The sequence below is a fragment of the Lampris incognitus genome, chromosome 14, assembly GCF_029633865.1.
Source record: "Lampris incognitus isolate fLamInc1 chromosome 14, fLamInc1.hap2, whole genome shotgun sequence".
NCBI lineage: Eukaryota > Metazoa > Chordata > Actinopteri > Lampriformes > Lampridae > Lampris > Lampris incognitus.
Window position 1 is genome coordinate 50,047,771 of NC_079224.1, and position 72,089 is coordinate 50,119,859.

The 72,089-nt window shown below is 42.7% G+C and overlaps 1 protein-coding gene across 1 annotated transcript; it reads right to left on the bottom strand.

The window, feature by feature from the left end:
- Positions 1–26,176: 26,176 nt before the first annotated feature.
- Positions 26,177–56,804, bottom strand: fastk (Fas-activated serine/threonine kinase). The gene is made up of 11 exons (XM_056292753.1): positions 56,661–56,804; positions 53,594–54,374; positions 35,955–36,264; positions 35,561–35,748; positions 34,984–35,132; positions 34,356–34,572; positions 33,167–33,326; positions 32,701–32,792; positions 28,151–28,853; positions 27,358–27,472; positions 26,177–27,260 (listed from the first exon to the last, which is right to left on the bottom strand). Exons 2-11 carry the CDS (start codon positions 54,330–54,332, stop codon positions 27,174–27,176), a joined length of 2,760 nt encoding a protein of 919 aa, XP_056148728.1. The 5' UTR covers positions 54,333–54,374; positions 56,661–56,804; the 3' UTR covers positions 26,177–27,173.
- Between the last annotated feature and the right edge of the window lie 15,285 nt (positions 56,805–72,089).

The following is a 72,089-nucleotide window of genomic DNA, read 5'->3' on the forward strand; positions in this document are numbered from 1 at the left end:
CAGCTAGCTCCCCCTCACTTTTACAGGCTGCCTTTAAAGGTTTCAGCTATTTCGCCCTCACTTTTACAGGCTGCATTTAAAAGGTTTCAGCTAGTTTCCCCTCACTTTTACAGCCTGCATTTAAAAGGTTTCAGGTAGTTTTCCCTCACTTTTACAGGCTCCATTTAAAAGGTTTCAGCTAGCTCCCCGTCACTTTTACAGGCTTCATTTAAAAGTTTCAGCAATTTTCCCCCTCAGTTTTAAAGGTTTCAGCTAGTTTTCCCTCACTTTTACAGGCTGCATTTAAAAGTTTCCCCCTCAGTTTCAGACGTATCAGCTAGTTTTCCCTCACTTTTACAGACTGCATTTAAAAGGCTTTAGCTAGTTTCCCTCACGTTTACAGGCTGCATTTAAAGGTTTCAGCTAGTTTTCCCTCACTTTTACAAGCTGCATTTAAAGGTTTCAGCTAGCTCCCCCTCACTTTTACAGGCTGCCTTTAAAGGTTTCAGCTAGTTTTCCCCACGTTTACAGGCTGCCTTTAAAGGTTTCAGCTAGTTTTCCCCACTTTTACAGGCTGCATTTAAAGGTTTCAGCTAGCTCCCCCTCACTTTTACAGGCTGCCTTTAAAGGTTTCAGCTAGTTTTCCCCACTTTTACAGGCTGCATTTAAAGGTTTCAGGTAGTTTTCCTTCACTTTTACAGGTTGCATTTAAAAGGTTTCAGCTAGTTTTCCTCACTTTTACAGGCTGCATTTAAGTTTTCAGCAAGTTTCTGCTCAGTGTTACAGGCATCATTTAAAGGTTTCAGCTAGTTTTCCCTCACTTTTACAGGCTTCAGCTAGCTCCCCCTCACTTTTACAGGCTGCCTTTAAAGGTTTCAGCTAGTTTTCCCCACTTTTACAGGCTGCATTTAAAGGTTTCAGCTAATTTGCCCTCACTTTTACAGGCTGCATTTAAAAGGTTTCAGCTAGCTCCCCCTCACTTTTACAGGCTGCATTTAAAAGGTTTCAGGTAGTTTTCCTTCACTTTTACAGGCTCTATTTAAAAGTTTTCAGCTAGTTTTCCTGACTTTTACAGGCTGCATTTAAAAGGTTTCAGCTAGTTTCTCCTCAGTTTTACAGGCTGCATTTAAAAGGTTTCAGCTAGATTTCACTCACGTTTACAGGCTGCATTTAAAGGTTTCAGCTAGTTTTCTCCACTTTTACAGGCTGGATTTAAAGGTTTCAGCTAGCTCCCCCTCACTTTTACAGCCTGCCTTTAAAGGGTTTCAACTAGTTTCCCCCTCACTTTTACAGGCTCCATTTAAAAGTTTTCAGCAAGTTTCTGCTCAGTGTTACAGGCTTCATTTAAAGGTTTCAGGTAGTTTTCCCTCACTTTTACAGGCAAATTTAAAAGCTTTCAGCTAGTTTTCCCCACTTTTACAGGCTGCATTTAAAGGTTTCAGGTAGTTTTCCCTCACTTTTACAGGCTACATTTAAAAGGTTTCAGCTAGCTCCCCCTCACTTCTACAGGCTGCCTTTAAAGGTTTCAGCTAGTTTTCCCCTCAGTTTTAAAGGTTTCACTTAGTTTTCCTCAGTTTTACAGGCTGTATTTAAAAGGTTTCAGCTAGTTTTCCCTCACTTTTACAGGCTGCATTTAAAAGTTTCCCCCTCAGATTCAGAGGTATCAGCTAGTTTCCCCCTCACTTTTACAGGCTCCATTTAAAAGGTTTGAGCTAGCTCCCCCTCACTTTTACAGGCTGCATTTAAAGGTTTCAGCTAGTTTTCCCTCACTTTTACAAGCTGCATGTAAAAGTTTCAGCTAGTTTCTCCTCACTTTTTCAGCCTGCTTTTAAAGGTTTCAGATAGTTTACAGCCTGCATTTAAAAGGTTTCAGCTAGTTTTCCCCTCACTTTTACAGGCTGCCTTTAAAGGTTTCAGCTACTTTTCCCTCACTTTTACAGGCTGCATTTAAAAGGCTTCAGCTAGTTTTCCTCAGTTTTACAGACTGCATTTAAAAGGCTTTAGCTAGTTTTCCTCACTTTTACAGCCTGCATTTAAAGGTTTCAGATAGTTTTCCCTCACGTTTACAGGCTGTATTTAAAAGGTTTCAGCTAGTTTTCCCTCACTGTTACAGCCTGCATTTAAAGGTTTCAGATAGTTTTCCCTCACGTTTACAGGCTGCATTTAAAGGTTTCAGCTAGTTTTCCCTCACTTTTACAGGCTGCATTTAAAAGGTTTCAGCTAGTTTCTCCTCAGTTTTATAGGCTGCATTTAAAAGGCTTCAGCTAGTTTTCCTCAGTTTTACAGGCTGCATTTTAAAGGTTTCAGCTTGTTTTCCCTCACTTTTACAGGCTGCATTTAAAAGTTTCCCCCTCAGTTTTAGAGGTTTCAGCTAGTTTTCTCTCACTTTTACAGGCTGCATTTAAAGGTTTCAGCTAGTTTTCCCTCACTTTTACAGGCTGCATTTAAAGGTTTCAGCTAGTTGTCCCTCACTTTTACAGGCTGCATTTAAAAGGCTTCAGCTAGTTTTCCTCACTTTTACAGACTGCATTTAAAAGACTTTAGCTAGTTTCCCTCACGTTTACAGGCTGCATTTAAAGGTTTCAGCTAGTTTTCCCTCACTTTTACAGGCTGCATTTAAAGGTTTCAGCTAGCTCCCCCTCACTTTTACAGGCTGCCTTTAAAGGTTTCAGCTAGTTTCCCTTACTTTTACAGGCTGCCTTTAAAGGCTTCAGCTAGTTTTCCTCACTTTTACAGGCTGCATTTAAAAGTTTCCCCCTCAGTTTTAGAGGTTTCAGCTAGTTTTCCTCACTTTTACAGCCTGCATTTAAAGGTTTCAGATAGTTTTCCCTCACTTTTACAGGCTGCATTTAAAAGGTTTCAGCTAGTTTCCCCTCAGTTTTACAGGCTCCATTTAAGTTTCTGCTCAGTGTTACAGGCTTCATTTAAAGGTTTCAGGTAGTTTTCCCTCACTTTTACAGGCTACATTTAAAAGGCTTCAGATAGTTTTCCTCAGTTTTACAGGCTGCATTTAAAACTTTCCCCCTCAGTTTTAGAGGTTTCAGCTAGTTTTCCTCACTTTTACAGCCTGCATTTAAAGGTTTCAGATAGTTTTCCCTCACGTTTACAGGCTGCATTTAATGTTTCTGCTCAGTGTTACAGGCTACATTTAAAAGGTTTAAGCTAGCTCCACCTCGCTTTTACAGGCTGCCTTTAAAGGTTTCAGCTAGTTTTCCTTCACTTTTACAGGCTGCATTTAAAAGGTTTCAGCTAGTTTCCCCTCACTTTTACAGGCTGCATTTAAAAGGTTTCAGCTAGTTTCCCTTACTTTTACAGGCTGCATTTAAAAGGTTTCAGCTAGTTTTCCCCTTACTTTTACAGGTTGCATTTAAAAGGTTTCAGCTAGTTTGCCCTCACTTTTACAGGGTGCATTTAAAAGGTTTCAGCTAGTTTTTCTCAGATTTACAGGCTGCATTTAAAAGGCTTCAGCTAGTTTCCCCCACTTTTACAGGCTGCATTTAAAAGGTTTCAGCTAGTTTGCCCTCACTTTTACAGGCTGAATTTAAGTTTTCAGCAAGTTTCTGCTCAGTGTTACAGGCTTCATTTAAAGGTTTCAGGTAGTTTTCCCTCACTTTTACAGGCTACATTTAAAAGGTTTCAGCTAGCTCCCCCTCACTTCTACAGGCTGCCTTTAAAGGTTTCAGCTAGTTTGCCTTCACTTTTACAAGCTCTATTTAAAAGGCTTCAGCTAGTTTCCCCCACTTTTACAGGCTTCATTTAAAAGGTTTCAGCTAGTTTGCCCTCACTTTTACAGGCTGCATTTCAAAGGTTTCAGCTAGTTTCCCCTCACTTTTACAGGCTCCATTTAAAAGGTTTCAGCTAGCTCCCCGTCACTTTTACAGGCTTCATTTAAAGGTTTCAGGTAGTTTCCCCCTCAGTTTTAAAGGTTTCAGCTAGTTTTCCTCAGTTTTACAGGCTGAATTTAAAAGTTTCCCCCTCAGTTTCAGAGGTATCAGCTAGTTTTCCCTCACTTTTACAGACTGCATTTAAAAGGCTTTAGCTAGTTTCCCTCACGTTTACAGGCTGCATTTAAAGGTTTCAGCTAGCTCCCCCTCACTTTTACAGCCTGCCTTTAAGGGTTTCAGCTAGTTTCCCCCGTTTTTACAGGCTGCATTTAAAAGGTTTCAACTAGTTTCCCCCTCACTTTTACAGGCTCCATTTAAAAGGTTTGAGCTAGCTCCCCCTCACTTTTACAGGCTGCATTTAAAAGGTTTCAGCTAGTTTCCCTTACTTTTACAGGCTGCCTTTAAAGGTTTCAGCTAGTTTCCCTTACTTTTACAGGCTGCCTTTAAAGGCTTCAGCTAGTTTTCCTCACTTTTACAGGCTGCATTTAAAAGTTTCCCCCTCAGTTTTAGAGGTTTCAGCTAGTTTTCCTCACTTTTACAGCCTGCATTTAAAGGTTTCAGATAGTTTTCCCTCACTTTTACAGGCTGCATTTAAAAGGTTTCAGCTAGTTTCCCCTCAGTTTTACAGGCTCCATTTAAGTTTCTGCTCAGTGTTACAGGCTTCATTTAAAGGTTTCAGGTAGTTTTCCCTCACTTTTACAGGCTACATTTAAAAGACTTCAGATAGTTTTCCTCAGTTTTACAGGCTGCATTTAAAACTTTCCCCCTCAGTTTTAGAGGTTTCAGCTAGTTTTCCTCACTTTTACAGCCTGCATTTAAAGGTTTCAGATAGTTTTCCCTCACGTTTACAGGCTGCATTTAATGTTTCTGCTCAGTGTTACAGGCTACATTTAAAAGGTTTAAGCTAGCTCCACCTCGCTTTTACAAGCTTCATTTAAAGGTTTCAGGTAGTTTTCCCTCACTTTTACAGGCTACATTTAAAAGGTTTCAGCTAGCTCCACCTCACTTTTACAGGCTGCCTTTAAAGATTTCAGCTAGTTTTCCCCACTTTTACAGGCTGCATTTAAAGGTTTCAGGTAGTTTTCCTTCACTTTTACAGGTTGCATTTAAAAGGTTTCAGCTAGTTTGCCCTCACTTTTACAGGGTGCATTTAAAAGGTTTCAGCTAGTTTTCCTCAGATTTACAGGCTGCATTTAAAAGGCTTCAGCTAGTTTCCCCCACTTTTACAGGCTGCATTTAAAAGGTTTCAGCTAGTTTGCCCTCACTTTTACAGGCTGAATTTAAGTTTTCAGCAAGTTTCTGCTCAGTGTTACAGGCTTCATTTAAAGGTTTCAGGTAGTTTTCCCTCACTTTTACAGGCTACATTTAAAAGGTTTCAGCTAGCTCCCCCTCACTTCTACAGGCTGCCTTTAAAGGTTTCAGCTAGTTTGCCTTCACTTTTACAAGCTCTATTTAAAAGGCTTCAGCTAGTTTCCCCCACTTTTACAGGCTTCATTTAAAAGGTTTCAGCTAGTTTGCCCTCACTTTTACAGGCTCCATTTAAAAGGTTTCAGTTAGCTCCCCGTCACTTTTACAGGCTTCATTTAAAGGTTTCAGGTAGTTTCCCCCTCAGTTTTAAAGGTTTCAGCTAGTTTTCCTCAGTTTTACAGGCTGAATTTAAAAGTTTCCCCCTCAGTTTCAGAGGTATCAGCTAGTTTTCCCTCACTTTTACAGACTGCATTTAAAAGGCTTTAGCTAGTTTCCCTCACGTTTACAGGCTGCATTTAAAGGTTTCAGCTAGCTCCCCCTCACTTTTACAGCCTGCCTTTAAAGGTTTCAGCTAGTTTCCCCCGTTTTTACAGGCTGCATTTAAAAGGTTTCAACTAGTTTCCCCCTCACTTTTACAGGCTCCATTTAAAAGGTTTGAGCTAGCTCCCCCTCACTTTTACAGGCTGCATTTAAAAGGTTTCAGCTAGTTTTCCCTCACTTTTACAGGCTCTATTTAAAAGTTTTCAGCTAGTTTTCCTCACTTTTACAGGCTGCATTTAAAAGTTTCCCCCTCAGTTTTAGAGGTTTCAGCTAGTTTTCCCTCACTTTTACAGACTGCATTTAAAAGGCTTTAGCTAGTTTTCCTCACTTTTACAGCCTGCATTTAAAGGTTTCAGATAGTTTTCCCTCACGTTTACAGGCTGTATTTAAAAGGTTTCAGCTAGTTTTCCCTCACTGTTACAGCCTGCATTTAAAGGTTTCAGATAGTTTTCCCTCACGTTTACAGGCTGTATTTAAAAGGTTTCAGCTAGTTTTCCCTCACTGTTGCAGGCTGCATTTAAAAGGTTTCATCTAGTTTTCTCTCACTTTTACAGGCTGCATTTAAAGGTTTCAGCTAGTTTTCCCTCACTTTTACAGGCTGCATTTAAAAGGTTTCAGCTAGTTTCTCCTCAGTTTTATAGGCTGCATTTAAAAGGTTTCCCCTCACTTTTACAGGCTGCATTTAAAAGGCTTCAGCTAGTTTTCCTCAGTTTTACAGGCTGCATTTTAAAGGTTTCAGCTTGTTTTCCCTCACTTTTACAGGCTGCATTTAAAAGTTTCCCCCTCAGTTTTAGAGGTTTCAGCTAGTTTTCTCTCACTTTTACAGGCTGCATTTAAAGGTTTCAGCTAGTTTTCCCTCACTTTTACAGGCTGCATTTAAAGGTTTCAGCTAGTTGTCCCTCACTTTTACAGGCTGCATTTAAAAGGCTTCAGCTAGTTTTCCTCACTTTTACAGACTGCATTTAAAAGACTTTAGCTAGTTTCCCTCACGTTTACAGGCTGTATTTAAAGGTTTCAGCTAGTTTTCCCTCACTTTTACAGGCTGCATTTAAAAGTTTCCCCCTCAGTTTCAGAGGTATCAGCTAGTTTCCCCCCCACTTTTACAGGCTCCATTTAAAAGGTTTGAGCTAGCTCCCCCTCACTTTTACAGGCTGCATTTAAAGGTTTCAGCTAGTTTTCCCTCACTTTTACAGGCTACATTTAAAATGTTTCAGCTAGTTTTCCTCACTTTTACAGACTGCATTTAAAAGACTTTAGCTAGTTTCCCTCACGTTTACAGGCTGCATTTAAAGGTTTCAGCTAGTTTCCCCTCACTTTTACAGGCTCCATTTAAAAGGTTTGAGCTAGCTCCCCCTCACTTTTACAGGCTGCATTTAAAAGGTTTCAGCTAGTTTTCCCTCACTTTTACAGGCTCTATTTAAAAGTTTTCAGCTAGTTTGCCCTCACTTTTACAGGCTGCATTTCAAAGGTTTCAGCTAGTTTCCCCTCACTTTTACATGCTTCATTTAAAGGTTTCAGGTAGTTTCCCCCTCAGTTTTAAAGGTTTCAGCTAGTTTTCCTCAGTTTTACAGGCTGCATTTAAAAGTTTCCCCCTCAGTTTCAGAGGTATCAGCTAGTTTTCCCTCACTTTTACAGACTGCATTTAAAAGGCTTTAGCTAGTTTCCCTCACGTTTACAGGCTGCATTTAAAGGTTTCAGCTAGCTCCCCTTCACTTTTACAGCCTGCCTTTAAAGGTTTCAGCTAGTTTCCCCCGCTTTTACAGGCTGCATTTAAAAGGTTTCAACTAGTTTCCCCCTCACTTTTACAGGCTCCATTTAAAAGGTTTGAGCTAGCTCCCCCTCACTTTTACAGGCTGCATTTAAAAGTTTTCAGCAAGTTTCTGCTCAGTGTTACAGGCTTCATTTAAAGGTTTCAGCTAGCTCCCCCTCACTTTTACAGGCTGCCTTTAAAGGTTTCAGCTAGTTTTGCCCACTTTTACAGGCTGCATTTAAAGGTTTCAGCTAGCTCCACCTCACTTTTACAGGCTGCATTTAAAAGGTTTCAGCTAGTTTCCCCTCACTTTTACAGCCTGCATTTAAAAGGTTTCAGGTAGTTTTCCCTCACTTTTACAGGCTGCATTTAAAAGGTTTCAGCTAGTTTTCCCCTTACTTTTACAGGCTGAATTTAAATTTTCAGCAAGTTTCTGCTCAGTTTTACAGGCTTCATTTAAAGGTTCCAGGTAGTTTTCCCTCACTTTTACAGGCTACATTTAAAAGGTTTCAGCTAGCTCCCCCTCACTTTTACAGGCTCCATTTAAAAGGTTTCAGGTAGTTTTCCCTCACTTTTACAGGCTGCATTTAAAAGGCTTCAGCTAGTTTTCCTCACTTTTACAGGCTGCATTTAAAAGGTTTCAGCAAGTTTCTGCTCAGTGTTACAGGCTGCATTTAAAAGTTTCCCCCTCGGTTTTAGAGGTTTCAGCTAGTTTTCCCTCACTTTTACAGACTGCATTTAAAAGGCTTTAGCTAGTTTTCCTCACTTTTACAGCCTGCATTTAAAGGTTTCAGCTAGTTTTCCCTCACTTTTACAGGCTGCATTTAAAAGGTTTCAGCTAGTTTTCCCCACTTTTACAGGCTGCATTTAAAGGTTTCAGCTAGCTCCCCCTCACTTTTACAGGCTGCCTTTAAAGGTTTCAGCTAGTTTTCCCCGCGTTTACAGGCTGCCTTTAAAGGTTTCAGCTAGTTTTCCCCACTTTTACAGGCTGCATTTAAAGGTTTCAGCTAGCTCCCCCTCACTTTTACAGGCTGCCTTTAAAGGTTTCAGCTAGTTTTCCCCACGTTTACAGGCTGCCTTTAAAGGTTTCAGCTAGTTTTCCCCACTTTTACAGGCTGCATTTAAAGGTTTCAGCTAGTTTGCCCTTACTTTTACAGGCTGCATTTAAGTTTTCAGCAAGTTTCTGCTCAGTGTTACAGGCATCATTTAAAGGTTTCAGGTAGTTTTCCCTCACTTTTACAGGCTACATTTAAAAGGTTTGAGCTAGGTCCCCCTCACTTTTACAGGCTGCCTTTAAAGGTTTCAGCTATTTCGCCCTCTCTTTTACAGGCTGCATTTAAAAGGTGTCAGCTAGTTTCCCCCTCAGTTTTAAAGGTTTCAGCTAGTTTCCCCTCACTTTTACAGGCTCCATTTAAAAGGTTTGAGCTAGCTCCCCCTCACTTTTACAGGCTGCATTTAAAAGGTTTCAGCTAGTTTCCCTCACTTTTACAGGCTCTATTTAAAAGTTTTCAGCTAGTTTTCCTGACTTTTACAGGCTGCATTTAAAAGTTTCCCCCTCAGTTTTAGAGGTTTCAGCTGGTTTTCCCTCACTTTTACAGACTGCATTTAAAAGGCTTTAGCTAGTTTTCCTCACTTTTACAGCCTGCATTTAAAGGTTTCAGATAGTTTTCCCTCACGTTTACAGGCTGTATTTAAAAGGTTTCAGCTAGTTTTCCCTCACTGTTGCAGGCTGCATTTAAAAGGTTTCATCTAGTTTTCCCTCACTTTTACAGGCTGCATTTAAAGGTTTCAGCTAGTTTTCCCTCACTTTTACAGGCTGCATTTAAAAAGTTTCAGCTAGTTTCTCCTGTTTTACAGGCTGCATTTAAAAGATTTCAGCTAGTGTTCCTCAGTTTTACAGGCTGCATTTAAAAGGTTTCAGGTAGTTTTCCCCACTTTTACAGGCTGCATTTAAAGGTTTCAGCTAGTTTGCCCTCACTTTTACAGGCTACATTTAAAAGGTTTCAGCTAGCTCCCCCTCACTTCTACAGGCTGCCTTTAAAGGTTTCAGCTAGTTTTCCCCACTTTTACAGGCTGCATTTAAAGGTTTCAGCTAGTTTAACCTCACTTTTACAGGCTGCATTTAAAAGGTTTCAGGTAGTTTTCCCTCACTTTTACAGGCTGCATTTAAAAGGCTTCAGCTAGTGTTCCTCAGTTTTACAGGCTGCATTTAAAAGGTTTCAGGTAGTTTTCCCCACTTTTACAGGCTGCATTTAAAGGTTTCAGCTAGTTTGCCCTCACTTTTACAGGCTACATTTAAAAGGTTTCAGCTAGCTCCCCCTCACTTCTACAGGCTGCCTTTAAAGGTTTCAGCTAGTTTTCCCCACTTTTACAGTCTGCATTTAAAGGTTTCAGCTAGTTTCCCCTCACTTTTACAGGCTTCATTTAAAAGCTTCAGCTAGTTTCCCCCTCAGTTTTAAAGGTTTCACTTAGTTTTCCTCAGTTTTACAGGCTGTATTTAAAAGGTTTCAGCTAGTTTTCCCTCACTTTTACAGGCTGCATTTAAAAGTTTCCCCCTCAGTTTCAGAGGTATCAGCTAGTTCTCCCTCACTTTTACAGACTGCATTTAAAGGTTTGAGCTAGCTCCCCCTCACTTTTACAGGCTGCCTTTAAAGGTTTCAGCTAGTTTTCCCCACTTTTACAGGCTGCATTTAAAGGTTTCAGCTAATTTGCCCTCACTTTTACAGGCTGCATTTAAAAGGTTTCAGCTAGCTCCCCCTCACTTTTACAGGCTGCATTTAAAAGGTTTCAGCTAGTTTTCCTTCACTTTTACAGGCTCTATTTAAAAGTTTTCAGCTAGCTTTCCTGACTTTTACAGGCTGCATTTAAAAGGCTTCAGCTAGTTTTCCTCACTTTTACAGGCTGCCTTTAAAGGTTTCAGCTAGTTTTCCCCACTTTTACAGGCTGCATTTAAAAGTTTCCCCCTCAGTTTTAGAGGTTTCAGCTAGTTTTCCCTCACTTTTACAGGCTGCATTTAAAAGGTTTCAGCTAGTTTCTCCTCAGTTTTACAGGCTGCATTTAAAAGGTTTCAGCTAGATTTCACTCACGTTTACAGGCTGCATTTAAAGGTTTCAGCTAGTTTTCCCCACTTTTACAGGCTGGATTTAAAGGTTTCAGCTAGCTCCCCCTCACTTTTACAGCCTTTCTTTAAAGGGTTTCAACTAGTTTCCCCCTCACTTTTACAGGCTCCATTTAAAAGGTTTGAGCTAGCTCCCCCTCACTTTTACAGGCTGCATTTAAAAGTTTTCAGCAAGTTTCTGCTCAGTGTTACAGGCTTCATTTAAAGGTTTCAGGTAGTTTTCCCTCACTTTTACAGGCAAATTTAAAAGCTTTCAGCTAGTTTTCCCCACTTTTACAGGCTGCATTTAAAGGTTTCAGGTAGTTTTCCCTCACTTTTACAGGCTACATTTAAAAGGTTTCAGCTAGCTCCCCCTCACTTCTACAGGCTGCCTTTAAAGGTTTCACTTAGTTTTCCTCAGTTTTACAGGCTGTATTTAAAAGGTTTCAGCTAGTTTTCCCTCACTTTTACAGGCTGCATTTAAAAGTTTCCCCCTCAGTTTCAGAGGTATCAGCTAGTTTCCCCCTCACTTTTACAGGCTCCATTTAAAAGGTTTGAGCTAGCTCCCCCTCACTTTTACAGGCTGCATTTAAAGGTTTCAGCTAGTTTTCTCTCACTTTTACAAGCTGCATGTAAAAGTTTCAGCTAGTTTCTCCTCACTTTTTCAGCCTGCTTTTAAAGGTTTCAGATAGTTTACAGCCTGCATTTAAAAGGTTTCAGCTAGTTTTCCCTCACTGTTGCAGGCTGCATTTAAAAGGTTTCATCTAGTTTTCTCTCACTTTTACAGGCTGCATTTAAAGGTTTCAGCTAGTTTTCCCTCACTTTTACAGGCTGCATTTAAAAGGTTTCAGCTAGTTTCTCCTCAGTTTTATAGGCTGCATTTAAAAGGTTTCCCCTCACTTTTACAGGCTGCATTTAAAAGGCTTCAGCTAGTTTTCCTCAGTTTTACAGGCTGCATTTTAAAGGTTTCAGCTTGTTTTCCCTCACTTTTACAGGCTGCATTTAAAAGTTTCCCCCTCAGTTTTAGAGGTTTCAGCTAGTTTTCTCTCACTTTTACAGGCTGCATTTAAAGGTTTCAGCTAGTTTTCCCTCACTTTTACAGGCTGCATTTAAAGGTTTCAGCTAGTTGTCCCTCACTTTTACAGGCTGCATTTAAAAGGCTTCAGCTAGTTTTCTTCACTTTTACAGACTGCATTTAAAAGACTTTAGCTAGTTTCCCTCACGTTTACAGGCTGCATTTAAAGGTTTCAGCTAGTTTTCCCTCACTTTTACAGGCTGCATTTAAAAGTTTCCCCCTCAGTTTCAGAGGTATCAGCTAGTTTCCCCCCCACTTTTACAGGCTCCATTTAAAAGGTTTGAGCTAGCTCCCCCTCACTTTTACAGGCTGCATTTAAAGGTTTCAGCTAGTTTTCCCTCACTTTTACAGGCTACATTTAAAATGTTTCAGCTAGTTTTCCTCACTTTTACAGGCTGCCTTTAAAGGTTCCAGCTAGCTCCCCCTCACTTTTACAGGCTGCCTTTAAAGGTTCCAGCTAGTTTGCCCTCACTTTTACAGGCTGCATTTAAAAGGTTTCAGCTAGTTTCCCCTCACTTTTACAGGCTCCATTTAAAAGGTTTGAGCTAGCTCCCTCTCACTTTTACAGGCTGCATTTAAAAGGTTTCAGCTAGTTTTCCCTCACTTTTACAGGCTCTATTTAAAAGTTTTCAGCTAGTTTGCCCTCACTTTTACAGGCTGCATTTCAAAGGTTTCAGCTAGTTTCCCAGCACTTTTACAGGCTCCATTTAAAAGGTTTCAGCTAGCTCCCCGTCACTTTTACATGCTTCATTTAAAGGTTTCAGGTAGTTTCCCCCTCAGTTTTAAAGGTTTCAGCTAGTTTTCCTCAGTTTTACAGGCTGCATTTAAAAGTTTCCCCCTCAGTTTCAGAGGTATCAGCTAGTTTTCCCTCACTTTTACAGACTGCATTTAAAAGGCTTTAGCTAGTTTCCCTCACGTTTACAGGCTGCATTTAAAGGTTTCAGCTAGTTTCCCCCGCTTTTACAGGCTGCATTTAAAAGGTTTCAACTAGTTTCCCCCTCACTTTTACAGGCTCCATTTAAAAGGTTTGAGCTAGCTCCCCCTCACTTTTACAGGCTTCATTTAAAGGTTTCAGGTAGTTTTCCCTCACTTTTACAGGCTACATTTAAAAGGTTTCAGCTAGCTCCACCTCACTTTTACAGGCTGCCTTTAAAGATTTCAGCTAGTTTTCCCCACTTTTACAGGCTGCATTTAAAAGGTTTCAACTAGTTTCCCCCTCACTTTTACAGGCTGCATTTAAAAGGTTTCAGCTAGTTTCCCCTCACTTTTACAGCCTGCATTTAAAAGGTTTCAGGTAGTTTTCCCTCACTTTTACAGGCTGCATTTAAAAGGTTTCAGCTAGTTTTCCCCTTACTTTTACAGGCTGAATTTAAATTTTCAGCAAGTTTCTGCTCAGTTTTACAGGCTTCATTTAAAGGTTTCAGGTAGTTTTCCCTCACTTTTACAGGCTACATTTAAAAGGTTTCAGCTAGCTCCCCCTCACTTTTACAGGCTCCATTTAAAAGGTTTCAGGTAGTTTTCCCTCACTTTTACAGGCTGCATTTAAAAGGTTTCAGCAAGTTTCTGCTCAGTGTTACAGGCTTCATTTAAAAGGTTTCAGGTAGTTTTCCCTCACTTTTACAGGCTCCATTTAAAAGGTTTCAGCTAGCTCCCCGTCACTTTTACAGGCTTCATTTAAAAGTTTCAGCTAGCTTCCCCCTCAGTTTTAAAGGTTTCAGCTAGTTTTCCCTCACTTTTAGAGGTATCAGCTAGTTTTCCCTCACTTTTACAGACTGCATTTAAAAGGCTTTAGCTAGTTTCCCTCACGTTTACAGGCTGCATTTAAAGGTTTCAGCTAGTTTTCCCGACTTTTACAGGCTGCATTTAAAAGTTTCCCCCTCGGTTTTAGAGGTTTCAGCTAGTTTTCCCTCACTTTTACAGACTGCATTTAAAAGGCTTTAGCTAGTTTTCCTCACTTTTACAGCCTGCATTTAAAGGTTTCAGCTAGTTTTCCCTCATTTTTACAGGCTGCCTTTAAAGGTTTCAGCTAGTTTTCCCCACGTTTACAGGCTGCTTTTAAAGGTTTCAGCTAGTTTTCCCCACGTTTACAGGCTGCTTTTAAAGGTTTCAGCTAGTTTTCCCCACTTTTACAGGCTGCCTTTAAAGGTTTCAGCTAGTTTGCCCTTACTTTTACAGGCTGCATTTAAAAGGCTTCAGCTAGTTTTCCTCACTTTTACAGGCTGCATTTAAGTTTTCAGCAAGTTTCTGCTCAGTGTTACAGGCTTCATTTAAAGGTTTCAGCTAGCGCCCCCTCACTTTTACAGGCTGCCTTTAAAGGTTTCAGCTATTTCGCCCTCTCTTTTACAGGCTGCATTTAAAAAGTTTAAGGTAGTTTCCCCTCACTTTTACAGGCTCCATTTAAAAGGTGTCAGCTAGTTTCCCTCTCAGTTTTAAAGGTTTCAGCTAGTTTCCCCTCACTTTTACAGGCTCCATTTAAAAGGTTTGAGCTAGCTCCCCCTCACTTTTACAGGCTGCATTTAAAAGGTTTCAGCTAGTTTCCCTCACTTTTACAGGCTGCATTTAAAAGTTTCCCCCTCAGTTTTAGAGGTTTCAGCTGGTTTTCCCTCACTTTTACAGACTGCATTTAAAAGGCTTTAGCTAGTTTTCCTCACTTTTACAGCCTGCATTTAAAGGTTTCAGATAGTTTTCCCTCACGTTTACAGGCTGTATTTAAAAGGTTTCAGCTAGTTTTCCCTCACTGTTGCAGGCTACATTTAAAGGTTTCAGCTAGTTTTCCCTCACTTTTACAGGCTGCATTTAAAAGTTTTCCCCTCAGTTTTAAAGGTTTCACTTAGTTTTCCTCAGTTTTACAGGCTGTATTTAAAAGGTTTCAGCTAGTTTTCCCTCACTTTTACAGGCTGCATTTAAAAGTTTCCCCCTCAGTTTCAGAGGTATCAGCTAGTTTCCCCCTCACTTTTACAGGCTCCATTTAAAAGGTTTGAGCTAGCTCCCCCTCACTTTTACAGGCTGCATTTAAAGGTTTCAGCTAGTTTTCCCTCACTTTTACAAGCTGCATGTAAAAGTTTCAGCTAGTTTCTCCTCACTTTTTCAGCCTGCTTTTAAAGGTTTCAGATAGTTTACAGCCTGCATTTAAAAGGTTTCAGCTAGTTTTCCCCTCACTTTTACAGGCTGCCTTTAAAGGTTTCAGCTACTTTTCCCTCACTTTTACAGGCTGCATTTAAAAGGCTTCAGCTAGTTTTCCTCAGTTTTACAGAGTGCATTTAAAAGGCTTTAGCTAGTTTTCCTCACTTTTACAGCCTGCATTTAAAGGTTTCAGATAGTTTTCCCTCACGTTTACAGGCTGTATTTAAAAGGTTTCAGCTAGTTTTCCCTCACTGTTACAGCCTGCATTTAAAGGTTTCAGATAGTTTTCCCTCACGTTTACAGGCTGTATTTAAAAGGTTTCAGCTAGTTTTCCCTCACTGTTGCAGGCTGCATTTAAAAGGTTTCATCTAGTTTTCTCTCACTTTTACAGGCTGCGTTTAAAGGTTTCAGCTAGTTTTCCCTCACTTTTACAGGCTGCATTTAAAAGGTTTCAGCTAGTTTCTCCTCAGTTTTATAGGCTGCATTTAAAAGGTTTCCCCTCACTTTTACAGGCTGCATTTAAAAGGCTTCAGCTAGTTTTCCTCAGTTTTACAGGCTGCATTTTAAAAGTTTCAGCTTGTTTTCCCTCACTTTTACAGGCTGCATTTAAAAGTTTCCCCCTCAGTTTTAGAGGTTTCAGCTAGTTTTCTCTCACTTTTACAGGCTGCATTTAAAGGTTTCAGCTAGTTTTCCCTCACTTTTACAGGCTGCATTTAAAGGTTTCAGCTAGTTGTCCCTCACTTTTACAGGCTGCATTTAAAAGACTTTAGCTAGTTTCCCTCACGTTTACAGGCTGCATTTAAAGGTTTCAGCTAGTTTTCCCTCACTTTTACAGGCTGCATTTAAAAGTTTCCCCCTCAGTTTCAGAGGTATCAGCTAGTTTCCCCCCCACTTTTACAGGCTCCATTTAAAAGGTTTGAGCTAGCTCCCCCTCACTTTTACAGGCTGCATTTAAAGGTTTCAGCTAGTTTTCCCTCACTTTTACAGGCTACATTTAAAATGTTTCAGCTAGTTTTCCTCACTTTTACAGACTGAATTTAAAAGACTTTAGCTAGTTTCCCTCACGTTTACAGGCTGCATTTAAAGGTTTCAGCTAGTTTTCCCTCACTTTTACAGGCTGCATTTAAAGGTTTCAGCTAGCTCCCCCTCACTTTTACAGGCTGCCTTTAAAGGTTCCAGCTAGTTTGCCCTCACTTTTACAGGCTGCATTTAAAAGGTTTCAGCTAGTTTCCCCTCACTTTTACAGGCTCCATTTAAAAGGTTTGAGCTAGCTCCCCCTCACTTTTACAGGCTGCATTTAAAAGGTTTCAGCTAGTTTTCCCTCACTTTTACAGGCTCTATTTAAAAGTTTTCAGCTAGTTTGCCCTCACTTTTACAGGCTGCATTTCAAAGGTTTCAGCTAGTTTCCCAGCACTTTTACAGGCTCCATTTAAAAGGTTTCAGCTAGCTCCCCGTCACTTTTACATGCTTCATTTAAAGGTTTCAGGTAGTTTCCCCCTCAGTTTTAAAGGTTTCAGCTAGTTTTCCTCAGTTTTACAGGCTGCATTTAAAAGTTTCCCCCTCAGTTTCAGAGGTATCAGCTAGTTTTCCCTCACTTTTACAGACTGCATTTAAAAGGCTTTAGCTAGTTTCCCTCACGTTTACAGGCTGCATTTAAAGGTTTCAGCTAGCTCCCCTTCACTTTTACAGCCTGCCTTTAAAGGTTTCAGCTAGTTTCCCCCGCTTTTACAGGCTGCATTTAAAAGGTTTCAACTAGTTTCCCCCTCACTTTTACAGGCTCCATTTAAAAGGTTTGAGCTAGCTCCCCCTCACTTTTACAGGCTTCATTTAAAGGTTTCAGGTAGTTTTCCCTCACTTTTACAGGCTACATTTAAAAGGTTTCAGCTAGCTCCACCTCACTTTTACAGGCTGCCTTTAAAGATTTCAGCTAGTTTTCCCCACTTTTACAGGCTGCATTTAAAAGGTTTCAACTAGTTTCCCCCTCACTTTTAAAGGCTGCATTTAAAAGGTTTCAGCTAGTTTCCCCTCACTTTTACAGCCTGCATTTAAAAGGTTTCAGGTAGTTTTCCCTCACTTTTACAGGCTGCATTTAAAAGGTTTCAGCTAGTTTTCCCCTTACTTTTACAGGCTGAATTTAAATTTTCAGCAAGTTTCTGCTCAGTTTTACAGGCAGTTTTCCCTCACTTTTACAGGCTACATTTAAAAGGTTTCAGCTAGCTCCCCCTCACTTTTACAGGCTCCATTTAAAAGGTTTCAGGTAGTTTTCCCTCACTTTTACAGGCTGCATTTAAAAGGCTTCAGCTAGTTTTCCTCACTTTTACAGGCTGCATTTAAAAGGTTTCAGCAAGTTTCTGCTCAGTGTTACAGGCTTCATTTAAAAGGTTTCAGGTAGTTTTCCCTCACTTTTACAGGCTCCATTTAAAAGGTTTCAGCTAGCTCCCCGTCACTTTTACAGGCTTCATTTAAAAGTTTCAGCTAGCTTCCCCCTCAGTTTTAAAGGTTTCAGCTAGTTTTCCCTCACTTTTACAGGCTGCATTTAAAAGTTTCCCCCTCAGTTTCAGAGGTATCAGCTAGTTTTCCCTCACTTTTACAGACTGCATTTAAAAGGCTTTAGCTAGTTTCCCTCACGTTTACAGGCTGCATTTAAAGGTTTCAGCTAGTTTTCCCTCACTTTTACAAGCTGCATGTGAAGGTTTCAGCTAGTTTTCCTGACTTTACAGGCTGCATTTAAAAGTTTCCCCCTCGGTTTTAGAGGTTTCAGCTAGTTTTCCCTCACTTTTACAGACTGCATTTAAAAGGCTTTAGCTAGTTTTCCTCACTTTTACAGCCTGCATTTAAAGGTTTCAGCTAGTTTTCCCTCATTTTTACAGGCTGCCTTTAAAGGTTTCAGCTAGTTTTCCCCACGTTTACAGGCTGCTTTTAAAGGTTTCAGCTAGTTTTCCCCACGTTTACAGGCTGCTTTTAAAGGTTTCAGCTAGTTTTCCCCACTTTTACAGGCTGCATTTAAAGGTTTCAGCTAGCTCCCCCTCACTTTTACAGGCTGCCTTTAAAGGTTTCAGCTAGTTTTCCCCACGTTTACAGGCTGCCTTTAAAGGTTTCAGCTAGTTTTCCCCACTTTTACAGGCTGCATTTAAAGGTTTCAGCTAGTTTGCCCTTACTTTTACAGGCTGCATTTAAAAGGCTTCAGCTAGTTTTCCTCACTTTTACAGGCTGCATTTAAGTTTTCAGCAAGTTTCTGCTCAGTGTTACAGGCATCATTTAAAGGTTTCAGGTAGTTTTCCCTCACTTTTACAGGCTACATTTAAAAGGTTTGAGCTAGGTCCCCCTCACTTTTACAGGCTGCATATAAACGTTTTCAGCAAGTTTCTGCTCAGTGTTACAGGCTTCATTTAAAGGTTTCAGCTAGCGCCCCCTCACTTTTACAGGCTGCCTTTAAAGGTTTCAGCTATTTCGCCCTCTCTTTTACAGGCTGCATTTAAAAAGTTTCAGGTAGTTTCCCCCTCAGTTTTAAAGGTTTCAGCTAGTTTCCCCTCACTTTTACAGGCTCCATTTAAAAGGTTTGAGCTAGCTCCCCCTCACTTTTACAGGCTGCATTTAAAAGGTTTCAGCTAGTTTCCCTCACTTTTACAGGCTGCATTTAAAAGTTTCCCCCTCAGTTTTAGAGGTTTCAGCTGGTTTTCCCTCACTTTTACAGACTGCATTTAAAAGGCTTTAGCTAGTTTTCCTCACTTTTACAGCCTGCATTTAAAGGTTTCAGATAGTTTTCCCTCACGTTTACAGGCTGTATTTAAAAGGTTTCAGCTAGTTTTCCCTCACTGTTGCAGGCTGCATTTAAAAGGTTTCATCTAGTTTTCCCTCACTTTTACAGGCTGCATTTAAAGGTTTCAGCTAGTTGTCCCTCACTTTTACAGGCTGCATTTAAAAAGTTTCAGCTAGTTTCTCCTCAGTTTTACAGGCTGCATTTAAAAGATTTCAGCTAGTTTTCCTCACTTTTACAGGCTGCATTTAAAAGGCTTCAGCTAGTGTTCCTCAGTTTTACAGGCTGCATTTAAGAGGTTTCAGGTAGTTTTCCCCACTTTTACAGGCTGCATTTAAAGGTTTCAGCTAGTTTGCCCTCACTTTTACAGGCTACATTTAAAAGGTTTCAGCTAGCTCCCCCTCACTTCTACAGGCTGCCTTTAAAGGTTTCAGCTAGTTTTCCCCACTTTTACAGGCTGCATTTAAAGGTTTCAGCTAGTTTGCCCTCACTTTTACAGGCTGCATTTAAAAGGTTTCAGGTAGTTTTCCCTCACTTTTACAGGCTGCATTTAAAAGGTTTCAGCTAGTTTCCCCTCACTTTTACAGGCTGCCTTTAAAGGTTTCAGCTAGTTTTCCCCTCAGTTTTAAAGGTTTCACTTAGTTTTCCTCAGTTTTACAGGCTGTATTTAAAAGGTTTCAGCTAGTTTTCCCTCACTTTTACAGGCTGCATTTAAAAGTTTCCCCCTCAGTTTCAGAGGTATCAGCTAGTTTTCCCTCACTTTTACAGACTGCATTTAAAGGTTTCAGCTAGTTTTCCCCACTTTTACAGGCTGCATTTAAAGGTTTCAGCTAGCTCCCCCTCACTTTTACAGGCTGCCTTTAAAGGTTTCAGCTAGTTTTCCCCACTTTTACAGGCTGCATTTAAAGGTTTCAGCTAGTTTGCACTCACTTTTACAGGCTGCATTTAAAAGGCTTCAGCTAGTTTTCCCCTCACTTTTACAGGCTGCATTTAAAAGGCTTCAGCTAGTTTTCCTCACTTTTACAGGCTGCATTTAAAGGTTTCAGCTAGTTTCTCCTCAGTTTTACAGGCTACATTTAAAAGGTTTCAGCTAGTTTTCACTCACTGTTACAGACTGCGTTTAAAAGGTTTCAGCTAGTTTTCCCTCACTTTTACAGGCTGCATTTAAAAGGTTTCAGTTAGTTTTCCCTCAGTTTTACAGGCTGTATTTAAAAGGTTTCAGCTAGCTCCCCCTCACTTTTACAGGCTGCCTTTAAAGGTTTCAGCTAGTTTTCCCCACTTTTACAGGCTGCATTTAAAGGTTTCAGCTAATTTGCCCTCACTTTTACAGGCTGCATTTAAAAGGTTTCAGCTAGCTCCCCCTCACTTTTACAGGCTGCATTTAAAAGGTTTCAGCTAGTTTTCCTTCACTTTTACAGGCTCTATTTAAAAGTTTTCAGCTAGTTTTCCTGACTTTTATAGGCTCCATTTAAAAGGCTTCAGCTAGTTTTCCTCACTTTTACAGGCTGCCTTTAAAGGTTTCAGCTAGTTTTCCCCACTTTTACAGGCTGCATTTAAAAGTTTCCCCCTCAGTTTCAGAGGTTTCAGCTAGTTTTCCCTCACTTTTACAGGCTGCATTTAAAAGGTTTCAGCTAGTTTCTCAGTTTTACAGGCTACATTTAAAAGGTTTCAGCTAGATTTCACTCACGTTTACAGGCTGCATTTAAAGGTTTCAGCTAGTTTTCCCCACTTTTACAGGCTGGATTTAAAGGTTTCAGCTAGCTCCCCCTCACTTTTACAGCCTGCCTTTAAACGGTTTCAACTAGTTTCCCCCTCACTTTTACAGGCTCCATTTAAAAGGTTTGAGCTAGCTCCCCCTCACTTTTACAGGCTGCATTTAAAAGTTTTCAGCAAGTTTCTGCTCAGTGTTACAGGCTTCATTTAAAGGTTTCAGGTAGTTTTCCCTCACTTTTACAGGCAAATTTAAAAGCTTTCAGCTAGTTTTCCCCACTTTTACAGGCTGTATTTAAAGGTTTCAGGTAGTTTTCCCTCACTTTTACAGGCTACATTTAAAAGGTTTCAGCTAGCTCCCCCTCACTTCTACAGGCTGCCTTTAAAGGTTTCAGCTAGTTTTCCCCTCAGTTTTAAAGGTTTCACTTAGTTTTCCTCAGTTTTACAGGCTGTATTTAAAAGGTTTCAGCTAGTTTTCCCTCACTTTTACAGGCATCATTTAAAAGTTTCCCCCTCAGTTTCAGAGGTATCAGCTAGTTTCCCCCTCACTTTTACAGGCTCCATTTAAAAGGTTTGAGCTAGCTCCCCCTCACTTTTACAGGCTGCATTTAAAGGTTTCAGCTAGTTTTCCCTCACTTTTACAAGCTGCATGTAAAAGTTTCAGCTAGTTTCTCCTCACTTTTTCAGCCTGCTTTTAAAGGTTTCAGATAGTTTACAGCCTGCATTTAAAAGGTTTCAGCTAGTTTTCCCCACTTTTACAGGCTGCCTTTAAAGGTTTCAGCTACTTTTCCCTCACTTTTACAGGCTGCATTTAAAAGGCTTCAGCTAGTTTTCCTCAGTTTTACAGGCTGCATTTTAAAGGTTTCAGCTAGTTTCTCACTTTTACAGGCTGCATTTAAAAGTTTCCCCCTCAGTTTTAGAGGTTTGAGCTAGTTTTCCCTCACTTTTACAGGCTACATTTAAAATGTTTCAGCTAGTTTTCCCCACTTTTACAGGCTGCATTTAAAAGTTTCCCCCTCAGTTTCAGAGGTTTCAGCTAGTTTTCCCTCACTTTTACAGGCTGCATTTAAAAGGTTTCAGCTAGTTTCTCAGTTTTACAGGCTACATTTAAAAGGTTTCAGCTAGATTTCACTCACGTTTACAGGCTGCATTTAAAGGTTTCAGCTAGTTTTCCCCACTTTTACAGGCTGGATTTAAAGGTTTCAGCTAGCTCCCCCTCACTTTTACAGCCTGCCTTTAAACGGTTTCAACTAGTTTCCCCCTCACTTTTACAGGCTCCATTTAAAAGGTTTGAGCTAGCTCCCCCTCACTTTTACAGGCTGCATTTAAAAGTTTTCAGCAAGTTTCTGCTCAGTGTTACAGGCTTCATTTAAAGGTTTCAGGTAGTTTTCCCTCACTTTTACAGGCAAATTTAAAAGCTTTCAGCTAGTTTTCCCCACTTTTACAGGCTGTATTTAAAGGTTTCAGGTAGTTTTCCCTCACTTTTACAGGCTACATTTAAAAGGTTTCAGCTAGCTCCCCCTCACTTCTACAGGCTGCCTTTAAAGGTTTCAGCTAGTTTTCCCCTCAGTTTTAAAGGTTTCACTTAGTTTTCCTCAGTTTTACAGGCTGTATTTAAAAGGTTTCAGCTAGTTTTCCCTCACTTTTACAGGCATCATTTAAAAGTTTCCCCCTCAGTTTCAGAGGTATCAGCTAGTTTCCCCCTCACTTTTACAGGCTCCATTTAAAAGGTTTGAGCTAGCTCCCCCTCACTTTTACAGGCTGCATTTAAAGGTTTCAGCTAGTTTTCCCTCACTTTTACAAGCTGCATGTAAAAGTTTCAGCTAGTTTCTCCTCACTTTTTCAGCCTGCTTTTAAAGGTTTCAGATAGTTTACAGCCTGCATTTAAAAGGTTTCAGCTAGTTTTCCCCACTTTTACAGGCTGCCTTTAAAGGTTTCAGCTACTTTTCCCTCACTTTTACAGGCTGCATTTAAAAGGCTTCAGCTAGTTTTCCTCAGTTTTACAGGCTGCATTTTAAAGGTTTCAGCTTGTTTTCCCTCACTTTTACAGGCTGCATTTAAAAGTTTCCCCCTCAGTTTTAGAGGTTTGAGCTAGTTTTCCCTCACTTTTACAGGCTACATTTAAAATGTTTCAGCTAGTTTTCCTCACTTTTACAGACTGCATTTAAAAGACTTTAGCTAGTTTCCCTCACGTTTACAGGCTGCATTTAAAGGTTTCAGCTAGTTTTCCCCACTTTTACAGGCTGCATTTAAAGGTTTCAGCTAGCTCCCCCTCACTTTTACAGGCTGCCTTTAAAGGTTTCAGCTAGTTTGCCCTCACTTTTACAGGCTGCATTTAAAAGGTTTCAGCTAGTTTCCCCTCACTTTTACAGGCTCCATTTAAAAGGTTTGAGCTAGCTCCCACTCACTTTTACAGGCTGCATTTAAAAGGTTTCAGCTAGTTTTCCCTCACTTTTACAGGCTCTATTTAAAAGTTTTCAGCTAGTTTTCCTCACTTTTACAGGCTGCATTTAAAAGTTTCCCCCTCAGTTTTAGAGGTTTCAGCTAGTTTTCCCTCACTTTTACAGACTGCATTTAAAAGGCTTTAGCTAGTTTTCCTCACTTTTACAGCCTGCATTTAAAGGTTTCAGATAGTTTTCCCTCACGTTTACAGGCTGTATTTAAAAGGTTTCAGCTAGTTTTCCCTCACTGTTACAGCCTGCATTTAAAGGTTTCAGATAGTTTTCCCTCACGTTTACAGGCTGTATTTAAAAGGTTTCAGCTAGTTTTCCCTCACTGTTGCAGGCTGCATTTAAAAGGTTTCATCTAGTTTTCTCTCACTTTTACAGGCTGCATTTAAAGGTTTCAGCTAGTTTTCCCTCACTTTTACAGGCTGCATTTAAAAGGTTTCAGCTAGTTTCTCCTCAGTTTTATAGGCTGCATTTAAAAGGTTTCCCCTCACTTTTACAGGCTGCATTTAAAAGGCTTCAGCTAGTTTTCCTCAGTTTTACAGGCTGCATTTTAAAGGTTTCAGCTTGTTTTCCCTCACTTTTACAGGCTGCATTTAAAAGTTTCCCCCTCAGTTTTAGAGGTTTCAGCTAGTTTTCTCTCACTTTTACAGGCTGCATTTAAAGGTTTCAGCTAGTTTTCCTTCACTTTTACAGGCTGCATTTAAAGGTTTCAGCTAGTTGTCCCTCACTTTTACAGGCTGCATTTAAAAGGCTTCAGCTAGTTTTCCTCACTTTTACAGACTGCATTTAAAAGACTTTAGCTAGTTTCCCTCACGTTTACAGGCTGCATTTAAAGGTTTCAGCTAGTTTTCCCTCACTTTTACAGGCTGCATTTAAAAGTTTCCCCCTCAGTTTCAGAGGTATCAGCTAGTTTCCCCCCCACTTTTACAGGCTCCATTTAAAAGGTTTGAGCTAGCTCCCCCTCACTTTTACAGGCTACATTTAAAATGTTTCAGCTAGTTTTCCTCACTTTTACAGACTGCATTTAAAAGACTTTAGCTAGTTTCCCTCACGTTTACAGGCTGCATTTAAAGGTTTCAGCTAGTTTTCCCCACTTTTACAGGCTGCATTTAAAGGTTTGAGCTAGCTCCCCCTCACTTTTACAGGCTGCATTTAAAAGGTTTCAGCTAGTTTTCCCTCACTTTTACAGGCTCTATTTAAAAGGTTTCAGCTAGTTTTCCCTCACTGTTACAGCCTGCATTTAAAGGTTTCAGATAGTTTTCCCTCATGTTTACAGGCTGTATTTAAAAGGTTTCAGGTAGTTTTCCCTCACTGTTGCAGGCTGCATTTAAAAGGTTTCATCTAGTTTTCCCTCACTTTTACAGGCTGCATTTAAAGGTTTCAGCTAGTTTTCCCTCACTTTTACAGGCTGCATTTAAAAAGTTTCAGCTAGTTTCTCCTCAGTTTTATAGGCTGCATTTAAAAGGTTTCCCCTCACTTTTACAGGCTGCATTTAAAAGGCTTCAGCTAGTTTTCCTCAGTTTTACAGGCTGCATTTTAAAGGTTTCAGCTTGTTTTCCCTCACTTTTACAGGCTGCATTTAAAAGTTTCCCCCTCAGTTTTAGAGGTTTCAGCTAGTTTTCTCTCACTTTTACAGGCTGCATTTAAAGGTTTCAGCTAGTTTTCCCTCACTTTTACAGGCTGCATTTAAAAGGCTTCAGCTAGTTTTCCCTCACTTTTACAGGCTGCATTTAAAGGTTTCAGCTAGTTGTCCCTCACTTTTACAGGCAACATTTAAAGGTTTCAGCTAGTTTTTCCCACTTTTTTTAAATGCAACCTGTAAAAGTGAAGGAAAACTACCTGAAACCTTTTAAATGCAACCTGTAAAAGTGAAGGAAAACTACCTGAAACATTTTAAATGCAGCCTGTAAAAGTGGGGAAAACTAGCTGAAACCACTTTTACAGGCTGCATTTAAAAGGTTTCAGGTAGTTTTCCTCACTTTTACAGGCTGCATTTAAAGGTTTCAGCTAGTCTTCCCTCACTTTTACAGGCTGCATTTAAAGGGTCCAGCTAGTTTCCCCCTCAGTTTTAAAGGTTTCAGCTCCTTTTCACTCAGTTACAGGCTGCATTGAAAAGGTTTCAGCTTGTTTTCCCCTAACTTTTACATGCTGTATGTAAAGGGTTTCAGGTAGTTTTCCCTCACCTTTCCAGGCTGCATTTAAAGGTTTCGGCTAGTTCCCCCCTCAGTTTTAAAGGTTTCAGCTAGTTTTCCTCACTTTTACAGGCTGCATTTAAAAGGTTTCAGGTAGTTTTCCCTCACCTTTCCAGGCTGCATTTAAAAGGTTTCCCCTCACTTTTACAGTCTCCATTTAAAAGGTTTCAGCTAGCTCCCTCCTCAGTTTAAGGTTTCAGCTAGTTTTCCTCACTTTTACAGGCTGCATTTAAAAGTTTCAGCTAGTTTCCCCCTCAGTTTCAGCCAGTTTTCCTCACTTTTACAGGCTGCATTTAAGTTTTCAGCAAGTTTCTGCTCAGTGTTACAGGCTTCAGCTAGCGCCCCCTCACTTTTACAGGCTGCATTTAAAGGTTTCAGCTAGTTTTCCCTCACTTTTACAGGCTGCATTTAAAAGTTTCAGCTAGTTTCCCCCTCAGTATTAGAGGCTGCAGTTTTACACTCAAGGTGGAAAACGTTCCGAAATAATTTGTGGTGGATTAGTTTTTCTACATCACACCTGCACTTTTAACCGGGGTGTGTAGACTTTCTGCATCTGGTGTACACATCGCGAGCTTTAAGGTTTGGCCTTCATCACTAACATCTCAGCCTCATGACAGGGCTGTGTATAAAGATCCCCTCCCCTTCTTCTCCCCAGTTGTGTCCGGCCAATTACCCCACTCTTCCGGGCCGTCCTGGTCTCGGCTCCACCCCCTCCACTGATCCGGGGAGAATGCGGACAACCACATGACTCCTCTCATACATGTGGAGTCGCCAGCTGCTTCTTTTCACCTGACAGCGAGGAGTTTCACCAGGGGGATGTAGTGCCTGGGAGGATCACGCTGTTCCCCCCTCCCCCCGGAACAGGCACTCCAACTGACCAGAGGAGGCGCTAGTGCAGCGACCAGGACACATACCCACAGACAAGGCCAATTGTGTTTGTAGGGATGCCCAGCTAAGCTGGAGGTAACACAGGGATTCGAACCGGTGATCTCCATGTTGGTAGGCAACGGAATAGACTGCCACACTATCCGGATGCCTCTAAAGACCCTTATTTTAATGTTCCATTACTGCACAATCTATGTATGACAAAATGGCCTGTCTGACTTGCTGACATTTTTTACAAAAGTCTGTTGTGAAAAACGACAGACCCCTTTGTGAGTACTGGATGTTCACTGGTGCATAAAATCTATTTCGTTGAGAACCTCAGTGTGGTTGACTTAACACGGTGAAGATGTTGTGCCGTCATGTCTGGAGGATGTACGCCAAATTACCGGCTGTTTTAAGACAACATTCCACCAGTAAACGTAGTTTTCCTGAACAGCAGCAACCTCATCTGGCCGACAAAACAAAGACGGAGACAAAGTGGACTTTCTTTTTGGTGATTTTTTTATATACATTTCATAGATTTATATAGAATATAAACAAGCTCTCCCACCCATCTGCCCCTGGACCCAACCACACATTCAGTCGCTCTTCCCCTCGGACACATGGTACCTATAATAAATAGTCGAGAACATCCTCCCCTTCCTCATCCATGATGAAACTCACAACATCCATCCAGCTTTGACACATGGGAGGTTCCTGGATGTTGTTACCATGGTAACATTCAGCCTCATTCTCACCAATTGCAAAGCAGACACAAAGGCTAATGTTAATCGTCTCCTTCATGGCCCGTTGCTATGCTGATGATGAGCAGATCATCTGGAGCCTCCGCGACAATCTGAACCATCATGAACCTGTTTGTGAGAACTGCTGCTGGTTTCACCACTGGATCGAAACCGTCACCCCCCCCATCCAAACACATGCAGAATCACCGTTTACCAAACCATAGAAAAATGACACCTCCCCCAACACACCCAAATATATTCTTACACAGCCTTGTGCTCAAACTGTCAGTCAGTCACACCAACTAAACCAGAACCAGTTTCCAGGCAGAACAGGACCTCCAAACCCTAGCTGGATGGATACCAGTCAAGTCACTGTGAAAGCAGAATAATTTACTGGACAGAGACTGGCTGGTTTCTGGTGGTTTTCGGCCTGACTGCTATTTGCATGATATTCCCCATCCCACCGTCAGAGACCCAGTTTTATGTTTTTGTTCATGTGTTTTGGCTTTGACTCTTCGACATCTAAAATTTGCTAAAAATCCATGAAAGTTATGTGGGCTGATGAGGGAAGCAGCGTTGGTCATGGCTGACTGAGCTTAGGATGTGAAGTCTTTGCTGACTGACAGCTGAGGACATTTCAGTTTCATGCTAATGAACAGCTCATGTGACCTTTAACCAGGATTCAAACTGCCAACCCAGACTATCTCCTTATCAGACAAAGGACCACCCAGTCGGCCATGACGGCGCATACAATCCTCATGTCATAATGGCACTTCCAGCAGCTTTTTGTGAAGATACTGTTTCACCTCCTCAATCCCACTCAGCCGCTCCAGCTCCTGGTAGGGCAGCTGAGGACCAGAGAGAGCAAAGCGTTATATCACAGGCCAGAGCAAGGCACTTTGCTGCCGGGGTTTGTGGTTCTATTCCCGGTGTGATTTGACCCACCTGAAGGATGGTGTATCCCAGGAGCTGCAGGTGTCGGTCCCTCATGGCCCGTGAGCCCACCAACACGTCTGAGTTGTGACAGTAGTGCCACTTGTCATTGACAGACATGATGACCCTGGAAGAGAGACGACACCGGTTTCCTGTCTGACAGACGTCCCCTAAAGCCCTGGTCGCACTAGCATGACTGTTCCTGGTGAATTCGTCTCATATCAGTGCATTCACTGCAATAAGCAAACTTGCCCCCGTAAAGCAAATTGACCTCAATATCTTCCTGTCAATTTCAAATTTGGTGAACTTCAATGCACAAATTCACATCGCCGGCTAATAACAGAGCTGCTTTGACTGTATTGACCTCTCATGGGTTAGTCACGGGTAACTGCAGGAAGCTAATATTTTAGCAGTGTCACATCATCCTACTTGATACTACAGTGCTCTGCCAGAATATGAAGTCCTCTACATAAATCAAAGAAAGTGGAATCGGTTCCTCTGGACCTGTCGATCAGCATCGTGTCCAGAGGAACTGATTCCACTTTCTTTGATTTTCTTACCTGGATTATTGAGCAGCATCAAGACAAGCTACATACAATCTGCAGCATGGTTTGTAGTTAGTCATGAAGCAGGAGTGGATGGTATAACTGTTTCATCAATTCATTTAGGTTTACTTTCCAGTTGTAAAGTGTCCCATCATGCCTGTTTCGTGGCAGAACAAGAACTTCACTGCTCATTTCTGGTGTGACCACAGCTGACATCATAAGTCCTCTGATGAAATATGAACGTGGCAGAACCAGCTCACCTGTGGATGTGCCTGGGCTTGGAAGGGTTGCTGTCAGTATCGGGCCGCTCCGCTGGATGGAGGAGGAGGGGGGAGGAGGAGGGTTCAACCTCCCCCCCGGTCTCCTCAGAGTAGGACACCCCCTCGTAGAATGCCGGCAGCTCACACTCTGTCCCCTGGCGGCCCGGGCCCACTCCCCCCACCCCGCCCTCGTCCTCCAGGATCTTCCCAATGGAGAACTGGAAGAGGGAGTCTGGGGCGGGGGTTCCTCCTGGCCCCGGGGCCCCGGTCTGGGCCAGGCTGTCAGAGGGAGGGCTGCTGAGCGAGGAGCTGTCCTGGCTCTCCAGGGAGTGCTCCTTGGCCAGGCTGCTGTAGTATTCGGCAGCCGGGACATAGTACGCGCTGTAGTCCAGTGGCCCTCCACTGTTGGGTCCCGGCCGGGAGGTGGAGGAGGGAGGGGCACTGCGGATGTGAGAGGGGAGGAGGGCCCCTGGGTCCGAGGCTCCACCCACCTCCCCGCCCGGTCGCTGGTCTGAACCCTCCTCCAATGTCGTGAAAGGTGAGAACTTCTGGAAGTCGGAGGTAAGGGTTGCCACGGAAACAGCCCCCTCGCTGGGCTTGGAGGCCACAGTGACGCAAGACGGAGGGACCAAATTCAGCGTCAGCCCTCCTCCAGTTCTGATGGGCAGAACCCGACCAGCACTGTCCATCCACAGCAAAAAGTCTGGAGAGGAAGGCAGAGCAGCACAGCATATTTACTACCTGCACAGTACCTTCACGGTACCCTGCAGAAGTATTCAACCCCTTTGACTGTCATCTCTAATTTCTGGATGATAAAAGATGGAGTAATTTTTTACTTGTATAGCAAAGCAGAAGTAATCTTTCTTGTTTGGGTGTAAAAACACGTTAGTATGGGACAATTGAGTGTCCTCATAATAAATTCAACAAAAAACAAAAATGTTGACCATTCTAGTTTGTGTTGATGTAGAGGATGAGAGACTGGAGAGATTGTGTTGATGTAGAGGACGAGAGACCGGACAGATTGTGTTGATGTAGAGGACGAGAGACTGGACGGTTTGTGTTAATGTAGAGGATGAGAGACTGGACAGTTTGTGTTGATGTAGAGGACGAGAGACTGGAGAGATTGTGTTGATGTAGAGGACGAGAGACCGGACAGATTGTGTTGATATAGAGGACGAGAGACTGGACGGTTTGTGTTTTGATGTAGAAGACGAGAGACTGGACAGATTGTGTTGATGTAGAAGAGAGACCGGACAGTTTGTGTTAATGTAGAGGATGAGTGACTGGACAGTTTGTGTTCATGCACAAGACGAGAGACCGGACAGTTTATGTTGATGTAGAGGATGAGAGACCGGACAGTTTGTGTTGATGTAGAGGACGAGAGACCGGACAGTTTGTGTTTATGTAGAGGACGAGAGACTGGACGGTTGGTGTTTTGATGTAGAAGACGAGAGACTGGACAGATTGTGTTGATGTAGAGGACGAGAGACTGGACAGTTTGTGTTGATGCAGAGGACGAGAGACTGGACAGACTGCACATTCAGCTACCCATGGCTCCCATATAGACATTAAGGAACAGACATCTGCCATACTAGCCTACATTAACTTTTGCACTGAGAGTGTCACAACAAAAAAATCAGTTCGCACCTTTCCAAACCAGAAACTCTGGATGACCAGTGAGGTCCGGCAGCTTCTGAAGGTCCGGGATGCAGCATTCAAGTCAGGTAACTGTGAGGCCTACAGCACAGCCAGATCCAACCTCAAAAAGGGCATCAGAACAGCCAAACATAAATATTCCCTACGAATAGAGGACCACGTTCACAATAACTCTGATCCTCGGCGAATGTGGCAAGGCATTCGGTCAATCACAGACTACAAAAGCTCCAATAGCGGTCCCACTGCCCATGATGCCTCCCTGCCAGACAAGCTAAGTCATTTCTATGCCCACTTTGACATGGACAATACTGACCCAGCCACAAAAATCCCCAGCCACCCAGAAAACCAGGTGCTCACTCTATCAGTCGCAGAGTGAACACACGGAAGGCTGCCGGACCGGACGGCATACCGGGTTGGGTCCTCCGGGAATGTGCCGACCAGCTGGCTGAGGTCTTCACACCTGTATTTAACCTCTCACTGTCCCAATCTAAAGTCCCGGCATGCTTTAAGACCACCTCTATCATTCCTGTCCCCAAGAAACCAACATCCACATGTCTGAATGACTACCGACCCATAGCACTCACCCCCATTGCCATGAAGTGCTTTGAAAGACTGGTTCTGGCTCACATCAAAAACATTATCCCCCCCACATTCGACCCACATCAGTTCGCCTACTGTCCCAAAAGGTCTACTGAGGATGCCATTGCCACTGCCCTGCACATTGCTCTGACCCACCTTGAACTTAACAACACATACATCCGGATGCTGTTTGTAGATTACAGCTCTGCCTTCAACACTATCATCCCCGCCAAACTAACCACCAAACTCCTCTCCCTTGGCCTCAAACCCCCCCCTCCCGTAAATGGACCCTGGACTTCCTGACCAACAGACCTCAGTCTGCTAGGTTGACCACACCTCCTCCACCCTGACCCTCAGCACAGGTGCCCCTCAAGGCTGTGTTCTGAGCCCCCTCCTTTTCTCCCTCTTTACCCACGACTGGGTAAAGAGGGATAGTTAAGTATAGTTAAGTATAGTTAAGTTTGCAGATGACACCACAGTCATTGGCCGTATCACCAACAATGACGAGACGGCCTACAGGGACGAGATTCAGCCCCTAACATCATGGTGTACTACCAACAATCTTGTCCTCAAAGTGCAGAAGACGAAGGAGCTGATTGTGGACTTCAGGTGGTCTAGAAGCTGCAGCCACTCCCCCATACACATCAATGGGGTGGAAGTGGAGCGTGTTTCCAGCTTTAAATTTCTTGGAGTCCACACCAGCGAGGAACTTTCCTGGACATTAAACACCCAGGCCCTTGTGAAAAAGGCCCAACAACGCCTGCATTTCCTGAGGAGGCTGAGGAGCGCCCGTCTACCCCCCAAAATTCTCACCAACTTCTACCACTGCACCATAGAGAGCATCCTGACCATCTGCATCTCAGTGTGATATGGCAACTGCACCTCAGTAGACCAGAAAGCTCTGCAGCGGGTCGTCAAGGTCGCCCAGCATATCACCGGTACCCAGCTCCCAGCCATAAAAGACATTTATCACAAACGCTGCCTTCGAAGGGGTCTGAGCATCAGCAGAGATCCCACCCACCCCAACCATGGACTGTTCTCCCCCCTGCACTCTAGGAGGCGCTACAGAAGCCTCAGAGCCCGCACTACCAGGCTCAAAAACAGCTTCTTTCCACAAGCTGTTGCACACCTGAACCTGGCTACCCACTGAATGTCTGTAGATATTTTAAATATTTTGTACTCCAGCTCTTTTTTAATTTATTTTAAGCTTTTGATCTTCATGTGTGTATATCTTATACTGTGTTTGTCTGTGTCTGTCTTGCACTGTTTGGTGAAGCCATAGCCCTCATTTCATTTTTAACATGTGCCTGCACATTGTTTTTAATGACAATTGAATTGAATTTGTGCTGATGTGAGGACGAGAGACTGGACGGTTTGTGTTGATGTGAGGATGAGAAACTGGATGGTTTGTGTTGATATGAGGATGAGAGACTGGAGGTTTGTGTTGATGTAGAGGACAAGAGACTGGACAGTATGTGTTTATGTGAGGACGAGAGACTGGAGGTTTGTGTTGATGTAGAGGATGAGAGACTGGACAGTATGTGTTTATGTGAGGACGAGAGACTGGAGGGTTTTTGTTGATGTAGAGGACAAGAAACTGGAGGGTTTTTGTTGATGTAGAGGACGAGAGACCGGACGGTCTGTGTTGATGTAGAGGACGGGAGACTGGACAGTTTGTGTTGATGTGAGCACGAGAGACTGGATGGTTTTTGTTGATGTAGAGGACAAGAGACTGGACGGTTTGTGTTGATGTGAGGATGAGAGACTGGACGGTTTGTGTTGTTGTAGAGGACGAGAGACTGGACGGTTTGTGTTGATGTGAGGACGAGAGATCGGATGGTTTGTGTTGATGTAGAGGACGAGAGACTGGACGGTTTGTGTTGATGTGAGGACGAGAGACTGGACGGTTTGTGTTGTTGTAGAGGACGAGAGACTGGACGGTTTGTGTTGATGTGAGGACGAGACTGGACGGTTTGTGTTGATGTGAGGACGAGAGACTGGACGGTTTGTGTTGATGTGAGGACGAGAGACTGGACGGTTTGTGCTGATGTGAGGACGAGAGACTGGACAGGTTTTTCAGTAAGTTTCAGTTCACATTAGGACTTATACATATGGTTTACAGGTTAAAGTACTCATAACATTTCAATAATAATCAGTAAATACCTGAATGATAGTAATAGCACAGTAGTTATTTAGTAACATCTGGGTAATATCCCCGTTACAATATATTTATATAACATCTGGATAATATTCCCGTTACAATATATTTATATAACATCTGGGTAATGTCTCAGTATTTTGTGAACATGTCTTACCTGTGTAATATCCAGGAGCCAGGACTTCGTCTTGTTTATATCCCTGCTCTCCAACCAGCTGTCTAAGAGCCTCCGCCACAAGACCTTTATAACTGACAGGCAAGTAAATCTCACGTTGTAACTGATGGGCAAGTAAATCACGTTATAACTGACGGGCAAGTAAATCACGTTATAACTGACAGTAAACCACATCACACTTTATAACTGATGGTACATGCACCATTAGCACAAAGTAGCAGCCAGATATATGTGACGTAGTAACAGTGTTGTAGTAGTAGTAGTAGTAGTAGTAGTGGTGGTGGTGGTGGTGGTGGACATGGTTTACTTGCAGCCAGCTAAGAGCAGGACATATGTTCAGCTACAGACAGCCAGTACTAACAATATTTGTCTGGCTGTATTATGGTAGTGGCAGCAGATGTGTAGTGGATGCAGTATGCTAGTAGGAGTACATGGATATCTGCAGTACCTGTACTTGCGGTTGACCTCATCGGCGGTCAGGGCGTGGTCAAACATAAGAACTTTGTGTACATCCTGCAGTCGTGGACCAGTGTAGTCTCGATACTCCAACTCCACTGCTGCATCCAGCAGGGACAAGTACCTCCTTACAATCAGGGCATAGGGACTGTCTGGGGGCAGAGACAGATGGGACAGTGGTGTCTGGAAAAACTACACACCCTCCACTAAAGAACCTCCAACTGAGGTTTCTGTGAAAAGTAAACTGAGATCACATAATCTCTATAGAAAGAGCAAAGTGACATCTGCTATCAGCCCTGTACCAGTACCAGAGTGATATCCCATTATGCTATCCCAGTGCATTATGTTATCCCATTGCACTGTTATCCCAGTGCCCTATCTGAGAGCATTGTTATCCCGGAGCATTGTTATCCTGTGCCCTATCACAGAGCATTATGTTATCCCAGTGCATTGTTATCCATGAGCATTATGTTATCCCAGTGCCCTATCCCAGAGCATGATGTTATCCCAGTGCCCTATCCCAGAGCATTATGTTATCCCAGTGCATTGTTATCCCAGTGCCCTATCCCAGAGCATTATGTTATCCCAGCACATTATGTTATCCCAGTGCATTATCTTATCCCAGGTGAGTATTATCTGAGCTCCATCCCAAATGAATGAGTCAGCAGGGCTGTTGTGTCAGAAACACACCAAAGAACCTGCTGGAACCTGAGTTGTACTTATTGGTGTAGTACTATGTGTTGGTAAAGGTCTTCTACCAGCTTGTTCCGTCATATCTGCTGGTTACACACAACACCTTCACTTCTTCTTCACACTCAACACTACCTGCCTTCTTCTTCCTCATCTGGCTTCTATGATGAACATAGAATACTATACCAGCAGAAATGATCCAAATCTAAAAAGACATTTAATTATCTATATGCAAGTCTTCAGCACTGTAGCTTAAAATGGAAGTGTATTGTGTTTGAAATATTTTCTTTCATTGTATTAGAGATGTAATAATATAGCACTTTTCTAAATACTCAAGACATTCACATCAGAGGCACAAGCAAAACAAAACATCTGTGCTATACCCAACAACTTTCCACTTAGTTCCCTTCTAAGCCCACTGTGTACCATCACTGGTCTGATATGGGTACTGAACAGTGCTGATAGTATACTGTAGGAGGTGTTTTACTGACTGGTGACGTTGCTGATGAAGGCTGATGAGAAGACTCGGTGCAGTACCAGGCCTGGAAAATGGCCAAGCTGGAACAGAGACATGAGGATGTTGACAGTGGCCAGTGGGGAGCTCAGAGCCTTCAACTCCAGAACCGCCTCCAGTTTGGAGAAGAACTGGGCCTGGTTGGATGGCCGGTAGCTCATTCTGCTAAATGGAAACACCAACTTCTGGATCACCTAGGTGGGAAGGGGGTAAGGGACGTCCCTTTACTTTTGTATTCAAAGGAGCAGTCACATAGTGCTGATTGAAAAAAGCGAAGTGATCCTTTAACTTTAATCTCCTGTTGAGATGGTTGCATTTAATTTATACCTTTCAATAAAAAACGTATTTCAATAAAAAACTTGTTGCATTTAATTTATATCTTTCAATAAAAAACTTGATGCACAGTGCACAGTGTGACCAGTTAAAGGGTCAGTCAGTAAAACTGATCCCCAATTTTTTTGTCACGTGGTTTTCTCTCTCACCAGAGTGAATTAAATTCAGCGCTACAGTTGCAGCTTCAGTTCCTCGGCTGACAACTTTCCATTAAACCAATCCGTTCCCTCACCAGGACACCTTCACTGACACAGCTCTGTGCTGGGTATTACCTTGCTGTCCAGGTATTCAGCCTTCTTCACCAGGAATTCAGCGATGGTGTCCAGAAGACGCGTCTCTCTCAGCCTGTGGCGGGCGATGTATTTAGCAATGAGGGCCATGGTGTAGGGCGTGATGCTGTCCACCTTCTTAGGAAGCTCCTCTGTTACAGAAGCCAGTGACAGACAGGCAAATTCGTTTAACGTGTTCTCAGACAGAACATAAAGGAATATTAATCTGACTTGCTGTTGCTTTTATGTTGGATGTCCCAGATGGACTCTGAGTTTGCTGAACAAGATTAAACTTATTTCAGGCCGTAAGCAGCTCTGAGCCATGACAAGACATGCTGCGCTAAAACCAGTTGGGTTTTACTGGAACCAGTAATATCACTTGTTTCCTTATTAAAAATGTTTTATTTGAAAATTTGCGAAGCTAGGTGTTTATATGTTCCATTCTACTCCATTTTACTTTTTTCTTTACTACTATTCTTCAAACTAATGTGAGCGTGTCGCCCTTAACCCTTCATACTGGGAGCAGTGTGACAGTGTGATCTTCAAAAAGTGAACTCGGAAATAAGGCTCCTGTGTGGACCTGCTAGGCTGCTGATGAACCTCTCCTGTCGGTTTTGGTAGAAGAGGTGGGAGCTGAAGATGAGCTCCAGACTCTTGTTGCTGGCCTCTCGGGCACAGGCAGCCAGCATCTCATCCAACAGCGCCATCTCCTGGTCTCGCACGCCGCTGACGCTGGCCAAAGTGTGTTTGACCAAGCGCAGGATCTTCCTGAGGGGAGACAAAAGAAAATCCATGAAGCAAGGAGACAGAAAGCTTTGCTCTCAATTGAGCAGCATTCTAATATAATAGATGCCCACCCTGACTAAAGCTGAACATTGAAACCACATGCAGTCTGTTTAAGTCAACATCCTGAAGCTGATTTTCAACATGGCACCATTTTGAGAATTAACTCTTCTCTCTGTGAACATCCCCACCTGTTAGCCAAGAGCTGTTCTGGATTGGGAGGCACACTGGCGCCACCACTGGGCACATCCTGTGGCTGCAATGAGCGCCACTTAAGGCGGTAGTAAGAGAGGAGGAGGAACAAGGTCTGTGGGTGGCGCTCTCGCTCCAGGTTCTTCTCAAGGCCAGCAAGGCAGGCCTCAGTCAGCGGATGCTGACAGCTGGGGTGGAGCTTCATACTGGAGCTAAAAACCATTGAAACATCCTTCTGGTTGAACTGGCCCAGTCTGGCCTGAGACTCCGCCTCCAAAACCTGCACCACCCGGGAATCACTGGGAAGCCCTGTCAATTAAAATAAGCACCATCAATATCCACACAGCCAGGACATGACACAGGTCCAAAGAACATGGACCACACAACCAGACAGACGTCTGTGCTGTTTCATAGACTTCTTCTTCTTTGTGTTTCTTGTTTCACAGACTGGTAGATTTAAATTCTTGTCTCCCGTCCACAACCACATATCAAAAGAAGCACAGAGAACAGAGTTCAGACTCAGTTCTTCTGCCGCTGGACTCATTTTTACCCAGAGAAACCATGGAACTGCATTTAGAGAGGACAGGGTGCCTAAGGGAATTATTTCTTATTTAACGCAGTTTAAATAATCTGCTTATTGTGACCAACAGTCCACTTAAAGAGAGCATTCTGACCTTTCATACAATGGAATTAAAAGTTTTAAAACCAAGGTAATTCATGAAATCTCAAGTTAAAATGTTGTAAGTTCACAAAATGGTGTCCACTGCATTTGCCTGTGACAAGTCATTCAGTGCAGCATCTGCCTGCAAGGGCACAAGAAGCCCCGTGGAGCCCCGCCTGAGAAAAGGCCATGGGTAAACACTGGACTTACTCTCACTTTTAGGCCTCGGCCTACATTAAGCCATGTTACTGTAACCTGTCGTCTACTTTTAACTCCCTGTTTGAAAAAGCGGACATTTTGTTATCGTACAACTGCCAACAGTAGACAACTCTCCGTTAGTCATCGCAATCCAGTAAAACAGAGAAGTTGTCCGTTTCATAAAACGGATCAGGACGCTGTTCCACCGACACAGGAAGGGGAGAAATCCCACATTACACAGGTCCTGGGTAAGTGTGGTTATCCTAACCGGGCGTTTGTCAATCGAAGAGAGGAGAAGGACAACAGCTGTCTATGTGTAAACCAGCGGTGACTCCGTATGTGGAGGGAGTGTCAGAACAGTTGAGATGTGTATTTTCTAAACACTGCATCTCAGTTGCTTCAAACCCCAAAACACACTGCACCAGAAGTTGGTCCACCCCAAGGATCGGGCCCCCCGGGACAAAGAGGGCAATATAGTGTAGCTGTTAAGTGCCAGGAGGATTACCGTGACTTGTACATCAGGGAAACTAAACAGACGCTGGACAAGAGGATGGTACAACACAGGAGAGCTAACACGTCAGGCCAGGACTCTAGGACTCCACAATCTACACCATCTACAGACCAGGACCCCACAGTCTACACCATCTACAGGCCAGGACTCCACGGTCTACACCATCTACAGGCCGGGACTCTACAGTCTACACCATCTACAGACAAGGATTCCACAGTCCACACCATCTACAGGCCAGGACTCCACAGTCTAGACCATGTACAGGCCGGGACTCTACAGTCGACACCATCTACAGGCCGGGATTCCACAGTCTACGCCATCTACAGGCCAGGACTCCACAGTCTACGCCATCTACAGGCCAGGACTCCACAGTCTACGCCATCTACAGGCCAGGACTCCACAGTCTACACCATCTACAGGCCATGACTCAACAGTCTACACCATCTAAAGGGCCAGTGGCCACTACTTCAAGGATGAGGATGTGACCATCCTTGATAGGGAGGAACACTGGTTTGAACAGGGAGTCAAAGAGACCATTTACAGTGCTGCTTGAAAGTTTGTGAACCCTCCAGACATGGTCACTGTTTTTGTAAAAAACATTAAAATAAGCTTATTACACATACATCCAAATCCCAATTTGTAAAGCACGCCTTCCAAATAATGGACACACACACAAAAAGAGATATATTTTCATTATTTAATTCAACAAAGGTGGTTTATTTCACAAAAACTGAAAATTTAACACGTGCAAAAGTATGTGAACCCTTGTATTAGTAGCTTGTGGCTCCTCCTTTTGCAGCCATTACTTCAACCAAACGTCTTCTGTAACCACTAACCAGTCTCTCGCATCTGCTTATGGGGCTTTTTGCCCACTCCTTCTTGCAGAACTCAGCCAGTTGAGAGAGGTTGGAGGGACATCTGGTATGTACCAACTTCTTCAGGTCTCGCCACAACATTTCAATTGGATTAAGGTCCGGACTTTGACTGGGCCTATCCAGAGTACAAATTCTCTTTCTCTGAAGCCATTCCTTTGTAGTTTTGCTGGAATGCTTTGGGTCATTGTCTTGTTGCATAATCCATTTTCGTCCCAGCTTCAACTCCCTGACTGATGGCAGGAGATTCTGGTCAAGAATTTGTTGATATGCCGGAGAATTCATGGTTCCTTGGATAATATGGAGTCGTCCAGGTCCAGAAGCAGAAAAGCAGCCCCAGACCTTCACATTTCCACCACCATGCTTCACTGTTGGGAGGAGGTTCTTTTCTTCATATGCAGTGTTGGCTTTTCTCCAAACTTGTTGGTTTTGATTGTGACCAAATAATTCTATTTTGGACTTGTCTGTCCAGACAATGGACATCCAGAAGGTCTCTGGTTTGTCCAAGTGCTCTCTGGCAAAGTTGAAATGGGCAGCTTTGTTCTTTTTTGAGAGCAGAGGCTTCCTTCTAGCAACCCTCCCATGAATATCATGGCTATTCAATTTTCGTCTGATTGTAGATGCATGCACATTTGTCCCAGATGCTACCAGAGAGGTGTGCAACTCTCTAGAGGTGATGTGTGGGTTGGCCTTTACCAGATTTATTATTTTTTGGTGCTTCTGGGTGATAGTTTTGATGGGCGTCCACTTCTAGGCAGAGTTGCTGTCATGTTGACGGCCCTCCATTTGTAAATTATTTGTCTTACAGTAGATGGATGGAGCTGGAATCTTTTGGAGATGGTCTTATAGCCCTCCCCAGACTGATGGGCTGTCACTACCCTCTTCTTCATGTCCTCGGATATCTCCTTTGCTCTCGGCATTGTTGATTTGTATGGGACCACAGTGGTTTGGTTGGTTTCCTCTCTCTTTTAATTAGTGCAGGCCAAACCCTTTCCCAAGGATATCTCATTTCATTGGTCTGCTTAAATGATTAATTAAGCACCCAAATGTGTTTCACCCGAGTCTGTTACCTGCTTGACTTAACCAATACAGCTGGGGGTTCACTTACTTTTGCACATACACTAATGCCATGTTTCATGTAGTTTTGGGGCTACTTAAACAAGTCCCACTAAACAAGTACATGCAACTGATAAACATATATCTGACATTTCATACATAAAAACTGGTGATGATAGAATAAGAAAATCATGGTAAAACAACAGAAAAATCTAAACTGCTCAAGGGGTTCACATACTTTCAAGCAGCACTGTATGTGAAGAGGGAACAACCATCCCTGAACCGAGGGGAGGGGCCTAAGAGTACATCTGTCACCATCTTACAATGCTGTGATTGCAACTATTTCCCAGTCCTCTGTGAACAGTACACATGGCCATTGAAACTCTAGTTAATGATCACACCATACTTGCATATGAAACTGATCATTGGTTTGGGTCGTTATGCCACTGTATTGTTTATAAGGGGTGGGGTACCTGCAGTCACTGTATTGTTTATAAGGGTGCGGGTACGTGCAGTCACTGTACTGTTTATAAGGGTGGGTACCTGCAGTCAGGTGAGACTGAAGAGGTCACTTAGACGATGATGAAACATTTCTGTCAATAAATGTTCTGTCCAGATGAACTGATTCCACTCTCTTGGATTTTCTTACCTGGATCATTGAGCAGCATCAAAGCCAAAGAAATTGAATCAGTTCATCTGGACACAACGTTTATTGACAGACACGTTTCATCATCATCTATGTGACCTCTTCAGTCTCACCTGACTGCAGGTACCCCACCCTTATACACAATACAGTGACTGCAGGTGTCCCCACCCTTATAAACAATACAGTGACTGCAGGTAACCCCACCCTTATAAACAATACAGTGACTGCAGGTACCCGCACCCTTATAAACAATACAGTGGCATAACGACCCAAACCAATAAACGTTGTGTCTAGATGAACCGATTCAACCTTCTGTGATTTCCTTACCTGGATTATTGAGCATGCATCAAGACATGCACAAAGACGTGTGTCTAGGAAGCGATTAGATCAGGGATGGGCAACATGGTCCAGAAAGGGCCAGTGTGGGTGTAGGTCTTTGCTCCAACCAAGCAGTTACACACCTGAGACTATTAGTCAACCAATAGTCTTTGCTGAGGACTAGGGCTGTGCGATATGACGATATATATGTCAACAGAAAACGTCTATTGTTTCATATTAACCTCTATCGTTTTATTTTGTTGTGTTGCTTTACGGCAATATTTATCATCATTTGGACGACCCTTTCCGCTCTTTGCACAGCACAGATGCAGGCAGGAGATTTGCATGAAGGCAACACAAATAAACATGGAGAACAGTGAAAGTAACGTAGAACGGGGTAGTTTCAAACAGAAGGACTCCGACCAGTCAGAACGAAATGAGGAGCTTGTACCTAAAGGAGGGGCTACTTCTATCGTATGGACATGGTTTGGGTGTGAAAAGTCTGACATGGACCAGAAAACCATAGTTTGCAAAATATGCCACACACCGGTCCCCACAAAAGACTCAAACACTACTAGCCTCATTTACCACCTACGCAAGAGTCATGTCAAACACTACGGACAGATTCTACACATGAGAGTCATGTCAAACAGTACAGAGACAGTCTAAACATGAGAATCATGTCAAACACTATGAAGAGTCTACACAGGAGAGTCATGTCAAACAGTACGGAGAGAGTCTACACATGAGAGTCATGTCAAACAGTACGGAGAGAGTCATGTCAAACAGTACAAAGAGAGTCTACACGTGAGAATCATGTCAAACAGTACGGAGAGAGTCTACACATGAGAGTCATGTCAAACAGTACGGAGAGAGTCTACACATGAGAATCATGTGAAACAGTACAGAGACAGTCCACACATAAGAGCCATTTCAAACACTACAGAGAGAGTCTACACATGAGAATCATGTCAAACACTACGGAGAGAGTGTGCACATGATTCAAAAAAGGACTGGTTGTTAAAATCCCTAGTGTTTGCACTGCAACAGATTCAGTGGAGATCAAACTGGAGATGTCTGCCAAGGTGACATTGCCATCACCAGGACACATCATCAGTTGTGTACCTCAGCATCACAGGGTGTTTCGGCCTTTTATCACAAGACACCCTCCGCTGCGGCAGGCCCACCACAGGTTGATCGGTCCTGGGTGTGTGACCTGTGGTTAGCTGTTCACCCTGGCAGCCCAGACGGCGTCTCTCCTTTTGAGCCAGATCCAGTGGCTAGTCCTCTCAGCAGTGTTGGCTAGCTCTTTGATCACTCTCCTGTGGGCCTGCCCCCTGACTCCTAGTTCCCTCAGGAGTTTTGCTGTGGAGCTGGCAACAAAGCCCCTACAACCCACCTCCACAGGGCGCACCTTCACCTTCCAGCCTCTGTCCTCTGCTTCGGCTGCTAGGTTGGCGTACCGCAGCTTCTTACGCTCGTACGCTTCATTGACTGCATCCTCCCAGGGGACTGTGAGCTCAATGATGTAAGCGAGCTGGTTAGAATTGGACCAGAGGATGAGGTCTGGTCGCAAGGTGGTTGTTGCGATCTCTGTCGGGAAGATGAGCTTCTGGCCTAAGTCCACTCGCATTTCCCAATCCCTGGCTGAGTTTAGTGAGCCTAAGTTGGGAAGTGAAGGGTTGGCCTTCAGTTTATCCCCCTCTTGAATGAAAGCTGGGAACCGCCGGGGCCCTTCCTGGTTGTTGAAGGGTTGGGCATTGATGGAAACCCTCTTGCAATCGAGTTCAGCTGCCAAGCACCTGAGCACCTGATTGTGTCGCCAGGTGTATCTGCCTTGGGTAAGGCTGGTCTTGCAGCCAACCAAGATATGCTTGAGGGTTGCTGGGGCTGTACACAGGAAGCAAGATGGATTCTCTCCAAACCAGAGATTTAGATTTATGGGAGAGGGCAGGACATCATATGTGGCCTTGATGATGAAACTCAGCCTGTTTGATTCCATGCTCCAGAGCTCACTCAATGCGAGTTTCCTCTTTTCAACACCCTCCCACCTCATCCAGCGACCCTGTTTGGCTTGTGCTACGGCTTTAGCACATCTGGCTGCTTCTTCCTGTCGGCGGACCTCCTCAACCACCATAGTTCGCCGTTCGGTAGTAGTCGCCTTTTGCCAGGTAGGTGTTTTTATTCCCAGGCCAAGGCCGCCTCTGCCTTGTTGAACATGGCCTACTACGTCTCGGTGGCGGAGGGCAGATTTCGCCTCCAGTAAAGCTGCAGCCGGGGTCCATTTCTTCCCTGTTGCTAGGGTTGGAGCAACTCCTCTCACTATTGGGTCTCGGGATTCTGTGAGGGACATGTCCAGCCTCACTTTGGCACATTTGAATTCCTCGACCAGGCTGGAAATTGGCAGTGCGAGGGCTCCATTGCCGTAGAGTCCAACACTGCTGAGGCACCTTGGCAGTCCAAGCCACTTCCTCACCTGCAAGTTCACTAGCCTCTCCAAGCGATTGGCATGAGATAGTGAGACTTCGTACATGGTTATTGGCCACATGAGTCGGGGTAGCAGCCCAAACTGAAAGCACCAAAGCTTCAACTTCCCGGGCAGTGTAGTGTTGTTGATTTGCCTGAGGCCACTGATTGTATCCTGGCGAAGTTGCTCCAGTTGCTGGGTGTCTTTGAGGTCTGCATTGTACCACCGTCCGAGGCTCTTGATGGGCTTCTCCCGGACCGTGGGGATTGGTTGATCACTAATGCAGAACCGTTCATCTGCTAGTTGGCCTTTGACAATGGAGATGCTGCGAGATTTGCTTGGTTTAAACTCCATTCGTGCCCACTTGATGTTCTCCTGGAGTTTCTGCAGCAGGCGCCTGGTGCATGGTTTTGTTGTTGCTATGGTGGTCAAGTCATCCATGTACGCCCGGATTGGTGGAAGACGCAGGCCATTTCTGGACCTTTCGCCTCCCACCACCCATCGAGATGCACGGATGACGAGCTCCATTGCCATGATGAATGCCAGGGGGGAAATAGTGCAGCCCGCCATAATGCCCATTTCCAGATGTTGCCAAGTGGTGGTGGTGTTCTGTGTTGTGACACAGAACTGAAGATCCTGAAAATAGGTCTTGACCAACTCTGTGATATTTTTGGGGACATGGAAAAAATCAAACGCCATCCACAGGATCTTGTGAGGAACTGATCCAAAAGCGTTGGCAAGGTCTAAGAAAACCACGTGCAGGTCTCTCCGTTCTTTCTTGGCAGCTTGTATCTGGTGCCAGATGATATTAGCATGCTCCAGACATCCTGAGAAGCCATGGATCCCGGCTTTCTGCACTGATGTATCAACAAAGTTGTTTCTTTGCAGGAATGTGGAGAGCCTTTGGGCAATCACATTAAAAAATATCTTTCCCTCTACATTAAGAAGGCTGATCTGGCGAAACTGGCTGATGCAGGAAGAGTTCTTTTCCTTGGGGATCAGAATGCCTCCTGCTCTTCGCCATGCCCTGGGTATGACTCTTTTCTGCCATGCCACTTTCATCAGCTTCCAGAGGTATTTCAGGACTCCAGGAGTGTTCTTATAGAGTCTATACTAAATACCATTGGGCCCAGGAGCTGACATCGATCTTGCCTGCTTTACCGTCCTCTCCACCTCGCTCCATGTGGGGGGTCTTGTGTCCATATGGTGGTCAGGTGGGTGAATTGGTGGCATGTCATCCGGGATGGTGACTGGCTCATGTCTCCGGACATCAGAGTAGGTCTTCTTTCGGTGCTCTTCCAGATCTCGTATGGGGACTCTAAGGCTCCCATTTTTCTTGCTGTCAAAAAGGCTCTTGACAAAGCTGTAAGGGTTGCTGTAGAAACGAGTCCTAGCCCGTTCTTTCCTCTTATGCTGTCGTCTGAGGTGTTCTGCTCTTCGCAGCTTTGTCAAATGCTGCTTTATTTCAGCCTGCAGTGCGTCAAGCCCAACCCTCTCTCCCTCTGTGGCCTTCCTCCACTGCTTCCTCAGTTGTCTTCTCTCCTTCACCAACCTGTCAATTTCCCGCTGTCTCCTGGATTTGGGCTGGGTTGAAGGGTCTTTCTGCCTACTGGGTATCTTCTCCTTCACTCCAAATCTCTCTACGCCATAGCTGTAAATGATGGTTCCCATGTTCTCCAGTTTTCTTTCAACTGTTCCCTTTTGACCTTCTAGTAAGAGGACAAGGTCAGAGTTGATGGTCTCCCACTCAATCTTCTGGCTGGACTTGGGCCACAGGATTTGAGGTTTTCTTCCTTCCATCTTCCTCTCTGCTGCTGGCTGTGGCTGGCCGGGCTCCAGACCGGAGTCCACTGGAGGGTCTATGCAACGTTGAGCTTCGTCTGGGGTGCTGATACCCTGAGGACTGTGGGGGTTCTCCTGCCTCCGGGCTTCACTCGACTGATTTGGCCTACATCTTAAGAAGTATTGGTCAATGCGAGGCCCCTTACCGAGCTCACTAAGGCACTTCTTCTTGCCTTGATGGATCTTAAGACCCTTCACTGATGTAACCTTTGACCAGCCACAGATGCAGCTGTGCAGCTTTTGTCCTGCCAGTGCTGATGATCCATCGGTTGCAGTGCTGGTCATCCGACTCGTTGTCAAATCCTTTCCTTCTTCCGTTACCGTGTGAGCCACCTGTGAGTCATCTTGCGCCCCCGTTCTCGCAGACTCTGGGGGTATTCTTCTCCTTAAAGTTTTCGTAGCAATATTGGGTGGATCCAGAAACGCTAACTAGCATTGGATCCTGCTAGTATGAGTCGCTAGCCCATTCCGGCCCCGTTGGGGTCTATTCCCTCCTGTCAGCAGTCTTTCCAGGCCATCATCTGGTCTTTCCCTGATTGTCAGCTGCCCTTTCGCAGCAGTCACTGGTTTACTCCAGATATTCAAGATTCAAAAAAGGACTGGTTGTTAAAATCCCTAGTGTTTGCACTGCAACAGATTCAGTGGAGATCAACTGGAGATGTCTGCCAAGGTGACATTGCCACCACCAGGACACATCATCAGTTGTGTAGAGAGTCATGTCAAACAGTACGAAGAGAATCTACACATGAGAGTCATGTTAAACAGTACGAAGAGACTACACATGAGAATCGTGTCAAACAGTACGGAGAGAATCTATAACATGAGAGTCATGTCAAACAGTACGAAGAGAGTCTACACATGAGATTCATGTCAAACAGTACGGAGAGAATCTACACATGAGAGTCATGTCAAACAGTATGGAGAGAGTCTACACATGAGAGTCCTGTCAAACAGTAAGGAAGGTCTACACATGAGAGTCATGTCAAACAGTATGGAGAGAGTCTACACATGAGTCATGTGAAACAGTACGGAGAGAGTCTACACATGAGTCATGTCAAACAGGAGGGACGGTCTATACATGAAAATCATGTCAAACAGTAAGGAGAGAGTCTACACATGAGATTCATGTCAAGCAGTACGGAGAGAATCTACACATGAGAGTCATGTTAAACATTAAGGACGGAGTCTACACATGAGAGTCATGTCAAACAGTATGGAGAGAGTCTACACATGAGAGTCATGTCAAACAGTACGGAAAGTCTACACATGAAAATCATGTCAAACAGTAAGGAGAGAGTCTAAACATGAGACTCATGTCAAACAGTATGGAGAGTCTACACATGAGAGTTATGTCACACACTACGGAGAGAGTCTACACATGACAATCATGTCAAACAGTACGGAGAGAGTCTACACAAATCATGTCAAACAGTACAGAGAGGGTCTATACATGAGAATCATGTCAAACAGCACGGAAGGTCTACACATGAGAGTTATGTGAAACAGTACGGAGAGAGTGTACACATGAGAATCATGTCAAACAGTACAGAGAGGGTCTATACATGAGAATCATGTCAAACAGCACGGAAGGTCTACACATGAGAGTTATGTGAAACAGTACGGAGAGAGTGTACACATGAGAATCATGTCAAACAGTACGGAGAGTCTACACATGAGAATAATGTCAAACACTACGGAGAGAGTGTACTCATGAGAATCATGTCAAACAGTACGGAGAGTCTACACATGAGAATCATGTCAAACAGTACGGAGACAGTCTACACGTGACAAACATGTCAAACAGTACGGAGAGAGTCTACACGAGTCAGGTCAAACAGGAGGGACAGTCTACACGTGACAATCATGTCAAACACTACGGAGAGAGTATACACATGAGATGTAAAACAGTACGGAGAGAGTATACACATGAAATTCATGTCAAACAGTACGGAGAGAATTTACACATGAGAGTCATGTCAAACACTACGGACAGAGTCTACACATGAGAGTCATGTCAAAGAGTATGGAGACAGTCTACACATGAGAGTCATGTCAAACAGTATGGAGAGAGTCTACACATGGGTCATGTCAAACAGTACGGAGAGAGTCTACACATGAGACTCATGTCAAACAGTACCGAGAGAGTCTACACATGAGCATCATGTCAAACAGTACGGAAGGACTACACATGAGAGTCATGTCAAACAGTATGGACAGTCTACACGTGAGAGTCATGTAGAACACAACAGAGAGTCTACACATGAGTCATGTGAAACAGTACGGAGAGAGTCTACATATGAGCATCATGTCAAACAGTACGGAAGGACTACACATGAGAGTCATTTCAAACAGTACTGACAGTCTACACATGAGAGTCATGTAGAACACAACAGAGAGAGTCTGCATATGAGTCATGTGAAACAGTACAGAGACAGTCCATACAAAGAGCCACTTCAAACACTACGGAGAGAGTCTACACATGAGAATCATGTCAAACACTACGGAGAGAGTCTACACATGAGAGTCATGTCAAACAGTACGGAGAGAGTCTAAACATGAGAATCACGTCAAGCAGTACAGACACTGTCTACACAAGAGAGTCATGTCAAACAGGAGGGACAGTCTACACATGAAAATCATGTCACACAGTAAGGAGAGAGTCTACACATGAGATTCATGTCAAACAGTACGGAGAGAGTATACACATAAGATTCATGTCAAACAGTACGGAGAGAGCCTACACAGGACAATCATGTCAAACAGTACGGAGAGAGTCTACACATGAGAATCACGCCAAACAGTACAGAGAGAGTCTACATGAGTCATGTCAAACAGTACGGAGAGGGTCTATACATGAGAATCATGTCAAACAGCACGGACAGTCTACACGAGAATCATGTCAAACACTACAGAGAGTCTAAACATGAGAGTCATGTCAAACAGTACGGAGAGAGTATACACATGAGATTCATGTCAAAAAGTACGGAGAGAGTCTACACATGAGAGTTATGTCGAACACTACGGAGAGAGTCAACACATGAGAGTCACATCAAACAGTACGGAGAGAGTCAACACATGAGAGTCATGTCAAACACTACGGAGAGAGTCAACACATGAGAGTCATGTCAAACAGTACGGACAGTCTACACGTGAGAGTCATGTAGAACACAACAGAGAGGGCCTACACATGAGTCATTTCAAACAGTACAGAGACAGTCCATACATAAGAGCCACTTCAAACACTACGGAGAGAGTCTATACATGAGAATCATGTCAAACACTACAGAGAGAGTGTACACATGGGAGTTATATCAAACAGTACGGAGAGAGTCTACACGAGAGTCATGTCAAACAGTACGAAGAGTCTACAAATGAGAATCACGTGAAACAGTACGGAGAGAGTCTAAACATGATAGTCATGTCAAACAGTATGGAGAGAGTATACACATGATATTCATGTCAAACAGTACGGAGAGAGTCTACACATGACAATCATGTCAAACAGTACGGAGAGAGTCTATACATGAGAGTCATGTCAAACAGTACGGAAGGTGTACAGATGAGAGTTATGTCAAACAGTACGGGGAGAGTGTACACATGAGAATCATGTCAAACAGTACAGAGAGTCTACACATGAGAATCATGTCAAACAGTACAGAGAGTCTACACATGTGAATCACGTCAAACAGTATGGAGAGAGTCTACCATGAGAATCATGTCAAAGAGTACGGAGAGAGTCTACACATGAGAATCACGTTAAACAGTACAGAGACTGTCTACACATGACAAACAATATGGAGACAGTATACACACGAGAATTATGTCAAACACTACGGAGAGAGTCTACACATGAGAGTCATGTCAAACACTACGGAGAGAGTCTACACATGAGAGTCATGTCAAACACTACGGAGAGAGTCTACACATGACAATCATGTCAAACAGTACGGAGAGAGTCTACACATGAGAGTTATGTCAAACAGTACATAGAGAGTCTACACATGAGAATCATGTCAAACAGTACAGAGAGTCTCTACACATTAGAGTCAGTTCAAACGGAATGGAGAGAGTCTAAACGAGAGTCATGTCAAACAGTACGGAGAGAGTCTACACGAGTCATGTCAAACACTACGGAGAGAGTCTACACATGACAATCACGTCAAACACTACAGAAAGAGTCTACACATGAGTCATGTCAAACAGTACAGAGACAGTCCATACATAAGAGATATGTCAAACACTACGGAGAGAGTCTACACATGAGTCATGTCAAACAGTACAGAGACAGCCCATACATAAGAGATATGTCAAACACTACGGAGAGAGTCTACACATGACAAACAATATGGAGACAGTATACACACGAGAATTATGTCACACACTACGGAGAGTGTCTACACATGAGAGTCATGTCAAACAGTACGGAGAGAGTCTACACATGAGAATCATGTCAAACAGTACAGAGAGAGTCTACACATTAGAGTCAGTTCAAACGGAATGGAGAGAGTCTAAACGAGAGTCATGTCAAACAGTACGGAGAGAGTCTACACATGAGTCATGTCAAACACTACCGAGAGAGTCCACACATGACAATCACGTCAAACACTACAGAAAGAGTCTACACATGAGTCATGTCAAACAGTACAGAGACAGTCCATACATAAGAGATATGTCAAACACTACGGAGAGAGTCTACACATGAGTCATGTCAAACAATACAGAGACAGTCCATACATAAGAGATATGTCAAACACTACGGAGAGAGCGTACACATGAGAATCATGTACAACAGTACGGAGAGTGTAAACATGAGAATCATGTCAAACAGTACGGAGAGAGTCTACACATGAGAAACACATCAAAGAGTATGGAGACTGTCTACACATGAGAGTCATGTCAAACACTACGGAGAGGGTCTATACATGAGAATCATGTCAAACAGCACGGACAGTCTACACGAGAATCACGTCAAACAGTACGGAGAGAGTCTAAACATGAGAGTCATGTCAAACAGTACGGAGAGAGTATACACGAGCAGGCACGGCTCCAGGATTTCAGTTTTGGGTGGGCCAGGCCAATTATGGATGGGCCTGGAATTCCCTAGGGGAATGCTCTCCCGGAAGAAATTTTTTCAATATTGATAATTTAAATGCATCAATTTGGTGCATTTTGAGACCAAAATCGAGCTAGACAGAATAACAAATGTAATCACAAAAAAAATCCTCATAATTCATGCAACATTGACAAAATGAGCCTAAATGTTAAGAAATTACTCAGTGCAAAATATATATTGCTTGAACAGCAGCAGTACCATCACTTGCCAACGTTGAAAGCCAGTGAGTGACCATTTTGAACTATAATTCTATCACTGACCGACCAATAGAGGGCGCAACAGGTCTGTGACCAAGCAACGACAGCCCAATCAAAGGCGCTGTCCCAATACCCACCCTACGCGCTACCTAGAGTGGTGCAGTTTTGTATTACAGCGTTGCGTAGGGCATGCGAAGTCCCCTTTGGGAAGGAGGTTTAAATGAGTTGAATTGGAACGCCTGAGTAACGCAAGCAGAGCAGCGAGCCAGTATTCAGAACTCACTCATAATATTATCTGTCATGTAAAGACATGTATTATCAATCACAGTCTACAAATCTCTATGATCACAAGACGGTGGCGGAGAGGAAGAGCGTGGAGTTGTGGATACCAACTCTTGCTCATCTCCTGGTTGCAGTGACGACTCCGAGTCTGACACCGTTCGTGCACATTTAAAGAACTTAAACAAAGTTGGTTGGCGCCATAGCCTACACCCACATACGGTAGCATAGCCGACCGCTTGTATGTTTTCGTGAAAAAAAGCAACGCTTCGTATGGCAGTTGGAACTAGCCTAGCCCGCCGGCGTCGAACATCACATCACGTGTCTCATGAACTTGCTTGCTATGAACATCAACATGTAAAATTATGTTTAGAAAAACTATTTTTAGCACAAAATCATGCGATTATTGGCTGATTTCGAATCATTTATGACTAAATGAAAATTTGTAAAAAAAAAAAAAAATTTTGGGTAGGAAATTTTTAGGGAGGGTCTTGTGAAAAGTGGGCGGGCCTAGGACTGTCACACTTACCCATAACGCCGTGGCTGCACATGAGATTCATGTCAAACAGTACTGACAGTCTACACATGAGAGTCATGTAGAACACAACAGAGAGAGTCTGCATATGAGTCATGTGAAACAGTACAGAGACAGTCCATACAAAGAGCCACTTCAAACACTACGGAGAGAGTCAACACACTAGAATCATGTCAAACACTACGGAGAGAGTCTACACATGAGAGTCATGTCAAACAGTACGGAGAGAGTCTAAACATGAGAATCACGTCAAACAGTACAGAGACTGTCTACACAAGAGAGTCATGTCAAACAGGAGGGACAGTCTACACATGAAAATCATGTCACACAGTAAGGAGAGAGTCTACACATGAGATTCATGTCAAACAGTACAGAGAGAGTCTACACGAGTCATGTCAAACAGTACGGAGAGGGTCTATACATGAGAATCATGTCAAACAGCACGGACAGTCTACACGAGAATCATGTCAAACACTACAGAGAGTCTAAACATGAGAGTCATGTCAAACAGTACGGAGAGAGTATACACATGAGATTCATGTCAAAAAGTACGGAGAGAGTCTACACATGAGAGTTATGTCGAACACTACGGAGAGAGTCAACACATGAGAGTCACATCAAACAGTACGGAGAGAGTCAACACATGAGAGTCATGTCAAACACTACGGAGAGAGTCAACACATGAGAGTCATGTCAAACAGTACGGACAGTCTACACGTGAGAGTCATGTAGAACACAACAGAGAGGGCCTACACATGAGTCATTTCAAACAGTACAGAGACAGTCCATACATAAGAGCCACTTCAAACACTACGGAGAGAGTCTATACATGAGAATCATGTCAAACACTACAGAGAGAGTGTACACATGGGAGTTATATCAAACAGTACGGAGAGAGTCAACACATGAGAGTCATTTCAAACACTACGGAGAGAGTCAACACATGAGAGTCATTTCAAACACTACGGAGAGAGTCTATACATGAGAATTATGTCAAACACTACAGAGAGAGTGTACACATGGGAGTTATATCAAACAGTACGGAGAGAGTCTACACATGAGAGTCATGTCAAACACTACGGAGAGAGTCTATACATGAGAATTATGTCAAACACTACAGAGAGAGTGTACACATGGGAGTTATATCAAACAGTACGGAGAGAGTCTACACATGAGAGTCATGTCAAACAGTACGAAGAGTCTACACATGAGAATCACGTGAAACAGTACGAAGAGAGTCTAAACATGATAGTCATGTCAAACAGTATGGAGAGAGTATACACGATATTCATGTCAAACAGTACGGAGACAGTCTACACATGACAATCATGTCAAACAGTACGGAGAGAGTCTATACATGAGAGTCATGTCAAACAGTACGGAAGGTGTACAGATGAGAGTTATGTCAAACAGTATGGAGAGAGTCCACACATGAGAATCCTGTCAAACAGTACGGAGAGAGTCTAGACATGAGAATCATGTCAAACTTTACGTAGAGAGTCCACACATGAGAATCCTGTCAAACAGTACGGAGAGAGTCTAGACATGAGAATCATGTCAAACAGTATGGAGAGAGTCCACACATGAGAATCCTGTCAAACAATACGTAGAGAGTCTACACATGAGAATCATGTCAAACTTTACGTAGAGAGTCTACACATGTGAATCATGTCAAACAGTACGGAGAGAGTCTACAGATGAGAATCATGTCAAACAGTACGGAGAGAGTCTACAGATGAGAATCATGTCAAACAGTACTGAGAGCCTACACATGAGTCATGTCAAGACGTACGGAGAGATTCCACACGAGAGTCACGTCAAACAGTATGGAGACAGTCTACACATGAAAATCTTGTCAAACAGTACAGAGAGAGTCTACACATGAGAATCATGTCAAACAGTACGGAGAGAGTCTACACATCAGAATCATGTCAAACAGTACGGAGAGAGTCTACACATCAGAATCATGTCAAACAGTACGGAGAGAGTCTACACATCAGAATCATGTCAAACAGTACGGAGTGAGTCTACACATCAGAATCATGTCAAACTTTACGTAGAGAGTCTACACATGAGAGTCATGCCAAACAGTACAGAGAGAGTCTACACATGAGAATCATGTCAAACAGTACGGAGAGAGTCTACACGAGTCATGTCAGACAGTACGGAGAGTCTACACATGAGAGCCCCAACATTCGAGCACTCAAAACAAACCCCAGACTCAGACATCGCAAGAGGCTTTTGCCCATGGCACACCATAGGTCAAAGAATCACGGAGATGGAAGGAGAGAACGACTGCCGTTGCAACTTACAAAGACATGACCCCAATTTACACCACCGAGAAATGGGGGTTTTGTGAGTAGGTGCGAACACTCGACCCAAGGTACCCAACGCCAAGCCGAAAACACTTCATTCAAGTAAAGTTTCCTCGCTTATATCTGGCGTGTTGGGCCAAACTAGAGGAGGAACTCCACAAGGTATTCTACTATGCTACAACAACAGATATATGTGGATGAGCCGCACAACATTTTGTTACATGCTTAATTGAAAATTTGCACAAAGGTTCTAAATAAAAGGAGCAAAATAATCAAATATGAGTAAGAACCTTTTATTTGTCAAGCATATAATTAAAAATATAATAAGAAATAGGCCTTCCCATGTGGTCATTTTATACAAACTATTCACTGAATTTACAGAAAATGACCTCTATCGTGATATGTAGCGATTTCATGATATGTATGACCTACATCGTGAATTGTATGATCTATATTTTGACATGAGATTTTGGTCATATCGCACAGCCCTAAGGACCTTGATTTGTAGACTCAGGTGTGTAACTGCTTGGTTGGAACAAAGACCTGCACCCACAGTGAATGACATTATCAAGACAGTTTAGTAAACCCCAACAGCAGAAACAGGAAGTGCTGGTTAGTCCAGACTCACCGAGTGCTGCCACGGCGTAGAGACAGTTAACAATGCTGAAGTTGTCAAACTTGGTGCAGTCATTGACGATGGCTTCGCACAGCGTCTGGAAGTCTTGCTGCTCCAGAATTTGTCTGTCCTCCTTCTCGTCCCCCCCACTGGCACTCCCTCCTCCCCCTGAGCAGGAGGAGGACACCAGCAGGCCTTCAGCACCAGCCCCAGGCCCTGCCTGCAGGAGCTGACCGATCTTCTGTAGGGCGATGGGGTAGTGGTTGTAGGAAATCTTGGCGGGGTTCTGGGTGACCCAGCGCAGGACCTCATCAGGTCGTCGGGACCGTTCAATGAGCCGTTTCATGGTGAAGAAGGTGTCATAAGTCATCTTCTCGTGGATGAAGTTCCATGTCTTTTTCTTGCTGCCACCCGTGGGACCGGCAGGCCCATAGTGGTGCAGGTGGGTGTGGTGCTGGTAGTGGGGCTGGGGGGGTGGGGGCATGTGTGTGGGTTGGGGGTGGGGGTGGTAGTGGTGTTGAAAATGGGGGCCGCGGTGCGGGTCAGGTCTCCCCTGGTAAACAGAGTAGGTGGGGGGAGGGGGAGGGTGGTGGTTTTCCAGCATGGCCACACCCGGCCGGCGCCCAGGCTTCCCCCCACTTCCCCCGCTGGCGGTGCTGTAGAAGCGTGTGGCGTACATGGCAAGCGGGAAGGGAGCGGTGGCCTCACACGCACGGCTCAGGACGTACAAGCCAAAAGAAGCACACCGCATAGTCCACAAGCTGCTCTGCCCACAAGACACACACCACTACACCTGCAGTACAGAGAGAAATTCACTGATCAGACATTAAAAGAGAAAATTTTAATTTTGAATCTTGATTTGCATCTTAAATAGAAATGTCACACATTTACAAGAACTGAAGCATTCTTTTCTGTCATATAGTGATCAAACTCGCGGATCAGTTTATCACCAGTGTTCAACCCGAGACCAGCACTGCTTCACTGTGACAGATCAGAGGAAACCAAACAAAAGAATACGTGGAAAAGTGGAAAAAACCAGATCAAATCAAACCCAAACCAAACTGTTTCCTGTGCATTCTCCACCCTCTACATGGAGTAGAGGGTGACATGGGCTGTGGTTGAAAACACCCCTCAAGTGTATTTGGTCCAGATTAGCCGGGCTGGAATAATTTCACACAGCGAACACTGATCTCAAATACCTCCCGATGAAGCCCAAGAGTTGTTGACAGACATCTGTGTTATACTCGTCTAATCCCCCACGCCACCCCCACAGCATGCTCACCCACCCCCAGCAACGTGGTAGTACAGCAGACTAAAATCTGTGTTTACATTTGTTCATTTGTACCGATTATGCGTGCAACACATCCAAATGTGTTTGCCTACATACTTGAACGTAGCGCTCCCATGTGCCCTAGAGGGAGGAGCTGAATCTACAAAACCACATTACACAGCAAAATCAGATATCTGAAAATAGAAAAATGAAAAAGTAAGAGAGTGCAAAACCCTTGGTATGAATCTATTTTCTGTTCTACTCTGCATTGTGTTATTTTGATCTTAATCTTGTGTGCCTGCATATGTTTTGTGTGTACATTGTGCCCATTTGTGTCAGCTGTTTTGGTTTCATGTTGAGGTCACACTAACTAGATGTGCTTCCCTGCTCCTGACACGCTGCTGAGATGTGAAAGCCCTGCTTTGTGTCCTGATGCAGACATTAATGTCCCACTGTGCAGACATTAATGTCCTGATGCAGACATTAATGTCCCGCTGTGCAGACATTAATGTCCTGATGCAGACATGAATGTCCTGATGCAGACATAAATGTCCTGAAGCAGACATAAATGTCCCGCTGTGCAGACATTAATGTCCTGTTGTGCAGAAAAACCACCAACTTCGGAGAATGTATGCATGTCTGCAGTTCAATGGGAAGAGCAAGGCACTGAGGTTGCCAGGGTTAGGGGGTCATTTCCCACTGTGCACATCTATGCTAAACATTCATCATGGTGCTGGAAGGTGGACATATTGTCTTGAGTTACTGCATAGAAATAGGACACTTGCAATTTATTCAGCTTCTATTTAAAAGCCATTAAAAATGCAAAATGGGATTTAAGCTATTTTTGTAACAATTGCTGAATAAAGGTGACAGCTCTGTATCCGATCCCTAATCACAAGGCGCTACCATAATCCACATGACCACGCAGCACACATGCTGTACTGCGTGTCGTGCGTCATCAGCGTGTGTTAACGCAAGCTAAGACTTGACGTGTCAGAACAGCGGAATAGGCCCGTTTCCATTGGCCCTGCTGCCTGACTGCACACCACAAGTGCCAGACTGGTCTGTCAGCCCAGACCACCGTGGGCCACTGGTGGCAGCAGGGTCAGCACTAACGGCAAGACACACAGATACCTGCTTCGCCGGTAACGGCCATACAAGCTGTGTGAAGTGCCGGTTCTGGTGTGGGGGTGTTGGCTGGTGAGTTTAACACGTTAGCAGCTCGGTAGCTAATCCCAACCAGTCCGCAACCAGCGCCGCTGCCTTCGTAAACGAACCGGTGACCAACAACAAACGTATCGATCCGTCAGAACTTCACATGCTCCCGTGTGAGGGGCGAGCGGCGCGGCTATGGGCTAGCTTTTCCGCACGTACTGGGCCAGAGATTCTGTAGAGCCAGCACTTTAAAACCCGAACACTCCGCATCCCGCGTATAAACTGCCGCGCCAACCCGAGGGCCAACCTGCACTTCACACTCTGAACTAACTGGGTCCCAGACACGGTTCCGTCACTAGTCTGGGGTTTCTCTGCAGAAATGAGAATTCCTCTGGGCCCGGGAGTCCACCAGAGCACGTCTCCTGAAGCACCGCCGGCCCAAACCGACGTAAAGACAACGTGTACGACCTGTCAGCTAGCACGGCAGCCAGAACCGCTTAGAACAGGACAGACCTACATAACTTGACGAGACAGCTGGGCAGACGAGCACAGGGCAGCGAAGTACTGCCAGCTGCTGACGTCACAGCCGTCTCCGGGCTGCCGGACGTGGGTCGGGGACAAAGCCCGTCTCTACATGGACGTCCACCCGTTTACCTCATTGTTCCCAGACATCCGCACTCGTAGAACCGGAGAATAACCTCTGAGGATCAGCTGCGTAGACGGCCCGCTGCGGACGCCTCACCGCTGGGGAACAAACCCGGCGGACGGCATTTTGCTTTTCCCAGCATGCAGTTGGGATTTTTTCCATTCTTCTTCTTCTGTTTCTGCTTCTTCTTCCTCTTCTTCTTCTACTTCTTCTTCTTCTTTCTCTTCTACTGCTACGTCTGCTCAGCGGCACGGCAATTCGCCCCCTACACGTCTCCAGCGGCATGTGCCTGGGCAAACTCCTCAACTGTGGAGAGATTTTTCTTTCTTTCTTTCTTTCTTTCTTTCTTTCTTTCTTTCTTTCTTTCTTTCTTTTTTCTTTCTTTCTTTCTCTCTTTCTTTCTTTCTTTCTTTCTTTCTTTTTTTTAATTGACACACATTGAAGAATCATACAATGACTCGTAGAGGACATATAAGCCATATACCATAACACAGCACAATATTTTCATTATCAAAACAAATGTAGACAATACATAAAATCTCATCTCATCACATCTCATCACCAGCCACTTCTCCGGGTTCGGGTCGCAGTGGCAGCAAGCTAAGTAGGGCACTCCAGAGGTCCCTCTCCCCAGCAACACCATCACACTGTACCAGATAATATGGACAAACACAATGTATAGCTTGAGTCTTTATCCAACATCTCAAAACCCTGCAGAACACCATCACACTGTACCACTCTAACAGACAACATGTTCTCAGATAATATGGACAAACACAATGTATAGCTTGACTCTTTATCCAACATCTCAAAACCCAGCAGAACACCATCACACTGTACCAGATAATATGGACAAACACAATGTATAGCTTGAGTCTTTATCCAACATCTCAAAACTCAGCAGAACACCATCACACTGTACCACTCTAACAGACAACATGTTCTCAGATAATATGGACAAACACAATGTATAGCTTGACTCTTTATCCAACATCTCAAAACCCAGCAGAACACCATCACACTGTACCAGATAATATGGACAAACACAATGTATAGCTTGAGTCTTTATCCAACATCTCAAAACCCAGCAGAACACCATCACACTGTACCACTCTAACAGACAACATGTTCTCAAATAATATGGACAAACACAATGTATAGCTTGACTCTTTATCCAACATCTCAAAACCCAGCAGAACACCATCACACTGTACCAGATAATATGGACAAACACAATGTATAGCTTGAGTCTTTATCCAACATCTCAAAACCCAGCAGAACACCATCACACTGTACCACTCTAACAGACAACATGTTCTCAGATAATATGGACAAACACAATGTATAGCTTGAGTCTTTATCCAACATCTCAAAACCCAGCAGAACACCATCACACTGTACCACTCTAACAGACAACATGTTCTCAGATAATATGGACAAACACAATGTATAGCTTGAGTCTTTATCCAACATCTCAAAACCCAGCAGAACACCATCACACTGTACCACTCTAACAGACAACATGTTCTCAGATAATATGGACAAACACAATGTATAGCTTGAGTCTTTATCCAACATCTCAAAACCCAGCAGAACACCATCACACTGTACCACTCTAACAGACAACATGTTCTCAGATAATATGGACAAACACAATGTATAGCTTGAGTCTTTATCCAACATCTCAAAACCCAGCAGAACACCATCACACTGTACCACTCTAACAGACAACATGTTCTCAGATAATATGGACAAACACAATGTATACCTTGAGTCTTTATCCAACATCTCAAAACCCAGCAGAACACCATCACACTGTACCACTCTAACAGACAACATGTTCTCAGATAATATGGACAAACACAATGTATAGCTTGAGTCTTTATCCAACATCTCAAAACCCAGCAAAACACCATCACACTGTACCAGATAATATGGACAAACACAATGTATAGCTTGAGTCTTTATCCAACATCTCAAAACTCAGCAGAACACCATCACACTGTACCACTCTAACAGACAACATGTTCTCAGATAATATAGACAAACACAATGCATAGCTTGAGTCTTTATCCAACATCTCAAAACCCAGCAGAACACCATCACACTGTACCACTCTAACAGACAACATGTTCTCAGATAATATGGACAAACACAATGTATAGCTTGAGTCTTTATCCAACATCTCAAAACCCAGTAGAACACCATCACACTGTACCACTCTAACAGACAACATGTTCTCAGATAATATGGACAAACACAATGTATAGCTGAGTCTTTATCCAACATCTCAAAACCCAGCAGAACACCATCACACTGTACCACTCTAACAGACAACATGTTCTCAGATAATATGGACAAACACAATGTATACCTTGAGTCTTTATCCAACATCTCAAAACCCAGCAAAACACCATCACACTGTACCAGATAATATGGACAAACACAATGTATAGCTTGAGTCTTTATCCAACATCTCAAAACTCAGCAGAACACCATCACACTGTACCACTCTAACAGACAACATGTTCTCAGATAATATGGACAAACACAATGTATAGCTTGAGTCTTTATCCAACATCTCAAAACCCAGCAGAACACCATCACACTGTACCACTCTAACAGACAACATGTTCTCAGATAATATGGACAAACACAATGTATAGCTTGAGTCTTTATCCAACATCTCAAAACCCAGCAGAACACCATCACACTGTACCAGATAATATGGACAAACACAATGTATAGCTTGAGTCTTTATCCAACATCTCAAAACCCAGCAGAACACCATCACACTGTACCACTCTAACAGACAAAATGTTCTCAGATAATATGGACAAACACAATGTATAGCTTGAGTCTTTATCCAACATCTCAAAACTCTGCAGAACACCATCACACTGTACCACTCTAACAGACAACATGTTCTCAGATAATATGGACAAACACAATGTATAGCTTGAGTCTTTATCCAACATCTCAAAACCCAGCAGAACACCATCACACTGTACCACTCTAACAGACAACATGTTCTCAGATAATATGGACAAACATAATGTATATCTGAGTCTTTATCCAACATCTCAAAACCCAGCAGAACACCATCACACTGTACCACTCTAACAGACAACATGTTCTCAGATAATATGGACAAACACAATGTATAGCTTGAGTCTTTATCCAAAATCTCAAAACCCAGCAGAACACCATCACACTGTACCACTCTAACAGACAACATGTTCTCAGATAATATGGACAAACACAATGTATACCTTGAGTCTTTATCCAACATCTCAAAACCCAGCAAAACACCATCACACTGTACCAGATAATATGGACAAACACAATGTATAGCTTGAGTCTTTATCCAACATCTCAAAACCCAGCAAAACACCATCACACTGTACCAGATAATATGGACAAACACAATGTATAGCTTGAGTCTTTATCCAACATCTCAAAACTCAGCAGAACACCATCACACTGTACCACTCTAACAGACAACATGTTCTCAGATAATATGGACAAACACAATGTATAGCTTGAGTCTTTATCCAACAGCTCAAAACCCAGCAGAACACCATCACACTGAACCACTCTAACAGACAACATGTTCTCAGGTAATATGGACAAACACAATGTATAGCTTGAGTCTTTATCCAACATCTCAAAACCCAGCAGAACACCATCACACTGTACCACTCTAACAGACAACATGTTCTCAGATAATATGGACAAACACAATGTATAGCTTGAGTCTTTATCCAACATCTCAAAACCCAGCAGAACACCATCACACTGTACCAGATAATATGGACAAACACAATGTATAGCTTGAGTCTTTATCCAACATCTCAAAACCCAGCAGAACAACACCACACTGTACCACTCTAACAGACAACATGTTCTCAGATAATATGGACAAACACAATGTATAGCTTGAGTCTTTATCCAAAATCTCAAAACCCAGCAGAACACCATCACACTGTACCACTCTAACAGACAACATGTTCTCAGATAATATGGACAAACACAATGTATACCTTGAGTCTTTATCCAACATCTCAAAACCCAGCAAAACACCATCACACTGTACCAGATAATATGGACAAACACAATGTATAGCTTGAGTCTTTATCCAACATCTCAAAACTCTGCAGAACACCATCACACTGTACCACTCTAACAGACAACATGTTCTCAGATAATATGGACAAACACAATGTATAGCTTGAGTCTTTATCCAACATCTCAAAAGCCAGCAGAACACCATCACACTGTACCACTCTAACAGACAACATGTTCTCAGATAATATGGACAAACATAATGTATAGCTGAGTCTTTATCCAACACCTCAAAACCCAGCAGAACACCATCACACTGTACCACTATAACAGACATGTTCTCAGATAATTTGGACAAACACAATGTATAGCTTGAGTCTTTATCCAACATCTCAAAACCCAGCAGAACACCATCACACTGTACCACTCTAACAGACAACATGTTCTCAGATAATATGGACAAACACAATGTATACCTTGAGTCTTTATCCAACATCTCAAAACCCAGCAAAACACCATCACACTGTACCAGATAATATGGACAAACACAATGTATAGCTTGAGTCTTTATCCAACATCTCAAAACCCAGCAAAACACCATCACACTGTACCAGATAATATGGACAAACACAATGTATAGCTTGAGTCTTTATCCAACATCTCAAAACTCAGCAGAACACCATCACACTGTACCACTCTAACAGACAACATGTTCTCAGATAATATGGACAAACACAATGTATAGCTGAGTCTTTATCCAACATCTCAAAACCCAGCAGAACACCATCACACTGTACCACTCTAACAGACAACATGTTCTCAGATAATATGGACAAACACAATGTATAGCTTGAGTCTTTATCCAACAGCTCAAAACCCAGCAGAACACCATCACACTGAACCACTCTAACAGACAACATGTTCTCAGGTAATATGGACAAACACAATGTATAGCTTGAGTCTTTATCCAACATCTCAAAACCCAGCAGAACACCATCACACTGTACCACTCTAACAGACAACATGTTCTCAGATAATATGGACAAACACAATGTATAGCTTGAGTCTTTATCCAACATCTCAAAACTCAGCAGAACACCATCACACTGTACCACTCTAACAGACAACATGTTCTCAGATAATATGGACAAACACAATGTATAGCTTGAGTCTTTATCCAACATCTCAAAACCCAGCAGAACACCATCACACTGTACCACTCTAACAGCCAACATGTTCTCAGATAATATGGACAAACACAATGTATAGCTTGAGTCTTTATCCAACATCTCAAAACCCAGCAGAACACCATCACACTGTACCAGATAATATGGACAAACACAATGAATAGCTTGAGTCTTTATCCAACATCTCAAAACCCAGCAGAACACCATCACACTGTACCACTCTAACAGACAACATGTTCTCAGATAATATGGACAAACACAATGTATAGCTTGAGTCTTTATCCAACATCTCAAAACCCAGCAGAACACCATCACACTGTACCACTCTAACAGACAACATGTTCTCAGATAATATGGACAAACATAATGTATAGCTGAGTCTTTATCCAACATCTCAAAACCCAGCAGAACACCATCACACTGTACCACTCTAACAGACATGTTCTCAGATAATATGGACAAACACAATGTATAGCTTGAGTCTTTATCCAACATCTCAAAACCCAGCAGAACACCATCACACTGTACCACTCTAACAGACAACATGTTCTCAGATAATATGGACAAACACAATGTATAGCTTGAGTCTTTATCCAACATCTCAAAACCCAGCAGAACACCATCACACTGTACCACTCTAACAGACAACATGTTCTCAGATAATATGGACAAACACAATGTATAGCTGAGTCTTTATCCAACATCTCAAAACCCAGCAGAACACCATCACACTGTACCACTCTAACAGAAAACATGTTCTCAGATAATATGGACAAACACAATGTATAGCTTGAGTCTTTATCCAACATCTCAAAAACCAGCAGAACACCACCACACTGTACAAATCTAACAGACAACATGTTCTCAGATAACATGGACAAACACAATGTATAGCTTGAGTCTTTATCCAAATTCTCAAAACCCAGCAGAACACCATCACACTGTACCACTCTAACAGACAACATGTTCTCAGATAATATGGACAAACACAATGTATACCTTGAGTCTTTATCCAACATCTCAAAACCCAGCAAAACACCATCACACTGTACCAGATCATATGGACAAACACAATGTATACCTTGAGTCTTTATCCAACATCTCAAAACCCAGCAAAACACCATCACACTGTACCAGATAATATGGACAAACACAATGTATAGCTTGAGTCTTTATCCAACATCTCAAAACCCAGCAAAACACCATCACACTGTACCAGATAATATGGACAAACACAATGTATAGCTTGAGTCTTTATCCAACATCTCAAAACTCAGCAGAACACCATCACACTGTACCACTCTAACAGACAACATGTTCTCAGATAATATGGACAAACACAATGTATAGCTTGAGTCTTTATCCAACATCTCAAAACCCAGCAGAACACCATCACACTGTACCACTCTAACAGACAACATGTTCTCAGATAATATGGACAAACACAATGTATAGCATGAGTCTTTATCCAACATCTCAAAACCCAGCAGAACACCATCACACTGTACCAGATAATATGGACAAACACAATGTATAGCTTGAGTCTTTATCCAACACCTCAAAACCCAGCAGAACACCATCACACTGTACCACTATAACAGACATGTTCTCAGATAATTTGGACAAACACAATGTATAGCTTGAGTCTTTATCCAACATCTCAAAACCCAGCAGAACACCATCACACTGTACCACTCTAACAGACAACATGTTCTCAGATAATATGGACAAACACAATGTATACCTTGAGTCTTTATCCAACATCTCAAAACCCAGCAAAACACCATCACACTGTACCAGATAATATGGACAAACACAATGTATAGCTTGAGTCTTTATCCAACATCTCAAAACCCAGCAAAACACCATCACACTGTACCAGATAATATGGACAAACACAATGTATAGCTTGAGTCTTTATCCAACATCTCAAAACTCAGCAGAACACCATCACACTGTACCACTCTAACAGACAACATGTTCTCAGATAATATGGACAAACACAATGTATAGCTGAGTCTTTATCCAACATCTCAAAACCCAGCAGAACACCATCACACTGTACCACTCTAACAGACAACATGTTCTCAGATAATATGGACAAACACAATGTATAGCTTGAGTCTTTATCCAACATCTCAAAACCCAGCAGAACAACACCACACTGTACCACTCTAACAGACAACATGTTCTCAGATAATATGGACAAACACAATGTATAGCTTGAGTCTTTATCCAAAATCTCAAAACCCAGCAGAACACCATCACACTGTACCACTCTAACAGACAACATGTTCTCAGATAATATGGACAAACACAATGTATACCTTGAGTCTTTATCCAACATCTCAAAACCAAGCAAAACACCATCACACTGTACCAGATAATATGGACAAACACAATGTATAGCTTGAGTCTTTATCCAACATCTCAAAACTCTGCAGAACACCATCACACTGTACCACTCTAACAGACAACATGTTCTCAGATAATATGGACAAACACAATGTATAGCTTGAGTCTTTATCCAACATCTCAAAAGCCAGCAGAACACCATCACACTGTACCACTCTAACAGACAACATGTTCTCAGATAATATGGACAAACATAATGTATAGCTGAGTCTTTATCCAACACCTCAAAACCCAGCAGAACACCATCACACTGTACCACTATAACAGACATGTTCTCAGATAATTTGGACAAACACAATGTATAGCTTGAGTCTTTATCCAACATCTCAAAACCCAGCAGAACACCATCACACTGTACCACTCTAACAGACAACATGTTCTCAGATAATATGGACAAACACAATGTATACCTTGAGTCTTTATCCAACATCTCAAAACCCAGCAAAACACCATCACACTGTACCAGATAATATGGACAAACACAATGTATAGCTTGAGTCTTTATCCAACATCTCAAAACCCAGCAAAACACCATCACACTGTACCAGATAATATGGACAAACACAATGTATAGCTTGAGTCTTTATCCAACATCTCAAAACTCAGCAGAACACCATCACACTGTACCACTCTAACAGACAACATGTTCTCAGATAATATGGACAAACACAATGTATAGCTGAGTCTTTATCCAACATCTCAAAACCCAGCAGAACACCATCACACTGTACCACTCTAACAGACAACATGTTCTCAGATAATATGGACAAACACAATGTATAGCTTGAGTCTTTATCCAACAGCTCAAAACCCAGCAGAACACCATCACACTGAACCACTCTAACAGACAACATGTTCTCAGGTAATATGGACAAACACAATGTATAGCTTGAGTCTTTATCCAACATCTCAAAACCCAGCAGAACACCATCACACTGTACCAGTCTAACAGAAATGTTCTCAGATAATATGGACAAACACAATGTATAGCTTGAGTCTTTATCCAACATCTCAAAACCCAGCAGAACACCATCACACTGTACCAGATAATATGGACAAACACAATGTATAGCTTGAGTCTTTATCCAACATCTCAAAACTCAGCAGAACACCATCACACTGTACCACTCTAACAGACAACATGTTCTCAGATAATATGGACAAACACAATGTATAGCTTGAGTCTTTATCCAACATCTCAAAACCCAGCAGAACACCATCACACTGTACCACTCTAACAGCCAACATGTTCTCAGATAATATGGACAAACACAATGTATAGCTTGAGTCTTTATCCAACATCTCAAAACCCAGCAGAACACCATCACACTGTACCAGATAATATGGAAAAACACAATGTATAGCTTGAGTCTTTATCCAACATCTCAAAACCCAGCAGAACACCATCACACTGTACCACTCTAACAGACAACATGTTCTCAGATAATATGAACAAACACAATGTATAGCTTGAGTCTTTATCCAACATCTCAAAACCCAGCAGAACACCATCACACTGTACCAGATAATATGGACAAACACAATGAATAGCTTGAGTCTTTATCCAACATCTCAAAACCCAGCAGAACACCATCACACTGTACCACTCTAACAGACAACATGTTCTCAGATAATATGGACAAACACAATGTATAGCTTGAGTCTTTATCCAACATCTCAAAACCCAGCAGAACACCATCACACTGTACCACTCTAACAGACAACATGTTCTCAGATAATATGGACAAACATAATGTATAGCTGAGTCTTTATCCAACATCTCAAAACCCAGCAGAACACCATCACACTGTACCACTCTAACAGACATGTTCTCAGATAATATGGACAAACACAATGTATAGCTTGAGTCTTTATCCAACATCTCAAAACCCAGCAGAACACCATCACACTGTACCACTCTAACAGACAACATGTTCTCAGATAATATGGACAAACACAATGTACAGCTTGAGTCTTTATCCAACATCTCAAAACCCAGCAGAACACCATCACACTGTACCACTCTAACAGACAACATGTTCTCAGATAATATGGACAGACACAATGTATAGCTGAGTCTTTATCCAACATCTCAAAACCCAGCAGAACACCATCACACTGTACCACTCTAACAGAAAACATGTTCTCAGATAATATGGACAAACACAATGTATAGCTTGAGTCTTTATCCAACATCTCAAAAACCAGCAGAACACCACCACACTGTACCACTCTAACAGACAACATGTTCTCAGATAACATGGACAAACACAATGTATAGCTTGAGTCTTTATCCAAATTCTCAAAACCCAGCAGAACACCATCACACTGTACCACTCTAACAGACAACATGTTCTCAGATAATATGGACAAACACAATGTATACCTTGAGTCTTTATCCAACATCTCAAAACCCAGCAAAACACCATCACACTGTACCAGATCATATGGACAAACACAATGTATACCTTGAGTCTTTATCCAACATCTCAAAACCCAGCAAAACACCATCACACTGTACCAGATAATATGGACAAACACAATGTATAGCTTGAGTCTTTATCCAACATCTCAAAACCCAGCAAAACACCATCACACTGTACCAGATAATATGGACAAACACAATGTATAGCTTGAGTCTTTATCCAACATCTCAAAACTCAGCAGAACACCATCACACTGTACCACTCTAACAGACAACATGTTCTCAGATAATATGGACAAACACAATGTATAGCTTGAGTCTTTATCCAACATCTCAAAACCCAGCAGAACACCATCACACTGTACCACTCTAACAGACAACATGTTCTCAGATAATATGGACAAACACAATGTATAGCATGAGTCTTTATCCAACATCTCAAAACCCAGCAGAACACCATCACACTGTACCAGATAATATGGACAAACACAATGTATAGCTTGAGTCTTTATCCAACATCTCAAAACCCAGCAGAACACCATCACACTGTACCACTCTAACAGACAACATGTTCTCAGATAATATGGACAAACACAATGTATAGCTTGAGTCTTTATCCAACATCTCAAAACTCTGCAGAACACCATCACACTGTACCACTCTAACAGACAACATGTTCTCAGATAATATGGACAAACACAATGTATAGCATGAGTCTCTATCCAACATCTCAAAACCCAGCAGAACACCATCACACTGTACCAGATAATATGGACAAACACAATGTATAGCTTGAGTCTTTATCCAACATCTCAAAACCCAGCAGAACACCATCACACTGTACCACTCTAACAGACAACATGTTCTCAGATAATATGGACAAACATAATGTATAGCTGAGTCTTTATCCAACATCTCAACACCCAGCAGAACACCATCACACTGTACCACTCTAACAGACATGTTCTCAGATAATATGGACAAACACAATGTATAGCTTGAGTCTTTATCCAACATCTCAAAACCCAGCAGAACACCATCACACTGTACCACTCTAACAGACAACATGTTCTCAGATAATATGGACAAACACAATGTATAGCTTGAGTCTTTATCCAACAGCTCAAAACCCAGCAGAACACCATCACACTGAACCACTCTAACAGACAACATGTTCTCAGGTAATATGGACAAACACAATGTATAGCTTGAGTCTTTATCCAACATCTCAAAACCCAGCAGAACACCATCACACTGTACCAGTCTAACAGAAATGTTCTCAGATAATATGGACAAACACAATGTATAGCTTGAGTCTTTATCCAACATCTCAAAACCCAGCAGAACACCATCACACTGTACCAGATAATATGGACAAACACAATGTATAGCTTGAGTCTTTATCCAACATCTCAAAACTCAGCAGAACACCATCACACTGTACCACTCTAACAGACAACATGTTCTCAGATAATATGGACAAACACAATGTATAGCTTGAGTCTTTATCCAACATCTCAAAACCCAGCAGAACACCATCACACTGTACCACTCTAACAGACAACATGTTCTCAGATAATATGGACAAACACAATGTATAGCTTGAGTCTTTATCCAACATCTCAAAACCCAGCAGAACACCATCACACTGTACCAGATAATATGGAAAAACACAATGTATAGCTTGAGTCTTTATCCAACATCTCAAAACCCAGCAGAACACCATCACACTGTACCACTCTAACAGACAACATGTTCTCAGATAATATGAACAAACACAATGTATAGCTTGAGTCTTTATCCAACATCTCAAAACCCAGCAGAACACCATCACACTGTACCAGATAATATGGACAAACACAATGAATAGCTTGAGTCTTTATCCAACATCTCAAAACCCAGCAGAACACCATCACACTGTACCACTCTAACAGACAACATGTTCTCAGATAATATGGACAAACACAATGTATAGCTTGAGTCTTTATCCAACATCTCAAAACCCAGCAGAACACCATCACACTGTACCACTCTAACAGACAACATGTTCTCAGATAATATGGACAAACATAATGTATAGCTGAGTCTTTATCCAACATCTCAAAACCCAGCAGAACACCATCACACTGTACCACTCTAACAGACATGTTCTCAGATAATATGGACAAACACAATGTATAGCTTGAGTCTTTATCCAACATCTCAAAACCCAGCAGAACACCATCACACTGTACCACTCTAACAGACAACATGTTCTCAGATAATATGGACAAACACAATGTATAGCTTGAGTCTTTATCCAACATCTCAAAACCCAGCAGAACACCATCACACTGTACCACTCTAACAGACAACATGTTCTCAGATAATATGGACAGACACAATGTATAGCTGAGTCTTTATCCAACATCTCAAAACCCAGCAGAACACCATCACACTGTACCACTCTAACAGAAAACATGTTCTCAGATAATATGGACAAACACAATGTATAGCTTGAGTCTTTATCCAACATCTCAAAAACCAGCAGAACACCACCACACTGTACCACTCTAACAGACAACATGTTCTCAGATAACATGGACAAACACAATGTATAGCTTGAGTCTTTATCCAAATTCTCAAAACCCAGCAGAACACCATCACACTGTACCACTCTAACAGACAACATGTTCTCAGATAATATGGACAAACACAATGTATACCTTGAGTCTTTATCCAACATCTCAAAACCCAGCAAAACACCATCACACTGTACCAGATCATATGGACAAACACAATGTATACCTTGAGTCTTTATCCAACATCTCAAAACCCAGCAAAACACCATCACACTGTACCAGATAATATGGACAAACACAATGTATAGCTTGAGTCTTTATCCAACATCTCAAAACCCAGCAAAACACCATCACACTGTACCAGATAATATGGACAAACACAATGTATAGCTTGAGTCTTTATCCAACATCTCAAAACCCAGCAGAACACCATCACACTGTACCACTCTAACAGACAACATGTTCTCAGATAATATGGACAAACACAATGTATAGCATGAGTCTTTATCCAACATCTCAAAACCCAGCAGAACACCATCACACTGTACCAGATAATATGGACAAACACAATGTATAGCTTGAGTCTTTATCCAACATCTCAAAACCCAGCAGAACACCATCACACTGTACCACTCTAACAGACAACATGTTCTCAGATAATATGGACAAACACAATGTATAGCTTGAGTCTTTATCCAACATCTCAAAACTCTGCAGAACACCATCACACTGTACCACTCTAACAGACAACATGTTCTCAGATAATATGGACAAACACAATGTATAGCATGAGTCTCTATCCAACATCTCAAAACCCAGCAGAACACCATCACACTGTACCAGATAATATGGACAAACACAATGTATAGCTTGAGTCTTTATCCAACATCTCAAAACCCAGCAGAACACCATCACACTGTACCACTCTAACAGACAACATGTTCTCAGATAATATGGACAAACATAATGTATAGCTGAGTCTTTATCCAACATCTCAACACCCAGCAGAACACCATCACACTGTACCACTCTAACAGACATGTTCTCAGATAATATGGACAAACACAATGTATAGCTTGAGTCTTTATCCAACATCTCAAAACCCAGCAGAACACCATCACACTGTACCACTCTAACAGACAACATGTTCTCAGATAATATGGACAAACACAATGTATAGCTTGAGTCTTTATCCAACATCTCAAAACCCAGCAGAACACCATCACACTGTACCACTCTAACAGACAACATGTTCTCAGGTAATATGGACAAACACAATGTATAGCTTGAGTCTTTATCCAACATCTCAAAACCCAGCAGAACAACACCACACTGTACCACTCTAACAGACAACATGTTCTCAAATAATATGGACAAACACAATGTATAGCTTGAGTCTTTATCCAAAATCTCAAAACCCAGCAGAACACCATCACACTGTACCACTCTAACAGACAACATGTTCTCAGATAATATGGACAAACACAATGTATACCTTGAGTCTTTATCCAACATCTCAAAACCCAGCAAAACACCATCACACTGTACCAGATAATATGGACAAACACAATGTATAGCTTGAGTCTTTATCCAACATCTCAAAACTCTGCAGAACACCATCACACTGTACCACTCTAACAGACAACATGTTCTCAGATAATATGGACAAACACAATGTATAGCTTGAGTCTTTATCCAACATCTCAAAAGCCAGCAGAACACCATCACACTGTACCACTCTAACAGACAACATGTTCTCAGATAATATGGACAAACATAATGTATAGCTGAGTCTTTATCCAACACCTCAAAACCCAGCAGAACACCATCACACTGTACCACTCTAACAGACATGTTCTCAGATAATTTGGACAAACACAATGTATAGCTTGAGTCTTTATCCAACATCTCAAAACCCAGCAGAACACCATCACACTGTACCACTCTAACAGACAACATGTTCTCAGATAATATGGACAAACACAATGTATACCTTGAGTCTTTATCCAACATCTCAAAACCCAGCAAAACACCATCACACTGTACCAGATAATATGGACAAACACAATGTATAGCTTGAGTCTTTATCCAACATCTCAAAACCCAGCAAAACACCATCACACTGTACCAGATAATATGGACAAACACAATGTATAGCTTGAGTCTTTATCCAACATCTCAAAACTCAGCAGAACACCATCACACTGTAACACTCTAACAGGCAACATGTTCTCAGATAATATGGACAAACACAATGTATAGCTGAGTCTTTATCCAACATCTCAAAACCCAGCAGAACACCATCACACTGTACCACTCTAACAGACAAAATGTTCTCAGATAATATGGACAAACACAATGTATAGCTTGAGTCTTTATCCAACATCTCAAAACCCAGCAGAACACCATCACACTGTACCACTCTAACAGACAACATGTTCTCAGATAATATGGACAAACACAATGTATAGCTTGAGTCTTTATCCAACAGCTCAAAACCCAGCAGAACACCATCACACTGAACCACTCTAACAGACAACATGTTCTCAGGTAATATGGACAAACACAATGTATAGCTTGAGTCTTTATCCAACATCTCAAAACCCAGCAGAACACCATCACACTGTACCAGTCTAACAGAAATGTTCTCAGATAATATGGACAAACACAATGTATAGCTTGAGTCTTTATCCAACATCTCAAAACCCAGCAGAACACCATCACACTGTACCAAATAATATGGACAAACACAATGTATAGCTTGAGTCTTTATCCAACATCTCA

Excerpts from the sequence above, each read along its gene's own strand:
- fastk (XM_056292753.1), bottom strand. The coding sequence starts at position 54,332 with ATGCGGTGTGCTTCTTTTGGCTTGTACGTCCTGAGCCGTGCGTGTGAG. Across the intron at positions 35,749-35,954 it reads GAACAGCTCTTGGCTAACAG|GAAGATCCTGCGCTTGGTCA; the intron begins GTGGGGATGTTC and ends GTCTCCCCTCAG. Across the intron at positions 27,261-27,357 it reads TGGGATACACCATCCTTCAG|CTGCCCTACCAGGAGCTGGA; the intron begins GTGGGTCAAATC and ends TCTGGTCCTCAG.